Genomic DNA, 72,089 nt, shown 5'->3' with positions numbered 1-72,089 from the left:
AAAAAATTAATAAGTAAAAGATTTGAGAAAATAAATTTGTTTATTAAACAAGTTCAAATAGTTATGACTATTTGAACAATTATTTATTTAAATTCATTATGACCTTTTGTTTTGACATAAAACAATTATTTCATTTCATAAAAACTTATCCAAAATAAAATAATACTAATTCCTTAATATTTCAAAAATTAATAGGAAAGAGTTTAAAAAAATAAATTTGTTTACCGAACAAATTCAAATAGTTACTACTATTTGAATAATTGTCTATTTAAAATCATTATGACCTTTTGTTTTGTCATAAAACAATTGCTTCAATTCATACAAGCTTATTCAAAATAAAATAATATTAATTTATTAATATTTCAAAAATTAATAAGCAAGTGATCTAAAAAGTGAATCGATTTACTAAATCAGTTCAAATAATTATGACCATTTCAATAATTATCTATTTTAAATAGTTATTACATTTTGTTTGGTCATATAACAATTGTTTTTTATCCAACAAGTTTATTCAAAATAAAATATGCTAATTTATAAATCTTTCAAAAATTAATAAGCAATAGATTTAAAAAATAAATCTATTTACTAAACCAATTTAAATGGTTATGACTATTTGAATAATTCTATACTTCAAATTGTTATAACATTTTGTTCTATCATAAAACAATTATTTATGTTCATACAAACATATTCGAAATAAAGTACTACTAATCTAATAATATTCCAAAAATTAATAATTAAGAGATTTAAAAAATAAAATTGTTTATTGAACTAGTTCAAATAGTTAGGACTATATGAGCAACTATCTATTTCAAATCACTTTTGTTGTCATAAAACAATTTTTTTAATTCATATTAGCTTATTCAAAATAAAATAAAATGAAGTTATTAATATTTCAAAAGCTAATATGTAAGAAATTTAAAAAATAATTCTATTTACCTAACCAGTTCAAATAATTATGACTATTTAAATAATTATTTATTTCAAATCGTTATGACCTTTTATTTTATCATAAAACAAATATTTTTGTTCATATAAGTTTGTTTGGAATAAAATTATACTAATCTATTAATATTTCAAAAATTAATAATAGATTTAAAAAATAAATCTGTTTATCAAACCAGTTCAAATAGTTATGACTATTTGAGCAATTATTTATTTCAAAGTGTTATGACTTTTTGTTCTATTATGAAACAATAATTTCTGTTTATACAAGCTTATCTGAATTAAATAATACTAATTTATTAATATTTTGACAATTAATAGGTAAAAAATTTTAAAAATAAATATATTTATTGAACTAGATCAAATTGTCATAACTATTTGAATAATTATCTATTTCAAATTGTTATGACATTTTGTTTTGTCATAAAAAAATTATTTCATTTCTTATGTGCTTATTTGAAATAAAATAATAGTAAGTTATTAATATTTTAAAATTTAATAATTAAGAGATTTAAAAAATGAATCTGTTTATTAAACAAATTTAAAATAATTATGACTATTTGAACAATTATCTATTTGAATAGCTATAACCATTTATTTTGTCATAAAATGATTTTTTGTTTATGCAAGCTTATTTCAATTAAAATAACACAAATTTATTAATATTAAGTCAATTAATAAGTAAAAAATTTAAAAATAAATCTATTTATTGAATAGATTCAAATCTTTATGACTATTTAAGCAATTATTTATTTCAAATTGTTGTGACTAATTGTTTTGTCATAAAATAATTGATTCATGTAAGCTTATTTGGATTAAAATAATATTAATTTATTACTATTTCAATAATTAATAAGTAAAAGATTTAAAAAAATAAATATGTTTACTGAACAAGTTCAAATAGTCATGACTATTTGAGTAAGTATCTATTTCAAATCATTGTGATCGTTTGTTTTGTAATAAAACAATTGTTTCAACTCATATAAGCTTATTTGAAATAAAATAATACTAATTTATTAATATTTCAAAAATTAATAAGTAAGAAAATTAAAAAATGAATTTGTTTACCGAATATGTTCAAATAGTTATGACTATCTAAAGAATTATCTATTTCAAAATATTATGACATTTCATTTTGCATAAAACTATTGGCTCTATCCATGCAAGCTTATTTCGAATAAGATAACATAAATTTATTAATATTCCAAAAATTAATAAGTAAAAATTTAAAAAATAAATATGTTTTCTAAATACATTCAAATAGTTATGAATATATGAGCAATTATCTATTTCAAATAGTTATAACCTTTTGTTTTGTCATAAACCAATTGTTTCTATTCATAAAAGCTTATTTGAGATAAAATAATACTAATTTATTAAACTTCCAAAAATTAATAACTAAACGATTTAAAAAATAAATTTGTTTATCGAATGAGTTCAAATAGTTATAACTATTTGAACAATTATTTATTTCAAATTATTACGGTCTTTTGTTTTGTCATAAAATAATTGTTTCTATTCATATAAGTTTATTCGAAATAAAATAATATTAATTTATTAATATTCTGAAAATTAATAAGTTTGAGATTTAAAATATAAATTTGATTACTCAACAAGTTCAAATAGTCATGTCCATTTGAACTAGTATCTATTTCAAATCATTATGACATTTTATTTTGTCGCAAAACAATTATTTCTATTCATACAAAATTATTCATAATAAAATAATACTAGTTTATTGATATGTCAAAAATTAATAAGAGATTGAAAAACTAAATCTATTTATTGAACCAGTTCAAATAATTATTACTATTTAAATAATTATTTATCTCAAATCATTATGATCTTTGTTTTGTTATAAAGCAATTGCTTTTGTTCATACAAGCTTATTCGGAGGAAAATATTGCTAAATTAATAATATTTTAAAGATTAATAAGTAAGAGATTTAAAAAATAAATGTGTTTGCCAAACTAGTTCAAATGGTTAATACTATTAGAACAATTATCTATTTCAAATTGTTCTAACCTTTTGTTTAGTTATAAAATAATTGTTTCAGTTCATACATGCTTATTCGAAATAAAATAATACTAATTTATTAACATTCAAAAATTTAATAAACAAGAAATTTAAAAAATAATTTTGCTTATCGAACAAGTTTAAATAGTTATGACTATTTGAACAATTATCTATTTCAAATTAGTTATAACCTTTTTTTTTGTTATAAAATAATTGTTTCAATTCATATAAGCTTATTCGGAATAAAATTATACAAATTTAATAATATTACAAAAATTAATAACTAAGAGATTTAAAAAATAAATTTGTTTAATGAAGCAGTTTAAACAGTTAAGACCATATGAACAATTATCTATTTCAAATCATTATGACCTTTTATTTTGTCATAAAACAATTGTTTCAATTCGTACAAGCTTATTTGAAATAAAATAATACTAATTTATTAATATTCCAAAAATTAATAAGTGATTTAAAAATTGAATATGTTTACCAAATCAATTTGAAAAATTATGGCCCTATCAACAATTATCTATTTCAAATCATTATTACCTTTTGTTTGGAATAAAATAATACTATTTTATTAATCTCTTAAAAACTAATAGGTAAGAGATTTGAAAAATAAATCTGTTTACTGAACTAGTTCAATTAGTTATGACTATTTGAAAATTGTAAACTTCAAATATTATAACCTTTTGTTTTGTAATAAAACAATTATTTTTGTTCATACAAGTTTATTTAGAATAAAATAACACTAATGTAATAATATTCCAAAAATTAATAACTAAGAGAATTAAAAAATATATTTATTTGCCTAATCAGTTTAAATATTTAGGACTATATGAACAATTATTTATTTCAAATCATTATGACCTTTTGTTTTGTCATAAAATAAATTTTTTGAATTCATACTAGCTTATTTGGAATAAAATAAAATAAATTTATTAATATTTTAAAAATTAATAAGTAAGAGATTTAAAAAATAATTTTGTTTACTTGACTAGTTCAAATAATTATGACTATTTGAATCGTTATGACCTTTTGGTTTGTCATAAACAAATTATTTATGTTCATAAAAGCTTATTTGAAAGAAAATAATACTAATTTATTAAAATTCCAAAAATTAATAATTAAGAGATTTAGAAAATAATTCTATTTATCGGACCAGTTCAAATAATTATAACTATTGGAACAATTATGTATTTCAAATTGTTATTACTTTTTGTTTTATCATAAAATAATTGTTTTTGTTAATATAAGTTTGTTCGAAATAAAATCATACTAATTTATTAACATTTAGAAAATTAATCAGTAAAAAATTTAAAAAGTAAATCTGCTTACCAAACCATTTCAAATAGTTTTGACAATTTGAATAATTATTCGTTTCAAATCGTTATAACTTTTTATTTTGTCATCAAACAATTGGTTCTATTCATACTATTTTATTCAAAATAAAATAATACAATTTTAATAATATTCCAAAACATGATAACCAAGAAAATTATAAAATAAATCTAATTACCAAAGCAATTCAAATAGTTAAGACTATATGAATGATTATCTATTTCAAATCATTATGACCTTTTCTAATATCATAAAACAATTGTTTTGTTCGTACAAGCATATTTAGATTAAAATAATACTAATTTAATAATATTTTAAAAATTAATAAGTAAGAGATATAACAAATAAATTTTTTACCGAATCTATTTAAATGGTTAAAACTATTAGAATAATTATCTATTTCAAATCATTTTGACCTTTTGTTTAGTCGTAAAATAATTGTTTCAATTCATACAAGCTTATTCAGAATAAATTAATACTAATTTATTAATATTCCTTAAATTAATAAGTTAGAAATTTAAAAAAAAAAATCTATTTGCTGAATAGGTTAAAATAATTATGGCCACTTGAATGATTATCTCTTCCAAATCATTATGACCTTTTGTTTTGTCATAAAACAATTGTTTTTGATCATACAAGCTAATTTGAAATAAAATCATACTAATTTATTAATATTTCAAAAATTAATAAGTAAAAAATTTTAAAAATAAATTTGTTTACCAAACTAGTTTAAATAGTTATGACTATTTGAACAATTATCAATGTTAAATTGTTAAAATCTTTGTTTTGTCATGTTTATCAAACTAGTTCAAATGGTTATGAGTATTTGAACAATTATCTATCTCAAATCATTATAATCTTTATTTTGTCATAGAAAAATTGTTTCTTTTCATATTAGCTTATTCAGATTAAGATAATGCTAATTTAATAATAAAAAATAAATGTATTTTGCCAAACCAGTTCAAATAGTTAAGACTATTAGAATAATTATGTATTTCAAATCATTCTAACTTTTTGTTTAGTCATAAAACAATTATTTCAGTTTATACAAGTTTATTTGAAATAAAATAATACTAATTTATTAACATTCGAAAATTAATAAGCATGAGATTTAAAAAAATAAATATGTTTATCAAACAAGCTTAAATAGATATGACTAATTAAGTAATTATCTTTTTAAAATTGTTATGACCTTTTGTTTTATCATAAAATAATTGTTTTAGTTCATAAAAACTTATTCAAAATAAAATAATACTACTTTATTAATATTTCAAAAATTATTAAGCAAGAGATTTAAAAATTAAAGCTAGTTTTCAAACCAGTTCAAATAGTTATGACCATTTGAACAAATATCAATTTCAAATTGCTATGATCTTTGTTTTGTCACAAAAAAATTGTTTTTGATCATACAAGCTTATTCGGATAAAAATAATACTAATTTAATAATATTTAAAAAATGAGCAAGTAAGAGAATTAAAAAATAATTGTGTTTGCTGAATTAGTTCAATTGGTTAAGACTACTAGAATAATTATCTATTTCAAATCATTTTAAGATTTTGTTTTGTCATAAAATAATTGTTTCAATTCAAAAAAGCTTATTCAGAATAAATAATACTAATTTATTAACATTCAAAAACTTAATAAGTAAGAGATTTGAAAAAATAAATCTATTTATCAAATAAGTTCAAATATTTAAGATTATTTGAACAATTATCTATTTAAAATCATTATGAACTTTTGTTTTGTCAGAAAACAATTGTTTCAGTTTTTAAAAGCTTATCCAAAATAAAATAGTACTACTTTATTAATATTTCAAAAATTAATAAGCAATAGATTTAAAAAATAAATCAATTTACCAAATCAGTGCAAATAATTAAGGCCATTTGAACAATTAAAATGATTGAACTGCTTCGGCAAATAGATTTATTTTTTAAATCTCTTAGTTGTTAATTTTCAAAATATTATTAAATTAGTATTATTTTATTCTGAATAAGCTTGTGCAAATTGAAACAATTATTTTATAGTAGAACAAAAAGTTATAATGATTTGAATAGGTAATTATTCAAATAGGAATTGGTTTGGTAAACAAATTTATTTTTTAAATCTCTTACTTATTAATTTTTGAAATATTAATAAATTAGTATTATTTTATTTCAAGTAGGCTTGTATGATGAAAAACAATTGTTTTATGACAAAGAAAAGTTCATAATGATTTGAAATAATTATTGTTGAAATGGCCAAAAGTTTTTGAATTGATTTGGTAAACAAATTTGCTTTTTAAATCACTTATTAATTTTAGGAATATTAATAAATTATTATTATTATTATTATTATTTATTTCAAATAAGCTTGTATGAACTGAAACAATTGTTTAATGACAAAATAAAAGGTCATAACAATTTTAAATAGATAATTGTTTAAATGACATTAATAATTTTAACTGATTCAGTAAACAAATTTATTTTTTAAATCTCTTATTAATTTTAGAATTATTAATAAATTAGTATTGTTTTATTAAGTATAAGCTTGTATTAATTGAAACAATTGTTTTATGAGAAAACATAAGGTCATAACGATTTTAAATAAGTGACTGTTGAAATGTCATAACTATTTGAGCTTATTCGGTAAACAGATTTATTTTTTCCAATCTCTTGCTTATTAATTTTTTGAATGTTAATATATTAGGATTACTTTATTCCGAATAAGTTTGTATGATACAAAACAAATATTTTATCACTAAAACTAGGTCAAATGATTTCAAATAGATAATTATTCTAATAGTTTTAACTATTCAAAAACAAACTTATTTTTTTAAATCTCTTATTAATTTTTGAAATATTAATAAATTAGTATTATTTTATTTTGAATAAGCTTGTTTGATAGAAAACAGTTGGTTTATAACAAAATAAAAGTTTAGAATGATTTGAGATAGATAATTGCTCAAATGACCATAATTATTTTTACGGATTTGGTAAACAAATTTATTTTTTAAATCTCTTATTAATTTTAGAAATATTAATAAATTAATATTATTTTATTCCATATAAGCTTGTATTAACTGAAACAATTGTTTTATGGCAAAATAAATGATCATAACGATTTTAAATAAAAAATTGTTCAAATAGTAATGACTATTTGAACCTAATTAGTAAATAGATTTATTTTTTTAAATCTCTTTCTTATTAATTTTTCAAATTTTAATAAATTTGTATTAATTTCTAATAAACTTGTATGAACTGAAACAATTGTTTTATGACTAAACAGGAAGTCAAAATGATTTGAAATACATAATTATTCAATAGTCTTAACCTATGAAGTGGTTTAGTAAATAAATTTATTTTTTTAAATCTCTTACTTATTAATTTTTGAAATATTATTAAATTTGTATTATTTTAAACCAAATAAGCTTGTACAAACAAAAAATTTGTTTTATGATAAAACAAAAGGTCATAAAGATTTGAAATTTATAATCATTCATATAGTCTTAACTATTTGAACTGGTTAAGCAATTAGATTTATTTTTTAATTTTCTTGGTTATTAAGTTTCGGAATATTATTAAATTAGTATTATTTCATTTTGAATAAAATAGTATGAATAGAACCAATTGTTTGATGACAAAACAAAAGGTTATGATGATTTGAAATAGATAATTATTACAAATAGTCAAAACTATTTGAAATGGTTTGGTAAACAGATTTACTTTTTAAATCTCTTGCTATTTAATTTTCTAAATATTAAAAAACTAGTATTATTTAATTTCGAACAAACTTATATGAGCAAAAACAATTATTTTATGACAAAACAAAAGTAATAGCAATTTGAAATAGGTAATTGTTCAACTAGTTATAATTATTTGAACTAGTTCAGTAAATAGAATTATTTTTTAAATCTCTTACTTACCAAATTTTGAAATAGTCAATCATTTGAGGAACATGTGGATCACTTACGGCAAGTGTTCTAAGTACTAAGCAAAAATGAACTATATGTAAAAAAGGAGAAGTATTCATTTGCCTAATAGGAGGTCTCATTCTTAGGCCATGTTGTAAGGAATGGCCAGATCCAGATAAATGGTGACAGGGTCCATGCAGTCCAAAAGTGGGAACCACCAACCAAGGTCATAGAGTTAAGGTTATTCTTAGGTCTAGCAAACTACTATTAATGCTTCATAAAAGGGTACTCAACCATTTTTCACAGCATATGCTTTGACCACCATTGGCATATACTAGCCCTAGGGTAGGTAGTTGCCTTTAGCACCATCAACTTATGCTAAGCTATGCATCATGTATGGGTATCCTGGGCTTGGGTCATGCACCATACACACCACAATAGGGCAATAGGTGGGCTTAGGCACATCTTCATATTTCTGCCAAGCTAATGCCATTTTTATGGCTTTAAATTTGTATAAGTGCTCACCAATGCTAGCATTTGGGCTTGGCTCAACTTTACTGAACATGAACACCATGCCCATACTAATATTCTGGCTAATTTCCCATGACCTGGGCCTCTAGTAGGCCTCAAGACCTTTTCCCCTGGCTATTAAACCCTATCTTGCTAGAACTAGAACTGCTCTTTGACTTGAAGAGAACCCTTAGGTTTGGAATAGCTTATGGACTATGACACATGCACTTGCCTTGACCACCATTGGGACACGTTGGCCCTTGGTCTTGGCACATGCTTCATCCACCATCGGCACATGCTTGCCCTTTGTGTGGGTAGTTTACTTAAACACCATCGGCACATGCTAGGCCACACACCATGCATAAGTATCCTGGGCTCGGATTGTACACCATTTGCACCATGATTGGGTAATAGGTGGGTTTTAGCACATTATATTTGTGCTATGCCAATGTCATTTTTATGGCTTGTAAATTTATGTAAGCACTCACTAGTACCCGTACTTGGGCTTGGTTCCCCTAGCTATCAAACCCTATCCTGCTAGAACTAGAATTGCTAATCGACTAAGAGAGAACCACTAAGCCTAGACCAACTTACAGACTGTGACACATCCACATGCCTCAACCACCGTTGGCACCCAATGACCCTCGACACATGTACATGCCTTGACCACCATCAATAAATGCTGGCTTTTAGTATAGGTTGTTGCCTCACACACCATCGTCGATGTTGACACTTGGTATGGCATGTGTACCATGAACCTTCCACCACTCTTTTATCCCTCCCAAGGCACTTGTCTGCCCTTCGAGCACCATCAACACTAAATGATCCTTGGTGTATGTGTTATAGGCTCAGTTTTAAGCTAAAATCTATGTGGCCTTAGATAAGGAATTGACTCTATGTGCCGAAGTTAGCCTACGAAACTTAAGTGCTTAGCATAATTCTAGCTTGTCAAAGATTGTGCTATAGTGCTAGGCCTTCCAGAAGCCCCAAAATCTTATCCTCCTAGGACTATGTTTAGGTGTGCTTACACTTGGGTCTGACCATGTGCCTATACCTTGATCATCAAGGCCATTGCCTAGGTCCTGCTATGTGCCCATGCATTTTTCACAAGAACTTGCACTAAGGCCTTGCTTAATTTTACTAAACCTAAACACTGTGTCTGAGCCTCTAGAGTCTTGATCACTACCTATACGATTGTTCTATACTAATTCCTCATGACGTCAACCTCTAGTAGGCCTCAATGCTTAGTCTCTCTAGTTGTCAGATCGTATTATGCTAGAACTAGAACTACTTCTTAATTCATAGAGAACTCTTAGGCTTATAGCAACTTGTAGCCATGACACATGCACATGCCTTAACCAGTATTGGCACTGAATGACCCTCGATGCATACACATACCTTGACCAACATCGAGACTTGTTGGCCCTTTATCTTGGCATATACTTCGACCACCATTAATACATGCTAGCCCTTTGTGTAGGTAGTTCCCTCAAACACCATTGACACGTGCTAGATCACGTATCATGCGCGTGTATCCTGGGCCAGGGCTATGCACCATGCATACCATGACCTGGTAGTAGGTGGGTTTAGGCATGTCTTAATATTTTTGCCATGCCAATGCCATTTTTATGGCTTGTAAATTCATATAATGGTCTCTTAAGCTTTCATGTAAAGTTTCATGGCAAGATGACACATTTTTTATTTTTCATAATTTTTAGAAAATTTCAAGATTCAAGATTTTTTGAAATTTGTTTAGAAGGAGTTTTAGCCCCAAATTTGGTGCATGAGATCCTTGTATTTTTTTTAGCATCTAAAAAAAATTTGGCTAAAAAATCAAAGTGTAGAAGATTTTGTGGCCATTTGAAAAAAGCATACCTATTTTGGACACTTGAATAGCTGCTGTCTACAAACCTATAAAACCTCTTATACTCATTAAAAGGGTGTGAGTTTCAAGGTTCTTTGGGAGATAGGGGGCCAATACAAAGGCCAAGGACTAGCACCCATCACACATCATGTGTGCACACCCTTTAGCCCCTACCCCTAATCACTAGATCCCTAATGCTATTGATCAGGTTCTCTGGTGATGCTTTGACAATGGTGCCATAGACAAAAATGTAGCACCATCACATGCCCGAGCCCAGCATCTGCATTGTGGCCTAGAATCAAACTTCAGCCAAGGTCTCGATCATTAACGGCACATGCTGGCACATGGTGTAGGCACATACCTCAGTCATCATCAACACAATGTAGCCTTTGGTATAGGCACTTGCTTCAACCATCATTGGCATATGCTGGCCCTTGGTATGGTAGATGCCTCAATCAGCATCAGTAAAAAATAGCCCTTGATGTGGGTAGTTGTCTTGAACATCATTAGCACATACTGGCCCTTGGTGTGACCAGTTGCATCAAACACCATTGGCATATACTAGGCCTTGGTGCAAGTGTCACGGACTCTGACCTTAGACTCAGAATCTATACGGCCTTAGGCTTGAAATCTCCTTTTTTATGCCTAAGTCAGCCTAAAATACAAGCGTGCGGGCACTAGAACAATGAAAAGGGCTGATTACGCAAGTTAAAGAGAAACAGAACAATAAGGCAGAATGCTGGAAATGCTCTTGTATTCACTGAAATAGAAGTGTTTGATGGTGTACAAATGAGGGTGGAGCAGCCCTCTATTTATAGTTGAGGCTCTAGCTACACTTAATGGCAATATCCCTAGAATAAAGGCTAAAATCATGGGATTATACAGATTATAATCAATCAGGATTGTAACTCCTAATTTCTAGGGTCAACCAAATCTGCTAAGATGCTCCTGCTAATCTGGCATGCTTCCAGAAGCTTCCTTTACATGTCCAGCACCTTGGGCCCTTCTGGATGTGGTGCGGACAGCTTGCATGCCAAGTCTTGGCCTCACAGGCTGGCTTGCAAGTTGGTCGAGCGTTCTGAGCTCATCTCCTAGGCCTTGTGAGCAAATACTCACCAGCGTGCTTGGTCTGCGTGCCTCAACCTCTGGCTCACGTGTTGGTGCGCCTGATGTGCCTGGTGCGCCCGTCCTGGGCATGACATTCTCCCTTACCTGATTGTATAACACCTTCGTTGCATCTTTTATATGGTACCGCTTGATCTGGTCCTCAAACTACCATAAGTCCTCTGCTGGTTCCCATCTTGTCTCACTGTCTAGAAGTCCCTTCCAGTGCATCAAGTACTATTGTCTTGGTTGATAGTTCTTTCGTCTCACCTCTTAGTCAGCTATGATGCTATGGACCTCCTTCGCATATGAGGCCCTTACTCCCAATGGTGCATGCTTTGATTCTGTTCGTCCTGGATCTCCTTCATCCTCATGCAACGGTTTTAGCATGCTTACATGGAACACCGGGTGTACCCTCAACTTGAGTGGCATATCCAGCTTGTAGACAACCTTGTTTACCCTTTTAACTATTCGAAAAGGTCTCTTATACCGCCAGACTAGGCCTTTGTGCAACCCCCTATGGCACACAATGAGATGCAACTTCACCAACACCAAGTCTCCAACCTGGAACTGCATGTCTTGCCTATTCTTGTCTACCCATTTTTTCGACCTCTTGGCCGTCTTGTGTAGACAAACTCTGGCCAAGTCAGTTTGCTCCTGCCATGCCTTGGCAAACTTGTATGCTGCTAGATTCAGCCCTATATAACTTGCAGTAATTGAATCGGGTGTTAGTGGTTGTTGCCCTGTCACAACTTCAAATGGGATCTAGTTCGTTGCCTCATTCCTTTGCAAGTTGTAGGAAAACTATGCAACATCTAGTAGCTTTGGCCAGTCCCTTTATGTGGCACTCACATAGTGCTTGAAGTGGACCTCTAATAGTCCATTCACTCGTTCTGTCTGTCCATCAGTTTGCAGATGCAGGCTGGTGGAAAAGTTCAAGTCTGACCCCAACAGCTTGAACAACTCAGTCCAGAACCTACCCATGAAATGCCCATCGCAATCACTAACAATGGTCATCGGCACTCCTTAGTACTTAACCATGTTTTTCAGGAACAATCGAGTTGCCTTCTCGGTTGGGCACTCCTTGGTTGCTGGAATGAAGATTTCATACTTGGAAAACCTATCCACCACTACCATGATGCTTCCAAACCCCTCTGTCTTAGGTAGACCGACTATAAAGTCCAGAGAAACACTCTCCTATGGTCACTCTGGCACTGGCAATGGCTCCAAGAGATCACCTGGTTTCTTGAGCTCCACCTTGTCTTGTTGGCACACAAGACAAGTCTTCACATAGGCCTCCACATCATCCCTCATGTGCGGCCAGTAGTATCGGTCCTCGATCAGTGCCAAGGTATGGCTCATTCTTGGGTGTCCAGCCCACCTTGAATCATGACACTCTTGCAAAACTTTCTTACGGAGCTTCCCATGTTGCGACACAAGCAGTCTACTGCCCTTGGTGTACAACAAGCCATCCTGCATCCAAAACCACCTAGTCTTACCTTGCTGGGCGTGCTCTATAAGAGCCTTGGTTGTAGGGTCATATGCAAGTCCCTCCTTTATGCACCGCACTAGTGACCCTTTTGGTTGGCTAATGGTAGCAAGGTTAGCCTTCCTACTCAAGGCGTCTACCACTAGGTTCGCCCGTCCTGGTTTGTACTCCGTCTGGTAATCCAATTTCGTAAGATGCTTATGCTGGAATAGAACCGGTGCACCATATGGTGCCTTCGATGGCCTGATGAAGCCAGCATCAACTAACTCTTTAGCTGCTTCCTTAACTCTTCAAACTCTAGTGGGGACATTTGATAAAGGGCTCTAGCTGGTGGCTTGGCCTCGGACACCAGCTCGATCTTATGGTCCACCTCCCTCTTAGGTGGTAGCTGGTTAGGTAGCTTTGCAGGCATCACATCACTAAAGGTTTTCAGCACCTTTAGCACCTCTAAGGGTGACTCAGTCTTCTTCTCCATTGGCTCATCATATTTTAGGGCTTCTAAAAAGGTGTCTTCTTGTCTGCTTACCGCTTTGGCAATTTGGATGGCTGACACCACCCTCAAGCTAACTCCAGACCCTCTCTTCAATGGTACTAGGCATTGGCACCATGCATCCAAGATGCAAACACAATCGGCAAAAGGCACAAGAAAGGTGTTAATCAAAACAAGGAAATCCAATCCAATCACAAACTCATAGTCGTCAAGGGGTAGTACCTCTATGGTCTCCTTGCCTTTCTAGTCTCCAAGCTGTAACTCCACTCCTCGTGCTACTCCATTGGCTAGAACTTCTTTGGAGTTCACCGTTTTAATGGTACCAGTCCTTTTCTGCACCCTTAGTCTGAGCTTTCGGGCTCCATCACCTAAAATAAAAAGATGTGAGGCACCTGTGTCCACCAGTGCACTCACCTTCTGACCCACAACCATCATATCCAAAAACATCAAGCCCTTTGGCTTACGGTTCCCCTTACTCTGGACAGCATTGAGCACCAACAACCTAAGTGTTACTGCCCCTGACTTTAGCTCTTCGTCAGACTCTTTGTCTACAGCAACCAGCTTGCCTTTCTACGAGTAATTACGTGCTATGTGGCTCCCTCCACATAGGTAGCATGCTAGTGGCTCTCTGTCCCCTTTTGCTTTCCACTTGCCTGTTGGTGGCTTTCTCTCGCCATATTTGGTTGAACGGTCTTGGTCTGTATCTTTAGACTCTCGATCATGGTCCTTCCTCTTAGACTGTTTCTTCTTATCGCTATCATCCTTTCCCTTACCCTTGGGCTTGGTAGACTCGAACTTGTCCAGAGGCTTCAACTCTATCAAGGCCTTAGCAGTAGTCATGGCTTTAGCCAAGTCATGAACTCCCCTCCGTTGTAGCTCATGCTTCACCCATGGCTTCAGCCCATCCATGAAAGCAAATAAGGTGTCTTTCTCACCTAGATCCGAGATCTGTAGCATCAGTTTAGAGAATTTTTGGACATACTCCCTTATGTCCCCTTACTGGTTCCGCCTACGTAACTTTGCCCGCACCTCATCATCGGTATACTCCGGGTAAAATTGTTCTTTGAACTTTTTTTGCAACTCTGCCTAGGTTCCAATCTTAGTGTTTCCACGCCTGATATCATCAAACCTGCACCTCCACCATAATAAGGCTACATCAGTGAGATACATAACAGCAGTGCTTACCTTTATTGCCTCACTTTGCATGCCCATGGCCTAGAAGTACTGCTCCATACCCCATAGGTAGTTGTCTACTTCCTTGGCCGCCCTAGTCCCCTTGAACTCTTTAGGCTTAGGGACATCCAATCTGGATTTGGACACTCTAGCAAACATGCCATTCCCAATGGCAGTCTTGCAAGTAACAAGCTCACTAGTAAGTTCCTCCATCCGCTGGTGCATGGCCTTCATGCCATCGCGCAAGGTCAGCACTTCAGCCTCCAAGGCCTTATTCTTCTGGGTGACCACATCCATGCCTTTGTTGAGAGTAGCTTGCAGCTCACTTTGGATCTCCTCCTCCATGGAGTCTACCAATGCAATGTGAGTCTCTACCTCCTCAAGTTTTTCCCCCATGTCACCCATGGTCACCTCTACCTTGGCCAGCCTATCGTCTATGGTAGACCATATATCTCTTGAATCGATTTTCCTACCTCTTCCATGCCCCTGCTCTTGGGCCTCTGGTTGTTGGCTATCAATGTCGCTTTGGGATGCCATCTCTTCAATCATGATCTAACTTGCATAACACAAACATATAGAATCAAACTTGCTCTGATACCAACTGTCACGAGCTTTGACCTTAGACTCAGAATTCGTGTGGCCTTAGGCTTGGAATCTCCTCCTTTATGCCTAAGTCAGCCTAATACACAAGTGTGCGAGCACTAAAACAATGGGAAGGGATGGTTATGCAAGTTAAAGAGAAACAGAATAACAAGGCAGAATGCTGGAAATGCTCTTATATTCACTGAAACAGAAGTGTTTGATGGTGTACAAATGAGGGTGGAGCAGCCCTCTATTTATAGATGAGGCTCCAGCTACACTTAATGGCAATATCCCTAGAATAAAGGCTAAAATCATGGGATTATATAGATTACAATCAATCAAGATTGTAACTCCTGATTTTTAGGGTCAACCAAATCTGCCAGGATGCTCCTGCTGATCTTGTATGCTTCAAGAAGCTTCCCTTGTGTGTCCAGCACCTTGGGCCCTTCTGGATGTGGTGCGGGTAGCCTACATGCCAGGCCTTAGCCTTACGGGCTGGCCTGCAAGCTGGGCGGGCGTTATGAGCTCATCTCTTAGGCCTTGCGTGCAAATACCCACTAACGTGCCTGGTCTGAGGGCCTCAACTTCTGGCTCGCGTGTTGGTGCTGCTGATGTGGCTGGTGCGCCCGCCCAGGGCATGACACAAGCACATACCTTGACCACCATCGGCACTTATGGACCCTTTGTGCAAGATTTGCTTGTTTGAAAAAAGTATCCCTATTTCAAACACTTTAATGTCTATTGCTACCATATTTGTAAAATCTCTCATGCTCTTTAGAGGGTGGTTATTTAGGCCCCTCTCTCCCTCATGGAAGGACTAGGTATGTGCAATGGGCCTATCATTGTGTACATCCATGGCAACATCCCTAGAGCAAAATCTAGGTTGTGCATGCCTTCTAGGCATGTTGTTTGGTGACTAGTTGCTATGGTGAACCATAAACAGCCATCACCTCAACCAGTTGGCATACATGTGGAAAAGGGCCTTGACTATGTTGATTTCAAGTCTATGCTCAAGTCTATACCTACAATTAATGCTACCCTAAACTATAAACTAAGTCCCTGAATCAGGTAAATACCCTTCGAGGTGGTGCAAGTGGAAGCTGAGGTCGTGGGCTAGGTCTAGCTAAGTCTCTTAAGTATTTGGAAGTTTCCCTTCTTATAGACCACAAAAATGCCTTGGCTTGGCCAAGCCTCTGCAAGTGTCATAGGTTGGGAGCTTAGCTTAATGCAACCTTAGATGGGAAATTACTATCCATAAGCCTAAATTAGCCTTTTCCCTAACTTTTTACCGATCACTTTTGCCATGCACTCCATTAGCTCCCTAAGAGCTTAAGAGAAAGCTAGAAAAGAGGCTTAAAGTAATTGTAACTTTTATTTACATGATACTATATACAATTGCTTAATGCCTAAGTCTATGACATGGTTTTTCTTGTTTGTGTAGCTTCTAACTTGTTGACAAATGAGAAGAATGGCCTTTATTTATACTTGAGCCTCTCTAACACATATGACCCTTATTGATCCAAGTGTGTGGCCCTTATAGGCCTTCTAGACCTTTTCATGGTCCCTAAACACTTCATAGGTCAACTAAGGCCTTTGCAAATCTAGCTTGTTCTACGTTCCCCGCTAAGCCTTGGGTCTAAAAGTGTTCAGGTACTCTCGCTTAGTGCCTGCACCTAGTAGGTTATAAAACCTTCCCTGTCTAGTCACTGTTCCACATGCAGCTAGGGCCTTTCAGAGCCTTCCTTATTTAGGTGCTACAGTACCTATTACTATTCTTACCTTAATCCTTTTTGAAACCTTCGGTACCCATGCATATGCTTACCTTTTAGACTTATCTAAACTTTTTTGCACTCGTACACCTAGCTTGTCTCTAGGCTAATCTAGAGCCTTCTATGCCTGCTTGCTTGTACCACTCTTTCGGGGCATTCTAGATCCTTCCAATGAGCAGTCCTCATTCTCGACACTAAGCTGCTCACCCTATCGTGCTCTTGTACCTTAGCCTAGGCCCTAATCTACACTTGGGCCTCGTATATGCCTTTAGGACCTTATTCTAGATCCTTCCCAGTCCTTTGCCCACACCAACTTGGACAAGCCACATCTCTTAACCCACTTGGCTTATGACTTGCACATGAACCATGACACATGTACTCGATGCTACCCAAGAACCCAAAAATAAGTCTTTAAATTAGGCAATGTCCCCTTGGGGTGCTGACAATAGAGTTTACATGTGCCGTCCTAACCAGACCAAGCATCGATGTTGTCATGTTGTCATTGTTTATAGGATGGTAGATGTAGTCATGTAGCCTTTGTTTGTGTTTTTCTTATGCCAAGCGATTGTGGCATGGCCTCATATGTCATTTTCTTGGCTCACTTGTTGAGTAATTGAATAGGTGGATTGTGGATTGATGTGTGTGGATTCTGCCACTTGTACACAATGGGTATATGAGTGGTGCTATGGTTGTGCATGTTGGCAGACTCCATGATCGATGCATTCAACTATCGACCCATCATCCTCTTCAATCTCTCTTCATGAGGTCATTGTACCCTAAAGGTGCAATCGAGATCCTATGCTACATACCTAAATCGATGAAAACAGGATGTCTTGCCATCTTTTATTGGTCTTATGTCTTTTAGGGCTATTGGTTGAACCTCAAATATACCTCATGTCCCAAGTGTGCCACCTAAACTTCTATGGCCACATTGGTGCATTGGTGTTTGATCATGCTCTTAGATGCAGAACATTTTGTAAGCACAGGCTCTCAGCCCTTGTTCATCCAATGCTATGCATTTTATGTTCTTGACATGCACGACACTTGTGCTCTGTGTTAACTCTCTTCATCTTTTAGTCGGTGCATTAAGGCCCATGTAGTGCCAATGTCTCGAAAAAATGCTACCTAATTGATCCTGCCAGTAGTCATATGCATGTCTAAAAGATTAAGCCATACATGTGTAAGTTTAAACTAATTCAGACTATGAAACTGCAAATGGCTTAACAAATTACTTATAGTTGGTTTGATGGTATCTACTATTCGGATAATCGTAGTAATTCTAGAGCTAATACGTGCAACAAATCTTAACTTCTGGAAGGGATGCATTTAGGCTTTGCCAATTGCCCTGATGATTCTTGATAACTTGATGGATCACATGGCCTTTGTATCGATGATGCATCATTCAAATTTTTGCCCTATCAACTTTCGATGGTAGGATAGTGGCTTACTATGGTGGCAACAAGTAACAGAGAATTAGGGTTTGATTCCAAAGAAGAATCCTAAGAAATGGTAGTAAGTGTACAAATTACCCAATCCTGACTTGAGGAGGTAGTAATAGTAAATAACAATACTAGGCTCTATGAGTCTAGTAATTGGAATAAGTACAGTCAAAACCCTTAATAAGAATCCATTAGAGTTCAAGTCTAGTGCTAGCAGTTGTGATAATTCTAGCTCCAATAGTGTATATTTAAGTTGTTGCAATTAAAAAACTTGTAGTTGGAACTAAGGTTGGGTTATCCGATTTACCTCACGGTGAGCATTAGTCTACTATTCCCTACTGCCAATGATGTACTCCTAGCCTTAACTAGCTGAGTCATTCCTCTAAAGCTATTACTTTGAAAAAATTAGAGTGCTCAAAGCAAGCCTAAGATTGTATACATTAGCATGGGATAACATCATAGGATTTTAGTCCTATTATGTTAGCCTTTGGGATCAGAGTAATGATTAACAAGGATGTCAAGGGCATTCATATTTCACAGTAAAAGGTGAAATTCTTGGATTTATGAAAGATGAACAATTACAAAAGCATTTACCAATGATGTTTTCATTAATCAAGAATGAAAGTTGGGGGCTCAAAGACAATCAAATATCATCCTAGTCTCAACTATAAACAATGCCAACCAAGGATCAACAACGTTACCTTTAGGAATCCATCAGCACATTATGAGAAATCAAAGTCTTTGGGTTTTGAAGGGGGTATGGTCGCAAGGTTGAAACTTAAAGGGATTAACATAAGGGCACCACCAAAAGTAGAGCCTGTGGCTTAATTTGACTCAACATGGGGAACTTACCAGGTCCAGACAGGATAAGGATTGATAAAATGAGAGCTTTTTCTTGATTCTATAGGTGGTGGTGCATGGCTATTCTTGGTTGGTGAAGCAATTTGTCTAGTCAATTTCATTAATGAATGAGACTTCAGCCTACTAACTAGCTACGAGGAGGTGATCCATTATGGCTAGCCTCTTAGAGGGACTACGGTCGCTTAGGCTAAGGAAGTTTGAGGCAATAACAAGTTTGTGATGCCCTTAGATGTTCTAAGCTACACACGTGCTACACTAATGTATTCAATGAGTTTATATGTCACTGTCGGTAAGAAAGACCAAGCCAAAGGTTCTTATTAAGATAGGGAGCAGTTCTAAAGCTACTAAAATCAAGTCAATATGTAAGGTAGACCAAGCATAGAAGTGCAAAAGAGGTCCCAAGGGCAGGACCATGACACAGAATGGATGTGTAGGCACTAAAATGAGCTTTGGAAGCTTAAGCCAGTGGATTTGGTTTAGTAGCTTCCAGACAAACCTAGGCATAAGTACAAGTGTATGCCCAAGAATAGGTAGAACCAAACCAAGCACAAGCCCAAAAAAAGGCCCCACATGGGCACTACTAAAGAAGGAATCCAAGATAATTTAAACTCCCTTTTAATAGAGTCCATGTAAAATTAGAACTCTTCAATGTAATCCTATTATAGTGTCTTGTATATATTGGACTCTTTGTAAGCTTAGGATAGGAACTATGTCAACCATTGATTCAAATGAGCCTTAGCTATAAATAAAAAGTGCCCCCAACCTTATTATACTCTCCATAACTTGAGCAATACAAGTTTACTCTTGCCTATCTTTGTCATTCACTTTAGCTTTCTATTAAACAATTTATGTGTAGCCTTGTCTAACAGTAGATTGGGGTAACTAGCCTTAGAGTTTTGAGTGGCCATGCATCTATCCAGTTAAAGGCTTATCTAGCATACCAAATGAGTCAATTCATAGGTCTTATAGCTATACAATTCAAAGCTTGAGTCTTAGCCCATGATAAGTGGTATTAGAGGAAGTTCAGATTTGGTTCACAGTTAGCAAAAGCTGGTCCAAAGAGATCAATGCTGTGTGCTACTGAAACTAAAGTTAACCTTGGGAGAGGTTTCTAATGTGTTGGTATAGGCATTCAATTTTATGGTGTGGGCATCGTAGGTTATTTTTGTGCTTGTGTGCTGCTGATATGCCCCCTAGTGCACAAGATACAGGTGTATAAGAGTGTAGACTAGATGTTCAACTGATTACTATTATGGTATTATAGAAGTGCTAAGCATGGTGTGTAGGTGTATAGACTGGTGCCTGACTGAAAATCCAAGGCGTGTTAAGCGAATGTGCAGATTGGTGCTTGACAATGTGTGTGTGTTGGTGTGTTGTGCCAATAGATAGGTGTGCTGGTTTATGGGGACCAAGACTAGATCACTGGAATGTGTAAAAGGTTGATGTAATCTCTTTAGTTTTGTAAATTATTTAGAGTTGTGGCATCATTAAGGAAAACTAGACCAAAGGCCAGGGTAAGGGCCTTGATAAGTGCCCACCTATAGACGAAGGAAGAAAGGCTAGATTGAGAGACATGGTAATGTCCCTAAATACCTAATTGCAAAAGTTTGATGTGACTATTGTTGAATTGAGGTATAGGTTCAAGGATAGGGAAGGATCCTTGAATGAGGTATTAGAGGTGCTCATGCAGTGGAATGAGGCATTGGAGGCCATGCTATCAACCTTGCAAGAGGAGCTAGTAAGGCTCAGGGTTGATTATTCTACATTTCAAATTGCCATAGTTGTTAGTGTAGGCATAAGACCTAAAGTGGTGGTGGCTAAGCAGTTTTTAGATGGTCAAAAGCCAAGAGTAAAGACTATGCTACAACAAAGAGGTATGCAGGAGTCAAGTTGGGCCAATGTTGTTGTGGAGTCAAAGGCTCAGGTTTAGTGCACTAAGTCTCCAAAGCCTAGAGGAAACAACCAAAGTGGGGGAGACACCAGTGTTTGTTCCTTATGGGAGGCAAAGGCTATGAGAAATCCCAGATTTTGCATGGCCACTACTACCATCAATAGGGGCAAGGAGAATAAGCCCTTGAGTTGCTTTTTATGTAACAATTAGCATAGGGTGAAAGAGTGCCCGAGGTGTGCAAGGCCTTCAACCATCAACTACATAGAGGAGTTGTTTATAGGCAAGAGTAGTAGTGGTAATGAGCACTAAGAGAAGCCTAAGGTGATGCGGCTCAACGCTTTTCAACTTTGTTGAAAAGGTAAAACCTCTACAGGAGATGACAGTGAAGTGGTAATGGAGTGCCATAGCATTAGTCCCAAAGTGCAACCAGATCCCTCTAAAAAAGTTTGTAACAGGCAACTCAAAGAAAGTAGAGGAACATCAAACCTGTAGGCGAAAAGGATTAGTGTAGCACAGGGTTGATGATACTCGAGAGAACAACCAGTAGAGTACTTATTTGGGTATGGGACAAACACTTGGGAAATCTAGTTCGAGGGGAGAAGACAAAACTAATTTGCATAAAGGCATGCAATTCAGGTGCAGCAACCCTCTAACAATGGGGGTGTTACTAGAATGAGTGGGGGAGAATGTCACAGTCAATAGGAAGGACCAAGCCCAGGGGTTCTCATTGAGATAGGGAGATGTTCTCACTAAGATAGGGAGTGGTTCTAAGGTAATCAGGACCAAGTTAGAATGTAAGGGAAACTAGGCCTAAAGGTGTAATAGAGGTCTTAGGGGTAAGACCATGACCTAGAATAGGTGCATGGGTGTCGAAACAAGCTTAGGGAGCTCAAGCTAGGGGATTTAGTTCGATAGCTTTAAAATAGACCTAGGCATAAGCACGTGAGTAGGCCTAAGCATAGCAAAACTAAACCATGCATACATCTAAAAAGGGGCCCTGCATGGATATTGCTGAAAAAAAAGTCCAAGCTAATTCAAACTCCTTTCTAATAGAGTTTATGTAAAATTAGAACTCTCCAATGTAATCATATTGTAATGTCCTGTATATATTAGATGCTTTATAAGCCCTAGGATAGGAACTATGTCAGCCATTGTTTTAGGGGGGCCTTAGCTGTAAATAAGAGAAGCCCCCACCCTCACTATACACACCACAACTTGAATAATACAAGTTTACTCCTTCCTATCTCTGTTGTTCTCTTTAGCTTTCCATTAAGCAATTTGTGTGCAACCTTGTCTAGTGGTAGATTAAGATGGTTAGCCTTGGAGTTTCAAGTGTCCATGCATTGATCTAGTTAAAGGCTACTTTAGGACACCGAATAAGTCAATTCCTGGGTTTTAGAGTTGCACAAGTCAGAGCCTGAGTCTCAACCTATGACATATAGCCTTGGTTGATAGGCCCAAGTAATATTTGAAATTTCATCGTCATGGTGATAGATCATTTCAATTATTGGTCTTCAAAGAGGAATTCCTAGTAGGTGTGAGTCATCATCTCACACTGACTACGTCCTTGCCCTTTGTACACACCGCCCATCACTCCTACTGATTGAATAGTCTGATAAAGTGTTTGGATCATGGCAACAAGATAGTTCATTGCCCACGATGTCTCGAGAAGTCCACCAAACCTTACATTTAGAGGAATGAAAAGTCATAACAAGGTTTTTGTATGTGAACTTGTGAAAAGATCATTATTGAAAATTGCTTAATGAATGACAATGCACTAACAAAACATTATGGAGGCAAGGGTACCTTTGTGCCTCAAGCCCCTTCCTGCCCTAGGTGTGCATGACGATTGATTCATTTTGCTTCCTAAACAGGTGAAACTATTAGTTTCATTGCTTATGGTTGAATAACGAACCCTTGGCACCAATCACCCTAGGGAACCATAATGAAAAATAGCAAGTGTGCCTTCTCCATCCTGTTCATGGTGCATACATGGGCGGCATCATGACTCTTTTTTTCATGAAAAACCAAAACAACTCTCAGTAATGGATATCTCAACTCTTGCATTGATGAAGAATGTACTAAAATGCAATACATGGTGTGAATTGTAGAATCCCGTGAACCATTGAGTCTTTGAATGTAAGTTATACCACAAGCCATTAGGCCAAAGGCACGCTTACCTAAGTGTCATGCATTGTCTCCTTTTTAAACCCCTACCCATTAGGCTCTAGAATAGGGTGTTAAGAATCACCCCTCATGATCTTATCGATCGTGGTTGGCCTAAAAGTGAGTCCTCGACAATGATAGCATTGTGATCGTTGGTGGTAAAGCTCTTGGCATGCCTCAACTCCAATGACGCATGATCATTGTCCATCTAGATCCCATTGGACCCCTTGCATCACTTGATTGATGCTAGCATCATAACCCTAAGTCAAATAGGATTACCTGATGAATTTAAGCATATCAATATGTAGAGAAAAAGAAACTTACCAAGATTTCCTTATTAACAACAAGCGAACCAGAAAGAGCCCAGCTTGAGAATCGGGTGCCCACAGCATTTGAATTATAATTTATAGAAACATCTTCAGTGGTGGATTAGGCCTGAGTCCCCAGGAAAAGGGAGCCAGAGAGGCTAAGAGCCCTATTGTGCCTAGAGCCTATCACACCATGAGGTACTATCTACGAGTTAGGTTGTTTGGGTATGTAGCCCCTATAGGGCAATAAATTCCATCCAAGGATGAATATGGGCAAGAAACTAAGAGAATAAGTATCACAAGGGAAAGATGAAAAGAACTTTGAAAAGAGAGTCAAAGAGTTCTTGAAATTATCAAGAAATAAGTGAAATGGAGGCCAATGATGCATCTTGGTTAAATGTGGAACAATGATAGCCGATCCATCATTCGGCTAGGGCATGGACCGTTGTGGGTTATGGCAGTGGCCCGAACCCAAGCTTTTAATATGCCTATGGAGACATCATTACCACGATTATAAAATGTAGCATATGCCATCGCGACATGCCTTGACACTCACATGACCCTGACATAGGCCTACAGGTTCCTCATCCAACCCATCTTGAAACATGGAGCAAGGAGTCTAACATCTGTGTGAGTCAATAGGGTAGAAAACCTATAAAACAGAAGAAAGCTGATTAGTGGGATCCCTCATAAGTGAGCTACTAATTGACCTTGATCTTCTAAGAAGGGTTTGAGTGTGAGCATGCTTGTAAAGACCTAAAAGATAAGGAACTATGCCTGAGTGGGACAAAGCCAAAGGAAACTATGGTAGAGGCCCACAATGATACTAGCATGTAAATTATTTATCTAACTTGGGTATAAGGGTGAAAGACTAATCAAATTATTTAATAGCTAGTTCCCTCTAAAGTTTTCCTTAGGATAATTGGAGCCCTTAGTGAATTCCATAAGGTAATGCTAATGATTAGAGGCATCGGGGCCACAACACCTTCGACCTATTCTTAAACTTTAAATAGGTAGGACGGTGCAACTTCATTAAACCATGCCACAAAATTGAGAGCTTTAAGTGGGCCATTTTTGGTAAGTAGAATTGGTAATGCATGATGAACCAGAAGCCAAGTTATGGTGCCTAACTTTGCACTAACCTAGAACCCACAAAGTATGTTGGTCGATTAAGATAGCAAAATAGTGATCATGGAAGTTGAAATTTGCTAAAGAGTGTGTAACAACTCACCTACCGAGTCAATTGGCCCTGAAAATGGATGACGTTTAAGCACACAACCTATACTCGACTATCAGGGCAAGGGCCAAGCCTCGATGAGTAAGAAGGCACATGGTCACCGTAAAACCCGAGGCATGAGCTCGGGTGGAGCAACCGTCAGTGTAGATCTTGGCGTTAGTAGTAAATATTCAAATGAAAACTTTGAAGGCCAAAGAGAGGAAAGGTTCCACGTGAATGGCACTTGCATATGGGTTAGTTGATTTTAAGAGATGGGGGAAAATAGTCTAATATGCATCCAACAAAAGCTTTGAAAAGAAATAAGGTTAAAATTCTTGAACCGAGATATGACGATTGACAGCAATGTTAGAGAATCTAGAGACATTGGTGGGGTCCTCGAAAAGAGTTATCTTTTCTATTTCATGGCCTTCCCACCCTGGAAATGACTCAATTGTAGGTAGGGTCCAGTAGCTAGATGAGCAACGTATGTTGCTTGCTGTCTGGTGCACCCCTGGCAACCCTTGAAAATTTGGAGCACCAAGTGCCATCCGTGTCCAATCATGCTCATAACCACATCAGATCTCCAAGGTAAACAACCATTGGTCAATGGAACAATGTATGCAAGGGAAGTCAGTAAAATGGATTCGTAACCTCAAGAAAAGGATTAGCTCTGAGGGCTGTGCATAGAGGTCCTATTCCTGAACCCATCGACTATCAATGCACTATTAAGCTACTCCTATGGCAAGAGCAAGTCACCATGCGTCGGTCGAGAACCTTCCCTAAACAATGAATAGTCAACTTTGAACTAGTATGGACTAAGGGAATACGACTATTTAATTAAAACAAAACATTGCAATAGTCCCTACAGATGCTCACATAATGTGATTTTTGCCCAATGCTTTGAATGTCAAAGTGAAAAAATTCAACCAAGCGTAGGTAAACGATGGGAGTAACTATGACTCTCATAAGGTAGCCGAATGCCTTCTCATCTAATTATTGATGCGCATGAAAGGATTAATGAGGTTCCCACTATCCTTGTATACTATCTAGCGAAACTACACCCAAAGGAATAGGTTTAACAGAATCAATGAGGAAAAAAGACCCAATTGAGCTTGAATTTAGTCTGACTTTGTGAAATGACTTGAGAGGTGTAGGATAAGTGAGAGCCCTCGGGTGAAATTGAAATACCACTACTTTTAATGCTACTTTACTTATTCTATAAATCAGAGGTAGGGCATGACCCTTCTTTTAAACCCAAAGCCAGCCTTGATCAGTCAATCTAGGTGAAAGACATTATTAAGTGGGGAGTTTGGTTGGGGTGGCACATCTGTTAAAAGATAATGCAAGTGTCCTAAGATGAGCTCAATGAGAATAGAAATCTCATGTAAAAAAAAAGGGTTAAAGCTCATTTGATTTTGATTTCTAGTACAAATACAAACTATGAAAACATGGCCTATCAATCCTTTAGACCATCAAAATTTGAAGCTAGAAGTGTTAGAAACCACACGGATAATTGGCTTGTGGCAACCAAGCATTCATAGTGACTTTGCTTCTTGATCCTTCAATGTCAGCTTTTTCAATCATTATGAAGCAAAATTCACCAAGTGTTGGATTGTTCACCAACCACTGAGAACATGAACTAGGTTTAGACTATCATGAAATAGGTTAGATTTACCTTACTGATTGTAGTGTCACAATAGTAATTCAAACTAGTATGAAAACAATCGTTGATTCGCATAATAGGTCATCACACTTGGTTGAAAAGCCAAAGGCACAAAGCTACCGTGTACTAGACTATAACCAAATGCCTTCAAGTCAAAATCTAGGCTAGAAGTGATGCATGTGCCTATCACCCAAATGTTGACCCACAGTAGGGGCCAATGCCCCCAAGGGCATGTGTCCTAAGTGCAGCCCCCATGTTGAACAAGTCATATGGGCCTCATTGGAGCTCAATTCCTATTGAGTGGTAGGTAGAATCCTTTATAGATGACTTAAATACGTGATGGGATATTGTATGTGGTACAATAGCATTGCTACCGTATCCATTAAGATTCAACCCTTTATCGCTTCAATTTGTCCCTTTCCCTACCACACCCATCAAAGTCCTCTTACTTCATTTTTTTACAGCACACCCTTCTAGGGTTAAGGATGAATGGTTTTCTCTATTGCAACTGATTCAGTCGAGTATTTGTTATAGCCATCAAGTAAACTACAATTAAATTGTTATAGCCATCAAGTAAACTACAATTAAATGTCTTTGGCAGTTGCTACAATGATAACCTTGCCCTTGGTATGGGCATTTACCTTGAACTCCATCAGTGTACGTTAGCCCCTAGTGTAGGTTGTTGCTTGAAACACCATCAACAACATGTGGCCCTTGGTTGGTGTAGGCAATAGCATCCAATACCATCGACTGATGCTAACCTATTGTTACCCCATACACCATTAGTAGATGTTGGCCTTCGGTGTGGGATGTTACCCTGAACACCATCCCAAATGCTAGCACTTGGTATGGGCACTTACCTCAACCACTGATAGTGCAAGCGGGCTCTTGGTGCAGGTTATTGCCTCAAACTCCTCTTAGTAGATGATGGCACTTGGTGTGGCATGTGTACCGTGAACCTCCCACCCATAGCACTTACCTACCCCTCGATCACCATTAGCACCAAGTGATGCTCGATGAATACGTCACATGCTCCAATCTTAAGCCAAACTTCGTGTAACCTTGGATAGGGAATTGACTTTGTTTGCCTAAGTTAGCCTACAAAAGTCAAGTGCTTAACATAATTCCAGCTTGTCAAAAATTATGCTATAGTATTGGGCCTTCTAGAAGCCCACAAATCTGATCCTCCTAGGACTATGTTCAAATGTGCCCACACCTACATCTAACTATGCACCCGTACCTCGATCATCAATGCCCATAGCTGGGTCTGATTGTGTGCTCGTGCATCACTCACCAGCACCTACACCTTGGCTTGGCTTAATTCTACCAGACTTGAACACTGTGCCTAAGCCTCTAAAGTCTTGATCACTCCTCATACCACTAAAAAAGGCTAGTTCCTCACAACCTAAGCCTCTAGTAGGCCTTAAGGCCTAACTCCTTAGCTATTGAACCTATCTCGCTAGAATTGGAACTACTCATCGACTCAGAGAGAACCCTTAGGCCAAGGTCATCTTATAAACCATGACACATGTGTCATTGTTTGAGACTTAAGCTTTGACTCATAAGGCTCCAGGACCTAGGAATGGACTCATCCAACTTCCCACATTAGCCTTCAATTGAATTGGTGCACAAACACCCAAGCTACTGCTAGACAAGCCTGCATATAAGGTGTTTAATGGAAAGCTAAAGAGAACAACAAAGATAGGCAAGAGTAAACTTATATTACTCAAGTTATGGTGTGTATAATGAGGATGGGCGCACCTCCTATTTATAGTTAAAACCCCCTTGAATTAATGGTTGACATTGTTCCTATTCTAATGCTCACAAAGGGTATAATATGTATAGGACATGCAATGGGATTACAATGAATAGTTCTAAATTTACATGTCTACACCTACTTTGGTTTTGCTTGCACCTAGGCTTACTCCCGCGCTCATGATAGGTTTGTCTAAAAATTACCAAGTTGGATCCCTTGGCCTGAGCTGCCTAAGCTTGTTTCAGTGCCTGTACACCCATTCTAGGTCATGGTCCTACAAATAGGGCCTCCATTACACCTCTGGGCCTGGTTTCCCTTACATTCTAACTTGGTCCATGTTGCCTTAGAACCACTTCCTATCTTGGTAAAAACCTTTCGAGATCAGAATGCATGTGCAAGCACCAGAACCACCCATGTAACCACTTCCTATCTTGGTAAGAACCTTTCGAGAGCAGAATGCATGTGCAAGCACCAGAACCACCCATGTAAGCTCTCTAGACTAAGGTTAACACTTGTAGATGGGCCTCAGATGGACTAAGACTCAGTGCAGGTGAACTAGGCCTTGGTGTGGGCAATAGTAGACCCAACTATCATCAGGCCCAAGTAGACCCAATAGATAGAACTTTCTAGAAGGATCTGGAGGCTTCCATGATAGTATAGTTCCCTACACAATTCAAGCTCTTGACATATATCTCATGTAATCTCTTTGTAATCTTGGACATTGTAATAGCCATTGGATTGAGTCAATCCTAGCCATTGATTCATGGGGGTTTCAACTATAAATAGAGGGTTTCTCTACCCTCATTTGGGATACAAAAACACTTGAGTGGATACAAGTTATAGCATTTCCAAGCATCTCTTGCTTTCTAGCCTTTTTTAGCTTTATAGTGCCTTTTAATGTTCTTTTGAGTGCTCATTGCTTGAAAGTGTTTGCATGCTAACTTAGGCATACAAGAAGGGAGTCCAGCCTAGGGCCACATGGCACATTTGGTTTAAGTCTAGGCCCATGACACATGCACATGCCTCAAGCACTATTGGGACATGTTGGCCCATGGTCTCAGCATATGTTTCGACCACTATCAACACATACAGGCCCTTTGTGCAGGTAGTTCCGTTAGACACCATCAACATATACTGGGCTATGCACCATGCACACCATGATAGATAGTAAGTGGGCTCAAGCACATTTTTTTATTTCTGCCATGCCAATGCCATTTTTATTGCTTGTAAATTTGCATAAGCGCTCACTAGTGCCCACACCTAGGCTTACTTCAATTTGCCAAACATGAACAGTGTGCCTAAGCGTCAAGAGTCTTGATCACTACCCATACCATTACTCTATGCTAGTTCCTCATAACTTGGGTCTCCAGTAGGCCTTAATACCTGGTCTTTCTAGTTGTTGGACCCTATCCCACTAGAACTAGAACTGCTCATTGACTCAAAAAGAACCCATAGGCTTAGACCAGCTTGCGAACTATGACACATGTATATGCCTCAACCACCATTGATACATCTTGGCCCTTGGTCTTGACATATGCTTCGACCACCATCAACACATGTCATGTCGTGCACCATGCACAGGTATCCTAGGCTCGGGATGTTGTCATGGGTTCTGACCTAAGACTTTGAATCCATGTGACCTTAGGCTTGGAATCACCACCTTTTAGCCTAAGTCAGCCTAGAACATAAGTGTGTGGGCACTAGAACAATGAGAAGGATAGAATTTGCAAGTTTGAGAAAAATAAAAGAACAAGAAAATTACTGGAATATACTATGTATTTTACTGAAGCAAAAGTGTAAGATGATGTACAAAGGAGAGTAGGGTGACCCTCTATTTATAGTTGAAGTCCTAAACTACACTTATGGCTAAATCACTAGAATCAAGGAATTACAGTCAATCAAGAATCACATAGATTACATTAATACACGATTCTGCTTCCTGATTTTTAGGGTCAACCAGATCCTCCAAAAGACTTCTGCTGATCTTATGCATTTCTAGAAGATTTTGCTGTACACTTTTTCTTTTAGGCCTTCTTGGATGTGGTGTGAGCATCTTGCGAGCCTGGCCTTGGCCATGCAAGCTGGCCTACATGCTATGCAGGTAGTTTGGACTCCTCTCCAAGGGCTAGTATACAAACCCTCGCCAATGCCTCTGGTGCGTAACCTTCAACCTCAGGTGCTTAAGGCTGTGTACCTAGAGCACTCACCCAAGGTGTGACATTCTCCCTCACCTAATTGTGCAACGCCCTCGTTGCATCCTCTGCATGGTACTACTTTATCTGGTCCTAAAACTACCATAAGTCTTTTGCTAGTTCCCAGCTTACCTTACTATTTGAAAGTCCCTTCCAGCATACTAAGTACTCCTGTCTTGGTTGTTTGTTCTTCTACCTTACTTCTTGATCAACTATGATGCTGTGGACCTCCTTTTCATATAGGGCCCTAGCTCCCAATGGTGTATGCTTTGACTATGCCCATCCTGGATCACCCTCATCCTCACAAAATGGCTTGAGCATGCTAACTTAGAACACTAAATGTACCTTTAGCTTGGGTGGCATATCTAACTTATAAGCAACCTTGCCTACTCTCTTAACTACTCGAAAAGTCCCTCATACCTCTGGACTAGGTCTTTGTGTAGCATTTTGTGGCACACAATGGGATGTAAGCTTCACTAACACCAAGTCTCCTACTAGGAACTGCATGTCCCACCTATTCTGGTCTACCCACTTCTTCGACCTCTTTGTCACTTTGTGTAGACAGACTTTGGCCAAGTCAGCTTGCTCCTGCCAAGCCTTGGTAAACTTGTATACTATTGAATTCGACCCTATATAACCTACAGCAATCAAATCGGGTGTTAACGGTTGCTGACCTATCATGATCTCAAATGGAATCTAGTTTGTTGCCTCACTCCTTTGCAAGTTGTACAAAAATTAGGTGACATCTAACAACATTGGCTAGTCCCTTTGCATGGCACTCACATAGTGCCTGAGGTAGACCTCCAATAGGCCATTCACATGCTCAGTCTACTTATTGGTCTATGGATGTATGCTAGAAAAGTTCAACTCTAACCTCAATAGCTTGAATAACTTAGTCTAGAACCTACCCGTAAAATGCTTGTCTCAATCACTAACAATGGTCCTCGACACTCCCTAGTACTTCACCATGTTCTCTAGGAACAATCGAGCTGCTTCTTCAGCTGGGCACTATTTGGTTGCTGGAATGAAAATCTCATACTTGGAAAACCTGTCCATCACTACCGTGATGCTTCCAAATCCCTCTGTCTTGGATAGACTGACTATAAAGTCCAGAGTGATGCTCTCTCATGGTTGCTTTGGCACTGGCAATGGCTCTAAAAGATTGCTTGGTTTCTTGAGCTCCACCTTGTTTTGTTGGCATGCAAGACAAGTCTTCACATAGGCCTCTACATTTTTCCTCATGTACGGCTAGTAGTATTAGTCTTCTATCAAAGCTAAGGTACAGTTCACCCCTGGATGTCCAGCCAACCTCGAATCATGGCACTTATGCATGACTTCCCTACGAAGCATCCCATGCTACGGCACAAATAGCCTACTACCACTGGTGTACAATAAACCATCCTATAACTAAAATCACCTAGTTTTACCTTACTAAGCATACTCCATGAGAGCCTTGGTCATAGGATCATGCACAAGCCCTTCCTTGATGCACAGCACCAAAAACCCCTTTGGTGGGCTAATGGTAGTCAAGTTTGCCTTTCTGCTCAGGGCGTCAACCACCAGGTTCACCCACCCTGGCTTGTACTCCATTTGGAAATCAAACTCCGTAAAAAAATCCTACCACCTCATCTACTTGGGGATAGCTTCTTCTATGAATGAAAATAGTTGGTCATCATATTGTCTATTCTGACAACAAACCTTGACCCTAATTGGTAATGGCGACAAGTGCGCAAGTAGTGCACCATTGCAGTCATCTCTTTCTCTTAGACCATGTACCTACACTTAGTCTTATTGAGCTTTTCGACTCTCGAATGCAACAAAAAGTCTCTCTTACATCAACACACCCCATATTACATAATTCAATATGTCTATATGCATCTCATATGGCTTGGCATGGTCTGGTAAGGCTAAGACTAGTTTCTCGATCATAGCATGCTTTAACTGATCAAAAGCTTCTTGGCACCTTGCACTCCACTGCCATGCTCTTTCTTTCTTGAGCAAGTCAATTAATGGTGTGGTTATGGCTGAGTGGCCTTTGATGAAGGGCCTATAGTAGTTGACTAGCCTAAAGACTGACCCCAACTCAGTGACCTTGGTTGGTGGTTCCCACTCTAAGATGGCATGCACATTGCTTTCATCCATGCGAATCCTACCACCTCCCATTGTGTGGCCTAAGAATAGGATCTCCTACTGGGCAAATGAGCACTTCTCCTTCTTAACATACAGCTTGTGCACTTATAACACCTCAAATACCTGTCTCAAGTGGTCTACATGCTCTTTCAATGTCTAGCTATAGATCACAATGTCATCTAGATAAACCACAACAAATTGATCAAGGAACGATTGAAGTACCTTGTTCATGAGTGTATAGAAGGTTACTGGGGCATTGGTGAGTCTAAATGGCATGAACAAGAACTCATACGTGCCATACCAAGTGACACATGCTATCTTGGGCTTATCTCTCTCCATGATCTTGACCTGATTGTAGCCTGACCTCAAATCCAATTTGGTGAACCGCCTTGAACTCCTAAGTTAGTCAAACAATTTCACAATGAGTGGGGTAGGATACTTGTTCTTGATGGTCAATTTGTTCAAAGCCCGATAATCTGTTCACAATCACAATGACCCATCATGCTTGCGTTAGAATATAACGAGTACACCATATAGCACCTTAGATGGCCTAATAAAGCCAGCATTAATCAACTCTTTGAGCTACTTCCTTAACTCTTCCAACTCTAGTGGGGACATTCGGTAAGGGGCTCTAGCTGATGGCTTGGGCTTGGGCACCAGCTTGATCTTGTGGTCTACCTTCTTCTTAGGTGGTAGCTTGCTAGGTAGCTTTATGGGCACCACATCATTAAAGGACTTCAACACCTTTAGCACCTTCAAGAGGGTATTAGACTCCTTCTCCCTCGACTCCTCATACTTCAGGGCTACTAAGAAGGTGTCTTCCTCCTATTCATTACCTTCGTAAATTGAATGGCTAACACCACCTTAGACCCAATCTTGAACCCTCACCTTAATGGTACAAGGCATTGGCATTGTGTATCCAAAATATAAATACAATTGGCAAAAGGCATAAGGAAGACATTAATCTGAACAAGGAAATCCAACCCAATCACAAACTAATAGTCATCCAAGGGTATTACCTCATTGGTTTCCATGCCCTTCCAGTCTCTAAACTATAACTCCACTTCTTGTGCTACTTCAATGGCTGGAGCTTCCTTGGAGTTTATCACCTTGATGGTAGTAATCCCTTTTTGCACTTTCAATCTGAGCTCTTGGGTTTAAACCCATGAAATAAACAAGTATGAGGCACCTGTGTCCACCAGTGTACTCATTTTTTGACCCGTAACCAACAGATCAGCAAACATCAAGCCTTTTGGTTTGTAGTTCCCCTTACTCTAGATAACATTGAGCACCAATGACCTAAGCTTTGCTACCCTTACATTTGGGTCCTTGTCAAACTCTTTGTCTACAATAGCCAACTTACCCTTCTGTGGGTAGTTGCATGCTATGTAGCTCCCTCCACATAGGTAGTATATGAGTGGCTCTTGATCCCCCTTTGCCTTCCACTTCTTTGCTAGTGGTTTCCTCTTGCCATCTTTGTCCGAATGGTTTCGGTCCCTATCCTTAGATTATCGATCATGGTTCCTTCCCTTGGACTACTTCTTTTGGTCCCTCTTGTCTTTGCCCTTTACCTTGGGCTTGGAAGACTCGAACTTGTTCAATTGTTTGAACTCCACCAAGGACTCAGTAGTAGTCAAGGCTTTAGCCAAGTCACGAACTCCCTGCCTTTGTAGCTCGTGCTTCTGTCATGTTCCTAATGTGAAGTTAGGAATCCCACATTAGTTAAGTACTAAAGTTGGTCTTGGGATATAAGGGTTCACACCTCTTCCTCCTTGTGAGGCACCTTTTGTGGGACAAAACCATGAGGCCAAAGGGGCTAGAGCAGACAATTCCTTACAAGGGTGTAAACCATAATAAGTAGGGTGATCTAGGATGCTGGATAAGTGTATGCTTGGGTCTTAGAGCCACATGGGCTTGGATATTAAGTCTCAGTCTGTGATAAGTGGAATCAAAGCCAACTCTATGAGATACTAGAGATGTGCCATGAAGGACGATGGGCTCTCATTGGAGTGGGGAGAAAATGTCATAGTCTTGAAGTGAAGTCAGAAATCCCACATCAGTTAAATACTAGAGTTGGTATTGGGATATAAGGGTTCACACCTCTTCTTCCTTGTAAGGCACCTTTTATAGGATAAAATTATGAGGCCAAAGAGGCTAGAGCAAACAATACCTCGCAAGGGTGTGAATCGTAGTAGGTAGGCTGATCTAGGACACTGAATGAGTGCATGCTCAGGTCTTGGAGCCACGTAAGATTGGAGATTAAGTCTCGATCTGTGGCACTTCACCCATAGCTTCAACCTATCCATGAAAGTAAATAGGCCTTTTATCTTACTCAAATCTGAGATCTGAAGCATCAATTCAGAGAATTTTTAGACATAGTCCCTTATCTCCCCTTACTGGGTATGCCTACACAATTTTGCCTGCACCTCATCATTGGCATACTCTAAGTAGAACTACTCTCTAAACTTATTTTGAAACTCTACCCAGGTTCTAATCATGGCACCCTACACCTTACATCATCACACTTATACCTTCACCATAATAAAGCAACATCAGTAAGATACATTGATGCAGTGCTTACCTTGGTAGCCTCATCTTGCATGCCTGTGGCCTAAAAGTACTGCTCCATGCCCCATAGGTAGTTTTTTACTTCCTTGGCTACCCTGGTCCCTTTAAACCCTTCAAGCTTATGGATCTCCACATGGGTCTTAGATGCTCCAACAAACATGCCATTCCCTATGGTAGTCTTACATGCAGTGAATTTGCTTCTGAACTCCTTTATCTTTTTACACATGGCCTTTATGCCATCGTACATGGTCTCCACCTAGGCCTCTAAGATCTCATTCCTTTCGGGGGATCACATTCAGGCCTTGATTGAGAGTAGCTTGTAACTCACTCTTGAGCTCCTTCTCTATAGAGTCTAGCACTTCAATATGAGTCTCTACATCATCAAGCTTCTCTTTCATGTCACCCATGGTCAGCTCCACCTTGGACAGCCTCACAATTATGGTAGACTAGATGTCTCTCGAACTGACCTTCTTACCCCTTTTGCGCCCTTGCTTTTGGGCCTCTGGTTTTGGCGAGCCACATCACTCTGAGATGCCATCTCTTTAACTATGATCTAACCTGCACACACATAAACAAGCAAAACCAAAACTACTCCGATACCAACTGTCACGGGCTCTGACCTAAGACTAAAAATTCATGCAATCTTAGACTTGGAATCACCTCATTCTAGCCTAAGTCAGCCTAGAACACAAGTGTACAAGCACTAGAACAATAGGAAGGATAGAATATGCAAGTTTGAGAAAAATAAAAGAACAAGAGAATTGCTGGAATATGCTTTATATTTTACTAAAGCAAAAGTGTAAGATGATGCACAAATAAGGATGAGGTGACCCTCTATTTATAGTTGAGGCCTCCAGCTACACTTATGGCTAAATCCCTAGAATCAAAGAACTACAATCAATCAAGGATTACACAGATTACATTAAGACAAGACTCTGTTTCTTAATTTTTAGGATCAACCAAATCCTCTAGAAGGCTCTTACTGATCCAATGTGCTTCTAGAAGATCTTATTATGCACTTCCTCTCTTGGGCCTTTCTGGAGTGATGCAGGCATCATATGAGCTTGGCCTTCGCTGTGCAGGCTGGCCTGCATGCTGTACGAGTGATTTGGACTCCTTACTAAGGCTTAGTGTGCAAACCCCTGCCAATGCTCCTAGTGTGTGAGCCTTAACCTTGGGTGCTTGAGTTTGTACACCTGGCGCCTGCCCTGGGCATGACACATGCACCATGCACACCATACCTGGGCAGTAGGTGGGTGCAACCACATCTTGATTTTTCTACCATGCCAATACCATTTTTATAGCTTGTAAATTCATATAAGCGCTCACTAGCACCCATACCTAGGCCTAACTCAATTTTGTCGAACATAAACACCATGCTTAAGCCTCTAAAATCTTGATCATTACCCATACCTTTGTTCTAGGCTAGTTTTTTACAACTTGGGTCTCTAGTAAGCCTTAAGGCCTATCCATCTAGCCATCAAACCTTATCTCGCTAGAATTGGAATTACTCCTTAACTTATAAAGAACCTATGGGATTGGACTAGCTTGTGGACTGTGATACATGCACATGCCTCGACCACCATCGAGATATGTTGAACCTTAGTCTCAGGTCATGCTTTGACCATCATTAAAACATGCTGGCCCTTTATGTGAGTAGTTCTCTTGAACACATTAGCACATACTAGGCCACTCACCACATATAGGTATCCTAGGCTTGAGCTATGCACTATGCATACCATGATTAGGTAGTAGGTAGGTTAAGGCACATCTTTATATTTCTACCATGCCAATGCCATTTTATGGCTTGCAAATTCATATAAGCACTCACTAGCTCCTATATCTAGGCCTGGCTCAATTCTACGAAACCTGAACACTATGCCTGAGCCTTTTGAGTCTTTATCACTACTTATACCACTATTTTAAGGTAGTTCCCCATAACTTGGGTCTCTAGTAGGCCTCAAGGATGGTCTTTGTGGCTATCAAACCCTATCTTACTAGAACTAAAACTATTCCTTGACTCAAAAAGAACCCCTAGGCTTGGACCAGCTTGTGGACTATGCCATATCACATGCCTTGACCTCCATCGACATTGAAGGACCCTTAGTGCATGCACTTGCCTTAACCACTATCAAGACTTGTTGGCCCTTTATCTCAACACATGCTTTGACCCCCATCGACACATTCTAGCTTTTATGTAGGCAATTCCCTCGAACATGATCAGCACATGTTGGGCCTCACACTATGCGTAAGTATCCTAGGCCTAAGTTACGCACCATGTGCACCATGATTGGGCAATAGGTGGGTTCAAGCACATCATCATATTTTTGTTGTGCCAATGACATTTTTATGGTTGTAAATTCATATAATGGTCCCTTAAGCCTTCATGTGAAGTTTCATAGCAAGATGATTCGTTTTTTTATTTTTCACAAATTTTAAAATTTTTCTCAATTTAGATTTTTTGAAATTTTTTTAAAAGGAGTTTTGGCCCTAATTTTGGTATACATGATCTTTGTATTTTTATTGGCTTCCATAAAAAAAATTTACCTAAAAAATTGAAGTGTAGAAAATTTTTTGTCCATTCGAAAAAAATGCCCCTATTTTAGACTCTCGAATGGCTACTAGTTGTGAACTTGTAAAAGCTCTTACGCTATTTAAAAGGTGTGAGTTGTCAAGGTTCCTTAGGGATATAGGGCCAATATAAGGGCCAAAGACTAGTACCCATCATATATAATGTGTGCACACCTCTCTGGCCCTTACCCCCAATCATTGGAACCTCTAATGCCACCGATCAAGTTCTCCAACGATGGTGCCCTAGGTAAAAAAATGCTGAACTAGCATACGCCTGAGTCCAATATGTGCACCGTGGCCTAGAATCAAACTTTGACTAAGGCCTCAACCATCAATGGTATATGCTAGTGCATGGTACGGGTACATGCCTCGAACATCATTAGCACAAGTTAGCCTTTGGTATAGGCACTTGCCTCGACCACCATTGACACAAGCTGGCACTAGGTATGGGCACTTGCCTTAACCACCATTGGCATATGTTGGCCTTTGGTTTGGGCACATGCCTCTATCAGCATTGGTAGTAGATGGCTTTCAGTGTAGGTAGTTGCTTTAAACACTATCAACACATGCTGGGCCTTGGTGTCATCACATGCCTTGACCACCATCAAAACTTGTCAAATCTTGGTGCAAGATGTGCCTATTTGAAAAAAGTGTTCGCACTTCAGATGCTCTAATGTCTACTATAAGCATATTTATAAAATCTCTCATACTTTTTAAGAGTTGGTTGTTCGAGCCCCCTTTTCCCTTCTATAAGAGAAGTAGGTGTACATGATGGGCCTATCATTGCATATATCCATGATAATGTCCTTGGAGTAAAATCTAGGCCATTCTTGCCTTTTTATCATATTTTCTGGTGAATGGTTAGTTTAGTGACCTATAGGCACCTATGGCTTTGACCAGATAACATGCATGTGAAAAAGGGGCTTAGTTGTGCTAAGCTCAAGCCCGTGCCTATGTCACAAGCCATGAGCTTAAGCCTAGCTACCATGTAGCCTTAGGTGGGAAACTACCATTTGTATCCCTAAGTCAACCTTTAAACCAACTTGGTGTCATGCACTAATCGACTATGTCATGCACTTATGTTAGAACTCGACTAACCTATTAAGAGTTTAAGAGAAAGCTAGGAAGGAAATGGTCAAGGCAAGAGTAGTTTATTTACTTGATTAGGTATGTACACTTGCTATTGGAACACAGTCCCTATGTGTTCTCTACAAAGGCTTTCAAAGCCTATGTCCCTAATGCTCGCACTCTTTTTTCGTTATGCTGTCACTTGGTTATGGTTTATGTACGAATGAGGAAAAGGCTCTCACATTTATACTTGAGCCCTCTTGGCACTTATGGTTATAATGAATCCAAGTGTATGGCCTTTAAGAGCTTTCTACACAGTTTTATGGTGTCTACACTTCAACAAGGTAGGCTAAGGCCTTTTTAGAGATATGCTGGTTTCAAGCTCCCTATTAAGCACTTGGGTTTGGAAAAGCCCAAGCATTTTCACTTAATGCCCATGCCTAGTGTGTTCCAGAGTCTTCTCTATTTAGGTGCCACTCTACATGTGGCTAGGGCCTTCTAAAGGCTTTTTCATCTAGATGCTACAATGCTTGTCACTATGCCTATGCTTGGTCTTTCTAAAACTTTTGGTACCCGTGCACTTAGCCTACCTACAGGCTTGTCTAACTCTTCCATGTTCTAGGCCTTTCTATGTCTAACTACTTGTACCACATCTTAAGGTGTTCTAAAACCTTTTAGCAAGCAATCTTCTTGCCTGACACTGTATAGCTCACCATGAAGGTACTCTTACACTCTAGTGTTGGCCTTGGCCCATACACTTGGGTAAAGTATGTGCCTTTAAGAACTTGGTCTTGGACCTACCTAATGCTTTACCTCACCATCTTGAGCAAGTCCCATCATGTGACCCTCTTGGTCGATGACTCATGCATGATCCATGACATTCTCCCTCACTTATTCTAGCAATGCCCTTGTTGCTAGAGGAATGCCAATCCTTCACCACACGTGCATGCTAGATTGATGTTTATCTCTTATCCCAATGGCTTTTGGCACCTAATCATGATCATCCATTTCTATTACCTTAACACTGATGTCTCTATTATTAAACTGACTTTCTCCTTAGAGTCACCCACTGTGCACTTTGATAAAAGGGGTCTAGTTGATCTCTTTGGTTTGACTGGTGGCTCTCCATGTCTACACTCTGCTGATTTTATTGGCTTGATTGGTGGCTCTTTATAGCCACACCATTATCACCTTTATCAGGAGCTTCAGAGGTTTGTTTTTTTTGGCTCAATCAAATAGCACTGAGCTTCAGCACACCATTGGAGTCTTTAAGGTGCTGATTGCTACCATTATTCTTACTGTTGGACTCCTTATAAGTTTTTACAATGGCTACAAGCTTCTTTTATTATGGGTAATCTTTAGGCCTATGTGATCTTAAACACAAGAAGTAGGTAAAAGTAATGGCCTTCTTATCTTTGTCCTTGTTAGACTCCTCGACCCTTTCCTTGTGATGCCAAAGCTTCTTCTCAACCTCATCTTTTGGTGAAGAGTGATTACTCTTGTCTCCCCCACTTAAGCTACTATCCCTAGTCTTGGGAGACTTGGTGCACTCATACTTGACCAATGATTTGGAAATTACAATTGCCTAACTCAAGTCTTGGACCTTATGCCACTTTAACTTGATTTTTGCCCATGGCTTTAACCTATCAAGGAAGTAGAACAAGGCTTCTTTCTCACCCATGTTAGGAACCATAAGTGATAATTCTAAGAACTCCTGACAATAGTCTTACACTCTTTCCATTTGAGTGAGCTAACGAAGCTTCACCCAAGCTTCCTCTTCTCATACTCTAGTTTAAACTATCTTGTTAGTTTCCTCACAAATTGATTTGATGTGGTGTTACAGTCTCCCCTTGTTACATGCTATTGCACCTTTGACAACTCCATAATAGGGCCACATCAATTAAGTTCATGGCAACAGTGCTTACCTTAGCCTCTTGTGCTATACCAGCCACTCAAAAGTATTACTCTATGCCCCACACGAAGTTGTTGACTTCTTTGGTTGAGTGACTTCTCGTGAATGGCTTTGGCTTAGACACTTTCATTGTAGGTCCCAAACCTTTATTTGCAACTATGGTACCTTGAAATGCAATAAACTCCAGCCTAAGTTACTCTATTTCTTCCCGTAAAGCTACCACTTGAGCCTTTAGAGCTTCATTATACTACATGAGCACTCTATCTCTAGAGTCAAGGCATCGTGCATCTCTTCCTTGAGCTCTTCTTATATCAAGTCTAACTCTTGGATGCAATCCTTAGTGTCCTAGAACTAATCCATTAAATCTCCCATGGCTAACTCACATTTTACCAATCGAGAGTCCATGGATGACAATAGATCCTTTGAACTAGCCTTTCTCCCCTTGTTATGGGTGGGTGGCCCTTTTGCACTTCACTCGTGCACTTCACCTGAAGGTTACTAGCCATGCTTTGGCACATGCACCACAATTACAAAGCTCAGACTAAGGATTTTCCATAATTTCATTAAGAGCACTCAAGTGTATTTATGCCCTATTCTTAGCACCGACAACCAACAATCACCCATACAACACTTCCCATTACAAGTCTATAGCATAATCAACCCACTAACACTTAAGCTACGCATGCACTAGAACCGACACCAACACCAACACCGACACTAACACTTAAGCTACACATTTAGAACTGGCTTGATACCAATTGTCATAGGCTAGGAGCTTAAGCCTAGCTACCATACGACCTTAGGTGGGAAACCACCATCCATATGCCTAAGTTAGCTTTTAAAAAGACTCGGTGCCATGCACAAACCAACTATGCTATGCACTTGTGCTGGAACTTGACTAACCTCTTAGGAGTGTAGGAGAAAACTATGAAAGAAATGGTTAAGGCAAGACTAGTTTATTTACTTGATGGGGTATGTTAGTCCCTATGTGTTCTCTACAAAGGCTTTTAAGGCTTAAGTCCCTAATGTTCACACTCATGCTTCCATATGTTTTCATTTAGTTATGGCTTTTGTACAAATGAGAGAAAGGCTCTACTATTTATACTTGAGCCATATTGGTACTTGTGGTTACAATAAATCAAACTATATGGCCAGTAAGGCCCTTCTAGATATTCTAAAGTGACCAGGCTCCAATAAGGTCGGCTAAGGCCTTTTTAAAGATATGCTAGTCTTAGGCTCCCTATCGAGGCCCTAGGTTTGGAAGAGTTCAGACACTTTCATTGAGTGCTTACGCCAAATGGGTTCCAAAGTCTTCTCCATCTGGGTGCCACTCTACCTATAGCTAGGGTCTTCTAAAAGATTTTTTGTCTAGGTGCTACAATGCCTGTCCATGTGCCCATGCCTAACCTTTTAGAAACTTTTGGTGCCCATGCATTTGGTCTACCTCTAGGCTTCTCTTAACCATTTCATACCTATATACATGGCCTATTTCTAGGTAGTTTTAGGCTTTTTTGTACTTGATTGCTTATCCTACATTCTAGGGTATTCTAGAACCTTCTAGCAAGCAGTTCTTATGCCTAGCACCTTGTAGCTCACTATGAGTGTACTCTTACACTCTAGCCCTAGCCTTGGCTCGCACACTTACAAAAAATATGTTCTTTTAGGACCTTAGTCTTAATCTTTCCTAGTGCTTCACTTGTACCATCTCAAGCAAGTCCCATCATATGACCCTTTTGGTCTAGGACTCATGTACGGTCTATGATATTCTCTCCCACTTATCCTAGCAATACCCTTGTTGCTAAAGGAATGTCGATCCTCTAGCACACATGCACACTGGTTCATTATTTGTCTCTTATCTTAATGGTCCTTGGCACCTAATCGTGATCATCCCTTTCTCTTACCTTGACAGTGACACGTTTGTTGCCAAACCAATTTTTGCTTAAGAGTCACCCCTATACACTCTAATGAAAGGGTCTACCTGATCTCTTTAGTTCAAATGGTGGCTTTCCATGACTACACTCTATTAATCCTATTGGCTTGACTAGTGGCTCTCCATAGCCACACCATTATCACTTTCATTGAGAGCTTGAGAAGTTTGCTTCACTTGGTTCATCGGAATAGCACCAAGCCTCAACACACCATTAGAGTCCTCAACGTGCTGATTGTTACCATTATTCTTGCCATTAGACTCTTTATAAGTCTCCACAATGCCTACAAGCTTCTTCTATTATGGTCTATCCCTAGGTATATGTGACCCTGAACACAAGAAGTGACTCAAAGTAATAGCCTTCTTACCTTTGTCTTTGTTAGGCTCTTCAACCCTTGCATTGTGATGTCATGGCTTTTCCTTAACCTCATCCTCTAATGAAAAGCAGTTACTCTTGTCTCCTCCACTTAAGCTATTGCCCTTAGGCTTAAAAAACTTGGTATGTTGATACTTAACTAATGATTTGGCAACTGTAATTGCCTGACTCAAGTTTTGGACCTTACGCTGCTTCAGCTTGATACTTGCCTATGACTTTAATTAGTAAAAGAAGTAGAACAAGGCTTCTTGCATGCTGGGAACCATAAGTGATAGTTTCAAGAACTCTCGATAATAGTCTCACACTCTACCCTTTTGAGTGAATTGGTGAAGCTTTGCCTAAGCTTTTTCTTTTGCATACTCTAGCTTAAACTGTTTTATTAGTTCCCTCACAAACTGATCTTACGTGGTGATTGTAGTGTTCCCTCGTTACATGTTATTGTACCTTCGATGCCACTATAATAAGGCCACATTAGTTAAGTACATGGTAGCAAGCTTACCATGGCTTCTTCCACTGTACTAACCATTAGGATGTACTACCCTATGCCTCACATGAAGTTGTCAACTTTTTTAGTTGAGCAACTTCTCATGAATGGGTTTGGCTTAGGACTTTCACCCTAGGTCCTAAACCTTTATTTTTAACTATGCAATCCAAAATGTAACAAACTCCTGCTTGAGTTGCTTTAGTTCTTTTCGTAAGGATGCCACTTGAGCCTTTAGAGCTTCATTGTGTTGCGTAAGCACTTCCATCTCTTGAGTCAAGACACTATGCATCTCTTTTTTAAGCTCTTCCTATGCCAAGTCCAATTGTTGGATGCAATCCTCAGTGTCTTTAAACTGATCCCTCCAATCTCCTATCGCTAACTTTCATTTTGCCAACTGAAAAGCCATGGATGACAATCTATCCTTTGAACTAGTCTTTCTCTCCTTGCTTGTGGGTGGGTTGCCCTCTTGCACTTCACTTATGCACTCCACTTGAAAATTACTAGCCATACTTTTTCATGCGCACCATAATTACAAAGCTTGGACTAAGGACTTCCAACAATTTACTTAAGAGCACTCACACGTATTTATACCCCACGCTTGGCATTGACAACTAGCAATCACTTGCACAATACTTCCCAATGCAAGTTTACAGCATAACTGACACACTAACATACAAGCTACCTGTGCACTTAGACTGACATTAACACTGATCGTAACCAAGGTTTGAAACTTACTCTGATACCAACTCTAGTTAAAAATAGCACTGATACCAACTATCATGGGCTGGGAGCTTAAGCCTAGCTACCATGCAACCTTAGGTAGAAAACTACCATTTGTATGCCTAAGTTAGTCTTTAAACTGACTAGGTGCCATGCACTAATCGATTATGCTGTTCAGTTGTGCTGGAACTCAACTAACCTCTAAGGAGTTTAAAAAAAAGCTAAAAAGGAAATGGTTAAGGCATTAGTAGTTTATTTACTTGATGGGGTATGTACACTTACTCTTGGAACACAGCCCCTTATGTGTTCTTTACAAAGGCTCTCAAGGCTTATATCGCTAATGCTTACATTCTTGCTTCTCTATGTTCATTTGGTTATGGCTTATGTATAAATGAGGGGGAGGTTCTCCTATTTATACTTGAGCCCCTTTGGTAATTATGGTTATAATGAATCCAAGTGTATGGCCATTCAGGGCCTTCTAGATAGTTTTAGGGTTTCCAAGCTTTAACAAAGTCAGTTAAGGCCTTTCTAGAGATATACTGGTTTTAGGCTCCTTACCAAAACCTAGGGTCTGAAAGAGTTAGGCCACTTTCAGTGAGTGCCCACACCTAATAGGTTCTAAACTCTTCTCCATCTAAGTGCCACTCTACTCACAGCTAAGGTCTTCTAGAGGCTTTTTCTCTAGGTGCTACAGTGCCTATCACTATGCCCATGGCCAAACCTTCTGGGACCTTCGATGCCCATACACATGGCCTACCTTTAGGGTTTTTTAGGCATTTTCATGCTTGTGTGCGTGGCCTGTCTCTAGATGGTTCTAGACCTTTCTATGTCTGTTTACCTGTGCCACATCCTAGGGTGTTCTTAAACCTTTTAGCAAGTACTCCTTATGCCTAGCATTGTGTAACTTACCATGAGTTTACTCCTACACCTGGCCTTAGCATTAGTTTGCACACTTGGTTAAAGTATGTGGTTTTAAAACCTTGGTCTTAATCCTTCTTAGTGATTCACTTGCACCATCTCTAGCAAGTCCTGGCCGTGACCTTCTTGGTCTAGGACTCATACATAGCCCATGATATCTATGGCTGATGTTGCCCCAAACCTCAAACTAAGTCCTTAAATTAAGCAACGGCTCATTGGGGTGGTGCAAGCAGAAGCTGCTATCTCAAGCTTGGTCTTGCCTAGTCTTTCAAGTATTTGGTAATCTAGTGGTCCTTTCTCATCGACCACAAAAATGCCTTGGCCTGGCCAAGCCCATGCATGTAGCCAATGCTGTCTAAGACCCCAAGAACAAGTTCCTAAATCAAGCAATTCCCCTTGGGGTGGTGGTAGTGGAGTTTGCGTGTGAGGCCCTAGCCAGACCAAGTATTGGTGGTGTCATGTCATTATTACCTATTGGTTGGCAAAGGCAGTCTTATGCCTTTGCTTGTGTTTTTTTCGTGCCAAGTGGTTATGGCATGGCCTCGTAGATTATTTCTTCTGTTCACTCATCAAGTAATCGATTGGGTAGGTTATGGACCAGTGTGCATGGCTACTACCACATGTATGCAATAGGCATATGAGTCGTGCTATGGTTATGTGTGTTGATAGGCTCCATGCTTGATTCATCAAACTGTTGACATGCCATCATCTTTAATCTCCCCCATGTGGTCATCTTACCCTGGGGCACAATCGAGATCTTATGCTGTATAACTAAATTGATTAAAACTGGATGTCTTGGTATCCTTCATCCATCTTATGCCTTAGGGGCTATGGGTTAGACCACAATCATGCCCCATGTCCCAAGTGTGCCACCCAAACCTGTGTGGCCACATTGGTGCAGTAGTGTTCGATCAGGCTCACAGATGCGAAATGTTTTATGGACATAGGATTTTAACCCTTGTTCATTCGATGTTATGCATTTTACATGCTCAACATGCATAACACTCGTGCTCCATGTTACCTCTCTTTGTTGCTCTGTCAGTGTATTGAGGCCCATGCAATGCTAACATCTTAAAAGAATGCTACATGGTTGATCCTGCCAGTGTCAAAAGCTTGTCTCAAAGATTAAGCCATGCATGTGTAAGTATGAACTAGTTCAAACTGTGAAACTACAAATGGCTCATTAAATCAATTATAGTTTGTTTGATGGTATCTACTACTCAAATGACCATAATAATTCAAGAGCTAATACGTACAACAAACCCTAACTTCTAGAAGGGATGCATTTATTAGATAAAAGGTTGACGCAGGCTTTGACAATTGCTCTAATGATTCATAGTAACTCAACAAATTACGTGGCCTTTATGCCGGTGATGCATCATTCAAATTTCTACCTTATCAACCTTCAATGGTAGGATAGTAGCCTGCTATGATGGTGAAGGGTAACAGAGAATTAGGGTTCAATTTCGAAGAGAAGGCTTAAGAAATGACTAGCAAATTCAAAAAAGGTAGCAAGTGTGCAAATTACCCAATCCTAACATGAGGTGGTAGTCATAATAAATAACAATATCTGGCTCTATGAGTTTGGTAATTTAAACCTTAGGTAGGAAACTACCATTTGTATGCCTAAATTAGTCTTTAAATCGACTAGGTGCCATGCACTAATTGATTATGCCATTCGTTTGTGCTAGAACTCAACTAACCTCCTAAGAGTTTAGAAAAAAGCTAGAAAGGAAACGGTTAAGGCAATAGTAGTTTATTTACTTGATGGGGTATGTACACTTACTCTTGGAACACAGCCCCTTATGTGTTCTCTACAAAGGCTCTCAAGGCCTATGTCGCTAATGCTTACATTCTTGCTTCTTTATTTTCACTTGGTTATGGCTTATGTATAAATAAGGGGGAGGTTCTCCTATTTATACTTGAGCCCCTTTGGTACTTATGGTTATAATGAATCCAAGTGTATGGCCATTAAAGGCCTTCTAGATAGTTTTAGGGTTTTCAAGCTTTAACAAAGTCAGCTAAGGCCTTTCTAGAGATATACTGGTTTTAGGCTCCTTACCAAGCCCTTGGGTCTGAAAGAGTCAGGGCACTTTTGGTGAGTGCCCACACCTAATAGGTTCTAAAGTCTTTTCCATTTAAATGCCATTTTCCTCATAGTTAGGGTCTTTTAGAGGTTTTTTCTCTAGGTGCTACAGTGCCTATCACTATGCCCATACCCAACCCTTCTGGGAGCTTCGATCGCCACACACCTGGCCTATCTTTAAGGTTTTCTAGGCACTTTCATGCCTGTGTGCATGGCCTGTCTCTAAATGGTTCTAGACCTTTTTATGTCTGACTACCTATGCCATATCCTAGGGTGCTCTTGAACCTTCTAACAAGTAGTCCTCATGCCTAGCATTGTGCAACTTACCATGAGTTTACTCCTACACTCTGGCCTTAGCCTTAGTTTGCACACTTAGTTAAAGTATGTGCCTTTAAGACCTTGGTCTCAATCCTTCCTAGTGATTCACTTGTACCATCTCTAGCAAGTCCCGATCGTGACCCTCTTGGCCTAGGACTCATACACAGTTCATGACATCTATGGCTGATGCTATCCTAGACCCTAAACCAAGTCCCTAAATTAAGCAACGACTCTTTAGGGTGGTGCAAGCAGAAACTGCTATCTCAGGCTTGGTCTTGCCTAGTCTTTCAAGTATTTGGTAATCTAGTGGTCCTTTCTCATCAACCACAAAAATGCCTTAGCCCGACCAAGCCCTTGCATGCAGCCAATGCTATCTAACACCTCAAGAACAAGTCCCTAAATCAGGCAATGTCCCCTTGGGGTGGTGGCAGTGGAGTTTGCGTGTGAGGCCCTAGCCAGACCAAGCATTGGTGGTGTCATGTCATTATTACCTATTGGTTAGCAAAGGCAATCTCGTGGCCCTTGGTTGTGTTTTTCCCCAGCCAAGTGGTTATGGTATGGCCTCGTAGATCATTTCCTCTGTTCACTCATTGAGTAATCGATTAGGTAGGTTATGGACCAGTGTGCATGGTTGCTACCATATGTATGCAATAGGCATATGAGTAGTGCTATGGTCATGTGTGTTGACAGGCTCCATACTTGATTCATCGAACTGTTGACATGCCATCATCTTTAATCTCCCTCATGTGGTCATCGTTCCCTAGGGGCACAATCGAGATCTTATGCTGCATACCTAAATCGATTGAAATTGGATGTCTTAGCATCCTTCATCCATCTTGTGTCCTTAGGGGCTATGGGTTAGACCTCAATCATGCCCCATGTCTCAAGTGTACCACCCAAACCTGTGTGGCCACATTGGTGTAGTAATGTTCGATCAAGCTCTCAGATGTGAAATGTTCTATGGGCACAGGATTTTAACCCTTGTTCATTCGATGCTATGCATTTTACATGCTCAACATGTATAACACTTATGCTCCATGTTGGCTCTCTTTGTTGCTCTGTCAGTGTATTGAGGTCCATACGGTGCTAACATCCTAAAGGAATGCTATGTGGTTGATCCTACTAGTGTCAAAAGCTTGTCTCAAAGATTAAGCCATACATGTGTAAGTATAACTAATTCAAACTGTGAAACTACAAATTGCTCATTAAATCAATTATAGTTTGTTTGATGGTATCTACTACTCAAATGACCATAGTAATTCTAGAGCTGATACGTGCAACGAACCCCGACTTCTAGAAGGGATGCATTAATTAAATAAAGGTTGATGTGAGCTTTGACCATTGCTCTAATGATTCATAGTAACTCAACAATTTGCACGGCCTTTATACCAATGACGCATCATTCAAATTTCTACCCTATCAACTTTCGATGGTAGGATAGTGGCCTACCATGGTGGTGAAGGGTAACAGAAAATTAGGGTTCAATTCCGAAAAGAGAGCCTAAGAAATGACTAGCAAATCCAAAAAAGGTAGCAAGTGTGCAAATTACCAAAATCCTGACATGAGGTGGTAATCACAATAAATAATAATATTGGGCTCTATAAGTTTGGTAATTTAAATGAGTACAATCTAAATCCCTTAATAAGGATCCATTGGAGGGCAAGTTGGTGTGAGTAGCTATGGTAATACCAGTTTTAATGGGACATATTTAAGTTGTTACAGTTAAAAAGCTCATGGTTGAAATTAGGGTTAGGTCATCTGGCCTATCCACAGTGACCATCTATCTACTCATCCTTCTGCTAGAGATGTGCTCCTAGCCTTAACTGGTCTGGTCATTCCTCTAGTGCTATTGTTTTGAAAAAAATAGAGTGCTCAAAGTAGGCCTATGCTTGTATACATTAGCATAAGATAACATTATAGGATTTCTATCCTATTGTGGTGGCCTTTGAGATCAAAGTAATGATTAACAAGGATAGTCGAGGGCATTCGTATTTCATAGTCAGAGGTGAAATTTTTGGATTTATGAAAGATGAACAATTGTGAAAGTATTTACCAAAGATGTTTTCATTAATCAAGAATGAAAGTTGCAAGCTTGATGATGATTAGATATCATCTAGTCTCAACCATAAATGATGTCGACCAAGGATTGATGGATGTTACTTTCAAGACTCCATCGACACCTTATGAGAAATCAAAGTCTTTAGGTTTTGGGGGGAGTATGGTTACAAGGCTAAAAATTAAAAGAATTTATGGAAGGGCACCACTTGGAGTGCAACCTATGGCTTAATTTGACTCAATACAAGGAAACTTACCAGGTCTAGACATAGTAAAGGTTGATAGACTGAGAACTCTTTCTTGATTCTATGGAAGATGGTGCATGGTAGTTCTTAGTTGGTGGATTGATTTGTCTAGTTAAATCCATTAACGAACAAGACCTCAGCTTGCTAACTAGCTATATAGAGGTGATCTTTTGTGGCTAGCTTCTTAGAGGGACTATGGCTACTTAAGCTAAGGAAGTTTGAGGTAATGACAGGTTTATGATGCCCTTAGATGTTATAGGTTGCATGTGTGCTACGCTGATGTATTTAATGAGTCTATAGCCTTGGCTGACAGGTTCGGGTAATCTTTAAAATTTCATCATGCTGAGGATAGTAAGTGCAAGTCATCAGCTCATGTTGACTACATCCTTGCCCTTTTTACACACCGTCTATCCTACTGATTGAATGTCTAGTGAAGTGTTTGGATCATGGTGATGTGGATTGTTTGCTACCTATGACATCATGGGAAGTCCACTGAACCTTATCATTTAGAGGAAAGAGAGGTTGTAACAATGTTTTTATAGGTGAAATGAGGGAAGGATCATTGTCGAAACTCGCTCAATGAATGACCCACAAATGTGTTACTGAAACACTGAGAGGGCAAGCGTGCCTTCATACCCTGAGCCCTTTCTAGCCATGGGCGTGTGCGAAGGTCAATTTGTTTTGCCTCTTGAATGGGCAAAATGATTGGTATCATTGTTTGTGGCCAAATAACGAGCCCTCGATGCATATCACACTAAAGAACTAGAATGAAAAAGAGCACATGTGATGTTGCTATCCCTTTCGCAGTGTGTTTGCAGGTGGCACTGTGACTCCTTTTGTCATAGAAAACCAAAATGACTCTCAGCAATAGATATCTCAGGTTTTACATTGATGAAAAACGTAGCAAAATGTTATACTTGGTAAGAATTGCAAAATCCCATGTATAGAAAAATTCTTGTATTTTTGTTGGCATCCACAAAAACATTCAGCTAAAAAATCAGTGTAGAAGATTTTGTGGCCATTTGAAAAAAGTGTCCCCATTTCAGACACTTGAATGGCTACTGACTGTGAACCATAAAAGCTTTGATGCTCATTAAGGAGTTGTGAGTTATTGAGGTTCATTGGGTGATAGAGGGCCAATTTAAGGGCCAAGGACCAGCACCCATACATATCATGTGCGCACACCCCCTAGCCCCCCACCTCTAATCGTCGAAACCCCCATTGCTGTTGGTTCTCTTTTTTTATGATGCTATGGCGATTAGAGTAATGATTAATAGAGATAGTCAAGGACATTCGTATTTCATAGTCAAAGGTGAAATTCTTGGATTTATGAAAGATGAACAACTGTAAAAGCATTTGCCAAGGATGTTTTCATTAATCAAGAATGGAAGTTAAAAGCTCAAAGACGATTAGATATTGTCTTAGTCTTAACCATAAATGATGCCAACCAAGGATCAATGGATGTTACATTTAGGACTCCTCTAGCACCTTATAAGCAATGAAAGTTTTTGGGTTTCAGGTGGAGTATGGTCACAAGGCTGAAACTTAAAGGAATTGATGAAAGGGCACCACTAGTAGTGAGGCCTATGGCTTAATTTGACTCAACACATGGAAACTTACCAAGTCTAGACATACTAAGGATTGATAGATTACGAGCTCTTTTTTTATTCTATGGGTGGTAGTGCATGGCCATTCTTAGTTGGTAGAGCGATTTGTTTGGTTAATTCAATTAACGAACAAGATCTTAGCCTACTAACTAGCTATGCAAAGGTGAACCTTCGTGGCTAGCTTCTTAGAATGACTACGGCCTTTTAGGCTAAAGAAGTTTGAGGCAATAATAAGTTTATGATACCCTTAGATATTTTGGGCCGCACACATAATACACTAATGTATTCAATGTGTCTATAGCTTTGGCTGATAGGGTCGGGTAATTTTTGAAATTTCATCATTATAGGGATAGATCATTACCATTGTTGGTCTTCAATGAGGAATTCCTAGTAATCGTGATTCATCAACTTGCATTAACTACATCTCTACCTTTTGTACACACCACATGTCACTCCTACCAATTGAATGGTCCATGAAGTGTTCAAATTATGGTGACGTGGATGGTTTGCTACCTACGACATCATGAGAAGTCCACCAAACTTTATCATTTAGGGGAAGGAGAAGTCATAACAAGGTTTTCATAGGTAAACTTATGGAAGGATCATTGTTGAAACTTTCTCAATGAATGACATGTGAATATCTTAACAAAACATCGATGGGGAGAGATTGCCTTCGTGCCCCAAGGCTCTTTCGATTGTAGGTGTGCACGATGGTCACTTTGTTTTGCCTATCGAGTGAGCAAAACAATCAGTGTCATCATTTGTGGTCAAATAACGAATCCCCAGCATGAATCACACCAAGGGATCGAAATGAAAAAAAGCGTGTGTGCCATTGTCATCGGTTCACATTGCATGCATGGGTGGCACCTTGACTCCTTTTGTCATGAAAAACCAAAACAACTCTCAACAATGGATATCTCGACTCTTGCATCGATAAAGAACATAGTGAAATATGATACTTGGTGTGAATTGCAGAATCCCATGAACCATCGAGTCTTTGAATGCAAGTTTCACCCCAAGCCATTAGGTAAAAGGCCTAATTGCCTGGGTGTCATGTATCATCACCCCCTCTAACCCCTGACCCATCAAGCTTCAGGCAAAGGGGCAAAAGATGGCCTTCTATGATCTCGTCGGTTGTCAATGGCCCAAAAGTGAGTCCTCGATAATGATAGTGCTATGACCGTTGTTGGTAAAGCTCCCAGCATGCATTATCTCTAATGACGAGCATTTATTTTCCATCTAAACCCCATCAGACCCCTCGCATCACTCATCAATGCTCGCATCGTGACCCTAGGTTAGGCAAGATTACTCTCTGAGTTTAAGCATATTAGTAAGTAAAGGAAAAGAAACTTACTAGGATTCCCCTAGTAATGATGAGCAAATTGGGAAAAGCCTAACTTAATAATCTGGCACCTTTGTGTCCAAATTGTAGTCTGGAGAAGCATCCTCAATGGTGGACTGGGCCCAAGTCCACTAGAAAGAGGTATCGAAGAAGGTGAAAGCCCTGTTATGCCTAGACCCTGTTACACCATGGGAATTATCTGTGAGTCGAATTGTTTAGGAATGTAGCCCTAATGGGGTAGTAAATTCTATCCAAGGCTGAATACAAGGAATAGACCAATAACGAACAAGTATCAAGAGGGAAAGATGAAAAAGACTTTAAAAAAGAGTCAAAAAGTGCATGAAATTATCAGTAAAAAAGTAGATGGGGGCTAGGGATGCACCTCAGTTGGATGTGGAATGGCGAGAGCTACCAATCGACTTGGGGCATGGATTGATATAAATCATGGCAATGGCACAAGCTCAAGCTTTTTATATGCCTACAGAGACATTGTCGCCACTATCGTGGAATGCAACACATGCCATCTAGATGTATGTCAGCCCACATGTGCTTTTGGGGTCAACCTACAGGCTCTCCATCTAGCCCATCTTGAAACTCAAACCAAGGAGTCTGACATGTCTGCAAGTGAATGAGCTAGAAAACCCATAAGGCGCAAGGAAACTAATTGGCAAGATCCCTCGCAAGTGCGCTACTGACCAACCTTGATCTTTTGAACTGTGTGAGTGAGGCAAAGGTAGAGGAAACTCTGGTGGAGGCCCGTAGCAATACTAACATGCAAATCATTTGTCTGACTTGGCTATAGGGTGAAAAACTAATTGAAATGTTGAGTAGCTAGCTCCTTCTAAAGTTTCTCTCAGGATAGCTAGAGCCCTTAGCAAGTTTTATCAAGTAAAGCCAATGATTAAAGGCATCGGAGGTGCAACACCCTTGACCTATTCTCAAACTTTAAATAGGTAAGAGGGTGAGGCTCCTTTATGAAGCCGTTCCATGGAATTGTGAGCTCTTAGTGGGCCATTTTGTTAAGCAAAAATGGTGATGCAGGATGAACTAGAAGCTAGGTTACGATGCCTAACTACATGCTAACCTAGAACCCACAAAGGGTGTTGGTCAATTAAGATAATAGAACAGTGGTAATAAAAGTCAAAATCCATTAAGGAGTGTGTAATAACTCACGTGCCTACCAAATCAACTAGCTCTAAAAATGGATGGTGCTTAAGTACACAACCTAGGGCAAGGGCTAGGCCCTAATGAATAGCAAGGTATGGAGGCACTGCAAAACCTAAAGCATGAGCAGAGCAACCATCAGTATAGATCTTGGTGGTAGTAGCAAATATTCGAATAAGAACTTTAGAGGCTAAAGAAGGGAAAGGTTCCATGTGAATGGCAATTGCACATGGGTTAGTCGATCCTAAAAGATGGGGAAAGGTCATCTGATAACACATCCAGCACAAGCTTCAAAAGGGAATCAAGCTAAAATTCCTAAACCAAGATACAGTGACTAATGGCAACATTAAAGAGTTTGAAGATGTTGGTGGGGGCCTCAGAAAGAGTTATCTTTTTTATTTAATGGCTTGCCTACCCTAAAAATGGCTCAACCAAAGGTAGGGTCCAACAACCAAAAGAGCACTACATGTTGCATGGTTTCTAATGTGCCCCTACCGGCCTTTGAAAATCTAGAGAACCAACTACCATCCATGCCTAATCATACTCATAATCGCATCAGGTCTCTAAGGTGAGCAACCTTTGGTCGATGAACCAATATAGGTAAAGGATTTTGATAAAATGGGTTTGTAACCTTAGGAAAAGGGTTAGCTCTAAAGGCTAGGCATGGGGTCCCAATCCTGAACCCATCGGCTACTAGTGCACTACTTGAGCTACTATTACAATGAGAATGGGTCATCACATGCCAGCTAGGGGATGGACTGGGAATGGCTCCCTTGGAGGTCTTTCCTAGATGATGAATAGTTGACTTAGAACTATTATGAATAAGGGGAATCCAACTATTTAATTAAAACAAAGCATTGCAATGGTCCCTACGGATGCTCACTCAATGTGATTTTTGCCAATGCTCTGAATGTCAAAGTGAAAAAATTCAACCAAGTGCAGGTAAATAACGGGAGTAACTATGACTCTTTTAGGGTAACCAAATGCCTCGTCATCTAATTAGTGACGTGCATAAATGGATTAATGAGATTCCCATTATCCCTATTTACTATCCAACAAAACAACAACTAAGGGAATGAGCTTGGCAAAGTCCAACTTTGTGAAATGACTTGAGAGGTATAGGATAAGTGGGAGCCATTGGGCAAAATTGAAATATCACAACTTTTAACATTATTTTACTTATTCCATGAATCAAAAGTGGGACATGACCTTTTCTTTTGGAACTTTGTTAGCTGGGGAGTTTGGCTAAGGTAGCACATTTGTTAAAAGATAATGCAGGTGTCCTAAGATGAGCTTAACAAGAATAGAAATCTTGTGTGGAACAAAAGGGTAAAAGGTTATTTGATTCTATTTTCCAGTACGAATATGAATCATGAAAGTGTGGCCTATCGATCCTTTAGACCTTTAAAATTTGAAGCTAGAGGTGTTAGAAAAGTTACAAGAGGGATAATTGGCTTATGATAACCAAGCATTCATAGCAACATTGCTTTTTGATTCTTTGATGTTGGCTTTTCCTATCATTGTGAAGCAGAATTCACCAAGTGTTAGATTGTTCACCCATACCACTAGAAAACATGAGCTAGGTTTAGACTACCATGAAACAAGTTAGTTTTACCCTACTAGTGGTAGTGTCACACCTAGTATGAGAAAAACCATTGATTGGCATAATTGGTCATCGTGTTTGGTTGGAAAGCTAGTAGTGTGAAGCTACCACGCACTAGATTATGACTGAACACCTCTAAGTTAGAATCTAGGCTAGAAATAATGCACACACCCATTGCACGATTGCCAACCTTAGTAGGGGCCCATGGCCCTCAATGGCACATGTCGTAGGTGTAACCCTTACGACGGACAAGCCATACGGGCCTCCTTAGGGCTCATTCCCATAGAGTGGTGGGTAAAATCTTTTACAAATGGCTTAAATATGTGATAAGGTATTGTAAGTGGTAGAATGGCCTTGCTACCATGATCCACTAAGATTCAACCTTTCATCACTTCGATTCATCCCTCTCTTACTTCATACCCACCAAAGTCCACTCATTTCATTTTTTACACTGCATACCTCTGGGGTTGGGGATGAATGGTGTTCTTTATTGCAATCGATTTGGCTGGGCGATGACATCCCTTTCTTAGGAGTCCAAGTAAACAACAACCAAATGCCTTTGGTATTTGTTACAGAGACGGGCTTGCCCTTGGTACAGGCACTTGCCTCGAACTCAATCAGCACATAATGGCCCTTAGTGTAAGTTGTTGCCTCAAACACCATCAACAACATCTGGCCTTTGGTTGGTGCAGGCAATCTCATCAAACATAATCAGCAGATGCTAGCCCATTGTTGCCTTAGACACCATATGTAGATGGTAGTGTCACAGACCTAAGAAAGAGTCCTGAATCCCACATCGAACATAATAGGAGGGTCACTAGGGTATAAAAGGGTTCACACCACCTCTTCCTCGTGAGGCACCTTTTGTAAGACAAAACCATGAGGCCAAGGGGGCCACAATGGACAATATCTCATAAGGGTGTGAACCATGGCGGTTAGACTGATCCAGGATGCCAGATGAGTGGATGCCTAAATCCCAGAGCCATGCGGGTTTGAAGCTTAAGTCTTGACCTGTGACAAGTGGTATCGAAGCCAACCCTATACCGTTTGATCCACGCCAAGCACCTTGAGGGAGGTAGGCAGGGTAGCCAGCCTCCGTGATGAGAACGTCACAAAGTTAGGTGGGGGAGAATGTCACAAACCTAAAAAAGAGTCTTGAATCCCACATCGAACACAAAAGGAGGGTCATTGGGGTATAAAAGGGTTCACACCACCTCTTCCTTGTAAGGCGCCTTTTGTAGGATAAAACTATAAGGCTAAGGGGGCCAGAACGGACAATACCTCACAAGGGTGTGAATCGTGGCGATTAGGCTAATCTGGGATGTCGGATGAATGGATACCTAGGTCTCAGAGTCACATGGGTTTGAAGCTTAAGTCTCGACTCATGACACTAGCGCCATGGTGCGAGATGTTGACTCAAACACCATCGTCAGATTCTAACACTTTAGGTGAAAACTTACCTTAATCATCATCGATGCAAATGGGCCCTTAGTGTAGGTTGTTACCTTGAACACCTCTTTGGTAGATGTTGGCATTTAGTACGGCATGTGTATCGTGACCCTCCCACCTAAGGCACTTGTTTGCCTTTCGATCACCATTAGCACCAAATGGTGCTCGGTGCATATGTCACGGGCGGTCTTAAGCCAATCCCTGTGTGACCTTGGATAGGGAATTGACTCCATTTGCTAGAGGTGTAAATGATACATTAGTACTCACTAGCTATTTGGGTCCAACTTAAACAAAATTCAAATTTGGCTTAGTTATTATCGAGTCAAGCTCGAACTTGAGTAGCTAGACTTATTAATCGAGCCAAATTTGATCATTCTTAATCTTAACTCGAGTAGCTCACGAGCCTAATTGACCTTTTATATTTTAATATATTTTAATTATTTTAATTAATAAAATATCTTGAACTCGAGTTCGAGCTCAAGCACAGCTAATTAAGCTTTTGTTGAATAAAAGAATCGAGCATAATCGAGCAAGCTCAAGTAGCTTAAATTCTATCTTAAGTCAAAATTGAGCTAAAAAATATAACTCAATCGAGTTTGAACTTCAAATTTCGAGTCGAGCTCAAGTCAAGTTTTGAGCTTTGAATTTTGAGTCGAGCTTAAGTTCAAGCTTAATGCTATATTGGCTTAAACTCGATCGATTACATTTTATTGTCTACCTAAGTCAGCATACTAAACTCAAGTGGTTAGCATAATTCCAGCTTGTCAAAGATTATGCTGCAATGCTCCTTCTAGAAGCCCACAAATATTGATCTTCTCAAGACTGTGTTTGGATATGTTTGTACCTTGGTCTGACCATACACTCGTACCTAGGTCTGACTGTGTGTCTGTGCATCACTCACCAGCTCTTACACCTTGGCTTGGCTCAATTCTATTGAACTTGAATACTATGCCTAAGCCTTTAGAAACTTGATCACTACCCATACCACTATTTTGGGCTAGTTCCCAGTGACATGGGCCTCCAATAAGCCTTAAGGCTTGGTCCCCATAGATGTCAGATCCTATCCTGTTAGAACTAGATTGCTTTTAGACTTGAAAAGAACCCCTAGGCCTAGACTAGTTTATGGATCATAACAAATGCACAAGCCTTGACCACCATTAGGACATGTAGGCCAATGGACTTGGCACATGCTAGCCCTTTATATGGGCAGTTACCTCCAACAGCATCGGCACATGCTAGGCTACACACCATATGCAAGTATCCTGGGCCATACACCATGCACCATGCACCATGCACACTAAGATCGGGTAGTAGGTGAGCTCAGGCACATCTTTATATTTCTACAATGCCAATGCCATTTTTATGGCTTGTAAATTCATATAAATGCTCACAATGCCCACATCAAGGCCTAACTCAATTGTGCCTATCTTGAACATTATGTCTGAGCCTCTGCAGTCTTGATTACTAACCATACCACTATTCTAGGCTAGTTCCCCATGACTTGGGCTTTTAGTAGGTCTCAAGGCTTGGTCCCCCTACATGTCGAATCCTATCCTGCTAGAACTAGAACTGTTCCTTGACTTGGAAAGAACCCTTAAGCTTAGACCAGCTTGTGAACTGTGACACATACACATTCCCTAACCACCATCGGGACATGTTATCCCTTGGTCTCAACACATGTTTCATCTTGACACATGCTTCGACCACCATCAGCACATGCTGGCCCTTTATGCTGGTAGTTCCCTTAAAAACCATCAGCACATGCTGTGTCGAGCACTACACGTAGGTATCCTGGGCCTTGGCCATGTACCATGCATACCATAACCAAGTAGTAGGTGGGTTTAGCCACATCTTCATATTTTTGCTAAGCCAATGCCATTTTTATGGCTTGTAAATTCATATAAGCACTTACCAGTGCCCGCACTTGGGCTTGACTTAACTCTGTCGAACATGAGCACCATGCTTAAACCTCTAGAGTCTTGATCACTACTTGTACCATTGTTTTGGGCTAGTTCCTCATGACTTGGGCCTTTAATATGCCTCAAGGCCTAGTTCCCCTAGCTATCGAACCCTGTCCTACTAGAATTGGAACTATTCCTCAACTTAGAGAGAACCCTTAGGCCTGGACCAGCTTACTGACCATGATACATACACATGCACATGCACATGCCTTGACCACCATAAGTACCTAATGAACCATGGTGCATGCACATGCCTCGACCATTATTGAGACATGTTGGCCTTTGGTCTCAATACATGCATCAACCACCATCAGCACATGTTGGCCTTTAGTATGGGTTGTTTCCTCAAACACCATTGCTAAATGTTGGCACTTGGTGTAGCATGTGTACTATGACCCTGTCACCACTCTTCAATCTTTTTCAAGGCACTTGTTTGCCCCTTGAGTGCCATTAGCACCAAATGACACTCGGTGCATGTGTTATGGGCTCTAATCTTAAGCCAAACTCCATGTGACCTTAGACATGTAATTGACTCTGTGTGCCTAAGTCAACCTATGAAACTCAAGTACTTAGTATAATTCTAGCTTGTTAAAGATTGTGCTACAATACTTGGCCTTCTAAAAGCCCTTAAATTTGATCCTTCTAGGACTGTGTTCAAGCATGCCCACACTTGGGTTTGACTGTACACCATACCTCAATCATCAGTGCCCTCACTTAGGTTTGGCTATGTACTTGCATATCACTCACCAACAACTGCACTTGGGCCTGGCTTAATTCTACCAAACTTGAACACTATGCCTAAGCCTTTTGAGTCCTGATTGCTACCCATACCATTGTTCTGTGCTAATTTCCCATGAACTGGGCCTTCAATAAGGCTCAAGGCCTAGTTCTCCTAGATGTCAAACCCAATCCTATTAGAACTAGAATTGCTCCTTGACCCAAAGAGAACCCTTAGGCCTAGAAAAGCTTGCAGACCATGACACATGCACATGCCTCAACCACCATCAACATCAAATGACCCTCGATGCATGTGTCACAGATAACGTAAAAGTTCAAGACCAAGAGGGTTATGTGATGAGACTTGCTTATGATGATATGGGTAATGAACTAGAAAGGATTGAAACAGAGGTCGATAAGGCACTTACTTTACCCAAGTGTGTGGGTTAAGCCAAAGCCAGAGTGTAAGAGTGCACTCAAGGTAAGTTGCATAATGATAGGGATTAAGGCTACTCATTAGAAGTTTCTAAAAGCCCTAAGATATGGCATAAGTAGTCAAGCACAAAAAGGCCTATAACCATCTAGAGATAGGCTAGGTTTGTGAGCATGGAAACTTTTAGATCAATCTATAGATAGGCCAAATTGGTGGGCATGAGCTAAAAAAACTTGAAGGCAAGCAAGGTGTGAGGGCAGTGAATGTTTCAGAAAGATTAGGCACACGCACAGTGATGGGCACTATAGAGCCTAGATGAAGAAGCCTCTAGAAAGCTCTAGTTATAGGTAGAGTGGCACCAAATGGAGAAGGCTTTGGAACTAGTTAGGCATGAGCACTCAAGGGAAGTGCCTGAACTTTTCCAAATCAAGGGCCTCAACAGGGAAACTGAAACTAGTAGATCTCTAGAAAGGCCTTAGCTAACCTTATTAGAGCTAGGCACCCTATAACTATCTAGAAGGCCTTTAATAGACATACACTTGGATTCATTCTAACCACAAATGCCAAGAAGGCTCAAGTATAAATAGGCGAGTCTCCCCCTGATTTGTACATAAGCCATAATCAAGTGACAACAAGAGAAGAAAGAGTATAAAGCATTAGGGACTTAGGCCTTGAAAGCCTTTGTAGAGAACACATAAGGACTGTGTTCCAAGAGTAAGTGTACATACCCCATCAAGTAAATAAACTACTCTTGCCTTAACTATTTCTTTCCTAGCTTTCTCCTAAACTCCTAAGAGGTTTGTCAAGTTTCAGCACAAGTGCATAGCATAAAGAGTCGATTAAGGGCTGACTTAGGCATACGGATGATAGTTTCCTACCTAAGGCCGCACAGTAGCTAGGCATGTAGATGGTAGTTTCCTGAGCTACGCACCATACAAACCAAGATCAGATAGTAGGTAGGTTCAGGCACATCTTTATATTTTTACCATGCCAATGCCATTTTTATGGCTTGTAAATTCATATAATGGTCTCCTAAGCCTTCATGGGAAGTTTCATGCCAAGATCAAGCATTTTTTATTTTTCATGATTTTTAAAATTTTTCACGATTTAGGATTTTTTGAAATTATTTTAAGAGTTTTAGCCCAAATTTTGGTATACATGATCTTTGTATTTTTGTTGGCATCTACAAAAAAATTCAGCTAAAAAATCAAAGTATGAAAGATTTTGTGGCCATTTGAGAAACACATCCCCATTTAAGACATTTGAATTGTTATTAGATGTGAACTTGTAAAAGCTCTTATGCTTATTAAGAGAGGAGAGTTGTCAAGGTTCCTTGGGGGATAAGGGGCCAATATAAGGGTTGAAGACAGCACCCATTGCACATCATGCACTCACCCTCTAGTCCACCACCCCTAATTATTAAAACCCTCAATACCACCGATTTGGTTCTCTGATGATGCTCTAGTGATGGTGCTATAGGCAAAAGAATGCAGTGCTAGCACATGTTTGAGTCCAATGTGTATCGTGGCCCAAAATCAAACTTTGGCCAAGGCATCAACCATCAATAGCACATGCTACAACATGGTGCAGGCACATGCCTTAACCATCACTAGCATAAGTTGGCCCTTGGTACAGGCACTTGTCTTGATCACCATTAGCACAAGCTAGCCCTTAGTATGGGCACTTACCTTGATCACCATTGACACATGCTGGCCTTTGGTGTAGGTACATGCATCGATCTGGCCCTTAGTACAGGCACATACCTTGATTAGCATTGGCATAATCTGGACTTGGTACAAACATATACCTTGATCAACATCAGCACAGGATGGCCCTTAGTGTGAGCAATTACCTCGAACACTATCGGCACATGTTGGGCCTTGGTACACACATATGCCTCGACCACTATTGACATCTATGGACCTTTAGTGCAAGATATGCCTATATGAAAAAGTGTCTTCATTTCAGACACTTTAATGTCTACTATTGAAATATTTGTAAAATCTCTCATGCTTTTTATAAGGTGATTGTTTGGGCCCCTCTCTTCTTCCTATAAAGAGAAAAGGTATGCGTGATAAGCTTGTCATTACATACATCCATGGAAACATCCTTTGAGCAAAATCCAAGCCATATATGCCTTCTAGCTATGTTGTTAGGTGACTGGTTGCTTTAGTGACCTACAACCATCCATCACCCTAATCGGTTAGCATGCATGAGAAAAAGCCTTAGCAATGCCAAGTTCATACCCATGCCTACAGCTGATGTTGCCCTAGACCCTAGACCAAGCCCTATTGGCTTTTTAAGGTGGTGCAAATAGAAGCAGTGGTCGTAAGCTTGGTCTAGCCAAGTTTTTTAGGTATCTGGCAACCTCGTGGTCCCTTCTTATCAACCATAAAAATGCCTTGGCCTAGCCAAGCCAATGCATGTGTCATGGGTAAAGGGTTAAAATTTAGCACCCGTCAGCCTTAGGTTGGAAATTACCATCCATCTGCCTAAGTTAGCCTTTTTTTCCAACTCTATGCTGAATGCTTGTGCTGTGCACTCCATTGGCTCTCTAACAGCTTGAGAGAAAGCTAGGAAGAAGAGTTAAAGCAATTGTATGTCTATTTACTTGACACTATGTATAATTACTCATTGTCCTTACAATGACTCCTACATCTATCCCCAAGTCTCTATGTATGGCTAAGTTTAAGACTTGGTTCTTTTAACTTCTCTCTTGTTATTGCTAACTTCTTACAAATGAGAGGAAAGATCTTTATTTATACTTAAGTCTCCCTAATACATATGGCCTTTATTAATCCAAGTGTGTGGCCATCATATGCCTTTAGTCCATTGCATAGTCCTTAGACACTTCTTAGGTTGGCTAAGGCCTTTGCAAAATCTAGTTGGTTCTAGGCTCTTTATTGAGCATCTTGTTTGGAAGTGTCTGGGCACATTAGTTGAGTGCCCATGCCTAGCAAGTTCTAGAACATTCCCCATTTAATCACTGTTCTACTCAGAGCTAGGGCCTTCCAAAGCTTCCTCATCTGGGTACTACAATACCTATTACTATTTCTACACATGGCCCTTCTAGAACCTTTAATGGCCATACATGTGGCCTGCCTCTAGGCTTCTCTAAACTCTTTTACACTTGTGTGCCTAGCCTATCTCTAGGCTAATCTAGAGCCTTTTGTGCCTACCTTCTCATGCCACTCTTCTGGGGCATTCTAGATCTTTCCAATAAGTAGTCCCCATTCTTGGTACTAGGCTACTCACCTCACCATACTCTTACACCTTAGCTTAGGCCCTAGCTTGCTCACTGAGCCTAGTATGTACCCTTAAGACCTTGGTCTCAATCCTTCTAGGTCTTTCACCTACTCCAACTTGAAAAAGCTGAGTCTATCAACTAACTTAGCCTAAAACTTTATGCGTAGACTATGACATTCTCTTGCACTTGTCAAATCGATGTCCCACTCTCATCTTGATGGTCTTTGGCACATAATAGTTTTGGAACATGATGGTTTTTAGTACATCATAATCATCCCTTGTTTTGGTCATAATCCCAACATGGTTCCTATGAAACCAATGCTTGTCAAATTAAGTAGTGCCTTAGTTGGTGACACTTCACTACCCTATCTTCGTGCTAAATTGCCCTTTTGGGGCATGTAGCACTTGCATCATATAGGCTTCTGTGATGCTAGCTTGTTGAACCATGCAACGACTCTATGCCTAACATGCCATTACCCTATCTTCATGCTTAATTAGCCCTTTGGGGCATGTAGCACTTGCATCACATAGGCTTTTGTGATCCTAGCTTGTTGAACCATGCAACGCCTCTATGCCAAATGTGCCATTACCCTTTTCTCTACACCATGGGGTCCTTACCCTCTTTTCGCACTCAAAAGGCCTTTTTAGGTGTACAGTGCACAAGTGTAGGGTGTCCATGTTCATGTCTAGGCCATTACCTTTTCTTTAACAAATCATCCATCTTCAAGGTCGGTGTCACCTATGCCTCTACCTTAATAATGCAACATCTGTAAGACACATCAAAATGATGCTTACCTTAGTAGCATTATCCTGTATACTTGTGGCTTAAAAGTACTACTTCATCCCCCATAGATAATTATCTACTTTATTGGCTATCCTAGTCCCCTTAAACTTCTTGGGCTTAAGAATCTCCACACAGGTCTTAGACACTCTAATAATCATGCCATTCCTAATGGTTGTCTTGCAAGCAGCAAACTCCCCTTTGAGCTCTTCCATCTCCTTATGCATGGTCTCCAGCTGGGCCTCCAAGGCTTCATTCTTTTGGGTGATTATGTCAATGGCCTCAGTTCAGAGCTGCTTGCAACTCGCTTTTGATCTCTTCTTCTATGGAGTCCAATGCCTCGATGTGAGTCTCAACCTCGTCAAGCTTCTCTTTCACATCGCCCACTATCACCTCCACCTTAGACAGCCTCCCATCCATGGTAGACTAGATATCCCTCAAACTAGCTTTCTTCCCCCTTTCATAGCCTTACTCCTAGGCCTCTGTTTGTTGGCTAGCAACATTACTCTAGGATGCCATTTCTACAAATGCCTTGAATGTGATCGAAACATCACCGAACAAAACTTACACAAAACCTACTTTGATACCAACTATCATAGGCTTGGACCTTTAAACCGAAATCCATGCAGCCTTAGACTAGGAATGAGCTCCTTATGTTTAAGCCAGCCTATGAACCAAGCGTACGAGCACTAAACCAACTAGAAAGCCAAAATATGCAAGTTTGAGAAAATAAGAGAATGTTGGAATATGTTGTATATTACTGTAGACAAAATGTGTCTGATGATGTACAACTAAGGGTGGGGTGACCCTCTATTTATAGTTGAGGCCCTAGTACTAATTATGGCTACTTCCTAAAATCAAAAGATTATATGATTCCAAAAATTAAGGGATTTACACATTAATACATAGATTAAACCCTGATTCTAAGGACCCTCTCCTGATTCTTAGGGTTGACCAGATCCTCCCACTGAATGCTACCAATCTTGGATGCCTCTAGAAGATTCTAGATCTGCCAATCTCCCTTGGGTCCACCTAGGTGCAATACGGGCATGTTGTAGGCTTGGTCCTGGCTGGGCAGTCTGGACATTTCTCCCATGCTTATTGCGCCAACCCCTGCAACTGTCCCTAGTGCTTGAGCTTATTAATATTTAAACAATTAATAAGTAAAGATTTAAAAAATAGATCTGTTTATCGAATAAGTTTAAACAATTATGATTATTTTAACAATTATTTATTTTAAATCGTTATGACTTTTAGTTTTCTCATATAACAATTATTTTTGTTCATACAAGCTTATTCAGATTAAAATAATATTAATTTATTAATATTTCGACAATTAATAGGAAAAAAATTTTAAATAAATATGTTTACCAAACAAGTTCAAATAGTCACAACTATTTGAGTAATTATTTATTTCAAATCGTTATGACCTTTTGTTTTGCCATAAAACAATTGTATCAAATCATATAAACTTATTCAAAATAAAATAATACTAATTTATTAATATTCCCAAAATTAATTAGTAAAAGATTTAAAAAATGAATCTATTTACCGTACAAGTTCAAATAGTTATAACTAATTGAACAATTATATATTTCAAATCATTATGACCTTTTGTTTTGTCATAAAACAATTGTTTTTGTTCATTCAAGCTTATTTCAAATAAAATAATATAAATTTATTAATATTTCAAAAATTACTAAGTAGAAATTTAGAAAATAAATCTATTTTTTGAACAAATTCAAATAGTTATAACTATTTGAACAATTATCTATTTCAAATAGCTATGACCCTTTGTTTTGTCATAAACCAATTGTTTTTGTTTATATAAACTTATTTGAAATAAAATAATACTAATTTACTAATATTCCAAAAACTAATAAATAAAAGATTTAAAAAATAAATTTATTTATCGAGCAAGCTCAAAAAGTTATGACTGTTTAACAAAACAAAAGTCATAACGATTTGAATTATATAATTGTTCAAATAGTCATAACTATTTAAACTTATTTGGTAAACAAATTCATTTTTTAAATCATTTACTTATAAGTTGTCAAAATATTAATAAATTTGTATTATTTTAATTGAAACAAGCTTTTATGAATACAAAAAAAAAATATTTTATAACAAAACAAAAGGTTATAGCGATTTAAAATACGTAACTGTTCAAATAGTCATAACTATTTGAACTTGTTTGATAAACAGATTTAGTTTTTAAATCTCTTATTAATTTTTGAAATATTAATAAATTGAAATTATGTTATTCCTAATCAGTTGTATGAACAAAACAAAAGGTCATAATGATTTGAAATAGATAATTATTCAAACAATTATAACTATTTGTACCGGTCATGCCAATAGATTCATTTTTTAAATCCATTATTTATTAATTTTTAGAATATTAATAAATTAGATTACTTTATTCCAAATAGGATTATATTAATAGAAAATTTGTTTTATGACAAAACAAATGGTCATTACAGTTTGAAATAAATAATTGTTCAAATTGTTATAGCTAATTAAACTAGTTTTATACATATTTATTTTTTAAATCTCTTATTAATTATCAAAATATTAATAAATTCATATTATTTTATTATAAATAAACTTATATGAATAAAAACATTTGTTTTATGACAAAACAAAAGGTCATAATGATTTGAAATAAAGAATTGTTCACATAGCTATTAAATCTCTTAGTTATTAATTTTCATAATATTATTAGATTAGATTACTTTATTTCGAATAAGCTTGTATGAACATAAATAATTATTTTATGATGAAACAAAAGATTATAACTATTTGAAATATATAATTGTTTAAATAGTCATAATTATTTGAACTGGTTCAATAAGCATATTTATTTTTTAAATCTCATACATATAAATTTTTGAAATATTAATTAATTAGTATTATTTTATTCTAAATTGGCTTGTATGATGAAGAACAATTGTTTTATAACAAAACAAAAGTTCATAATGGTTTAAAATAGATAATTGTTCAAATGTGTTAGCTTTATAGGTGAGATGATGACCAAGAGGGGGTGAATTGGATTTCTCCAAATTTTTCCCAAATAATGATTTCAATTTAGTTGAATGAAAATTAAAACAATAAGCATTTTTTATGAAAATATAATGCAAACAATAACAATTAATGAACCTAAAATCAAATATAAGCAACAATAAATTGTAAAAAAATAGGGACAGAGAAATCAAGCACAATAATTTATAGAGGTTCGATCCTTCTCCACAAGGCACCTACGTTCTCTCTTCTTGGTTGTCCACACCAAGGCTTCACTCCACTATTCTTGAATTGAAAATACAACCTATCTTTTTCTTTCTAAGGCTTAAGATAGAAACTCTACCCTTTGTAGTATTTTACCCAATCTCACTACAAAGCTTTCAAGAGGATACCTCACCTCTTGTTCTCTTCCACCCTTGTATATCAAAGGTAATTTTACAAACAATAGAACAACTTCTCTAAGGCTAAGTGTTTGCTAAGTTTAAGTACAAGAAAATGATGAATGAACAACAAATAAAAATTGGATACAATAAATACAAAGATATAGACTTTGAAGCTCTAAAAACTCTTGATTTTTTTTATAGAATGAAAATATACCTTTTTGGCTCTTGCTCTCTTGATTTATCAATCCTTTTGGTGTGTTGGAGTGCCTAATTTATAGAGAAATTGAAGAAGTAGCCATTGGGGAAGCTTAGGAAGTGAAAGTAGCCATTGAATGCATGAAAAAAATAGTCATTGGTATGATTCCGCCTAGACCCAATTGATCCCTTCCTTGAGGGGATCGATTGGTTCAAGTTTTATGCCATTTCATGCTTTAAAAACACAACCCGATCGATCCCTTCCATGAGGGGATTGATCCTATTAATGGCTGGGTGGTTATCTCCTGTTTTGCACTCTATTCACTAATTTGATCATATCTTGAGTTATATAAATCCAAATCACAAAAAGTTTAAAGATTTAGAAACTATTCTTAAAGGGCTTTCTATCCATATAAAATTCATCACTAATTCATTGAGTACGAATTATAGTGAATTTTCAAAGTTACCAATTGTACAATTTTTCTAACAACTACAGAGTATCTAGTAAAAATTCAAAATCTTTTCTTAGAAAATTTGGAATTTGATTTTGTTTGATCCATTAGAAAGTAGACTCAAAGAACCCAACCATATAAAATTCAAATATTAAAACTTTATGAATTAATACAGAAAAATAAAATAAATTCAATTTTGGAAAATTTTGTTCTTGTAAAACAGCTTTCTTAAGTTAATCTTTTTCTCAAAACCAATATTATCAAAATTGTATTAAGTCCAAAATAAATAAATTCACTTTAAAAACAACAATTAGACTTTCATTTAAGCTCAAATAAATAATCTTTAAAGATAGATTTGGTTTGAGAAATATGAAACCCAGAAAGGTTTGTTTAAACTTTGAAAATCATACTATTTATTTAGTACCAAAATATAAAACTTAAGAACATGTACTAAATAAATCTTTTTTAAAATTTTGATCAAGTTTATTTATCTCTAATGTTTTGTCATTTCAAAATAAGGATCAATTCAAAGCTAACAAAATGGCTATAATTATTTAAACTGATTTGATAAACTGATTTATTTTTTAAATCTCTAACTTTTTAATTTTTGAAATATTAATAAAGTAATATTATTTTATGTTGGATAAGCTATTATGAACTAAAACAATAGTTTTATGATAAAACCAATGTTTGATAAATAGATTTTTTTTAAAATTTCTTGTTTATTAATTTTCTGAATGTTAATAAAATAGTATTATTTGATTTCAAATAAGTATATATAACTAAAACAATTATTTTATGACTAAATAAAAGGTCATAGCGATTTGAAATAGAAATTTGTTCAAATAATCTTAACTATTTAAACTAGTTCTGCAAACATATTTATTTTTTAAATTCTTGGTTATTAATTTTTAAAATATTATTATTTTAGCAATATTTTACTCTAAATAAGCTTGTATAAACAGAAACAATTTTTTTATGACAAAACAAAAATCATAATGATTTGAGATAAATAATTGTTTAAATAGTCATAACTATTTGAATTGGTTCAATAAGCAGATTTAGTTTTTAAATCTCTTATTAATTTTTGAAATATCAATAAATTAGTATTATTTTGTTTTGAATAATTTTGTATGAATAAAAACAATTTGTAAACAAAATGTCATAACAATTTGAAATAGATAATAGTTCCAATAGACATGATTATTTGAACTTATTCAGTAAATAGATTTATTTTTTTAATTTCCAACTTATTAATTTTTAGAATATTAATAAATTAGTATTATTTTATTTCAAATAAACTTGTCTGAATAGAAACATATGCTTTATGACAAACAAGAGATCATAACAATTTGAAATAAATAATTGTTTAAATAGTCATAACTATTTTAACTTGCTAGGCAAATAGATTTATTTTTTTAATTTTTTACTTATTAATTTTTGAAATTTAAATAGATTAGTATTATTTTATTCCAAATAAGCTTTTATGAATAGAAACAATTAGTTTATGATAAAACAAAAGGTAATAACAATTTGAAATAGATAAAATCATTATAACCTTTTTGTTTTGTCATAAAACAATTATTTATATTCAAAGAAGCTTATTCATAATAAAATAATACTAATCGAATAATATTATGTAAATTAATAACTAAGAGATTTAAAAAATAAATTTGTTTGCTGGACCAATTTAAATAATTAAGGCTATATGAATAATTTTCTATTTCAAATCGTTATAACTTTTTGTTTTGTCGTAAAACAAATATTAAGTTTGTTCGAAATAAAATAATATTAATTTATTAATATTTTGAAAATTAATAAGAGATTTAAAAAAATATGTTTACCAAACTAGTTCAATTAGTTATAAAAATTTGAACAATTATTTATCTCAAATCTTTATGACCATTTGTTTTGTCATAAAACAATTGTTTCTATTGATACAATATGATTCAAAATAAATCAATGCTAATTTATTAATATTCTAGCAATTAATAAGTAACAGATTAAAAAAAATGAATCCATTGGTTTGACCCATACAAATAGTTATACTAGTTTGAACAATTATCTATTTCAAGTTATAATGACCTTTATTTTGTTAGAAAATAATTATTTTTGTTCATACAAGCTGAATCTTCAAAATATTAATAGATTAGTATTATTTTATTCTAAATAATTTGGCATGAATAGAAATAATTGTTTTATGACAAAATAGGAGGTCATAATGATTTGAACTAGATAATTGTTCAAATGGACATGACTATTTGAACTTGTTTAGTAAATATATTAATTTTTAAATCTCCTACCTATTAATTTTCAAAATATTTATAAATCAGTATTATTTTATTCTAAATAAACTTATATGAATAGAAACAATTATTTTATAACAAAACAAAATATAACAACTATTTGAAATAAATAATTGTTCAAACAGTGATAACTATTTGAACTCGTTCAGTAAATAGATTTATTTTTTAAATCTTTTACTTATTTATTTTTGGAATATTAATAAATTAGTATTATTTTATTTCAAATATACTTGTATGAATAGAAACAATTGGATTATGACAAAACAAAAGGTCATAACTATTTGAAATAGATAATTATTCAAATTATCATAACTATTTGAATGTGTTCAAAAATAGATTTCTTTTTTAAATTTTTACTTATTAATTTCTAGAATATTAATAAATTTATATTATTTTATTCAGACTAAGCTTTTATGAATAGAAACAATTATTTTATGATAAAAACAGAAGGACATAACAATTTGAAATAGATAATTGTTCAAATAGTCATAACTATTTGAACTTGATCGAAAAATAGAATGATTTTTTAAATCTCTTACTCATTAATTTTTAGAATATTAATAAATTAATATTATTTTCTTTTGAATAAGCCTATATAAACTGATACAATTGTTTTATTATGACACAAAAGGTCACAATGATTTGAAATGGATAATTATTCAAATAGTTATGCCTATTTGAACTTGTTTGATAAACATATTTATTTTTAAAATCTTTTTCTTATTAATTGTCAAAATATTAATATGTTAATATTATTTTAATCCGAATAAGCTTGTATAAACAAAAACAATTATTTTATGACAAAACAAAAAGTCATAAGAATTTGAAATAAATAATTGTTCAAATAGTTATAGCTATTTGAACTTATTCAATAAATAGATTTATTTTTTATATCTTTTATTTATTAGTCATCGAATATTAATAAATTTGTATTATTTTAATTGAAATAGGCTTGTATGAATAGAAAAAATAATTTAATGACAAAACAAAAGGTTATAGCGATTTGAAATAGGGAATTATTCAAATAGTCATAAATATTACAACTTGTTCGATAAACAAATTCAATTTTTAACTCACTTATTTATTAATTTTTTGAATATTAATAAATTAGAGTTATGTTATTCCAAATAAGCTTATACAAAAGAAACAATTGTTTTGTGACAAAACAAAAGTTCATAATAATTTGAAATAAATAATGTTTCAAACAATCATAACAATTTGTATTGGTCAAGCCAACAAATTCAGTTTTTAAATTCATTACTTGTTAATTTTTAGAATATTAATAAATTAGCATTACTTTATTCCAAATAAGTTTGTTTCAATAGAAACAATTATTTTACGACAAAACAAATTGTCATAACGATTTGAAATAGATAATTATTGAAAT

At 37.4% G+C, this 72,089-nt stretch overlaps 2 non-coding genes and 5 pseudogenes across 2 annotated transcripts; all 7 read left to right on the top strand.

Moving 5' to 3' along the window:
- Positions 1-18,297: 18,297 nt before the first annotated feature.
- On the top strand, positions 18,298-19,362 carry LOC149512424 (18S ribosomal RNA; annotated as a pseudogene).
- A 4,035-nt stretch (positions 19,363-23,397) lies between these two features.
- On the top strand, positions 23,398-23,553 carry LOC149512423 (5.8S ribosomal RNA). The gene has a single exon (XR_016332257.1). It is a non-coding gene; the product is annotated as a 5.8S ribosomal RNA (ribosomal RNA).
- A 231-nt stretch (positions 23,554-23,784) lies between these two features.
- On the top strand, positions 23,785-27,130 carry LOC149512422 (25S ribosomal RNA; annotated as a pseudogene).
- Positions 27,131-48,848: 21,718 nt separating this feature from the next.
- LOC149512421 (18S ribosomal RNA) lies at positions 48,849-50,607 on the top strand (annotated as a pseudogene).
- A 349-nt stretch (positions 50,608-50,956) lies between these two features.
- Positions 50,957-52,257, top strand: LOC149512420 (18S ribosomal RNA; annotated as a pseudogene).
- A 290-nt stretch (positions 52,258-52,547) lies between these two features.
- LOC149512419 (5.8S ribosomal RNA) lies at positions 52,548-52,703 on the top strand. The gene has a single exon (XR_016332233.1). It is a non-coding gene; the product is annotated as a 5.8S ribosomal RNA (ribosomal RNA).
- A 231-nt stretch (positions 52,704-52,934) lies between these two features.
- LOC149512418 (25S ribosomal RNA) lies at positions 52,935-56,160 on the top strand (annotated as a pseudogene).
- The last annotated feature ends 15,929 nt before the right edge of the window (positions 56,161-72,089 follow it).

This window comes from Durio zibethinus, chromosome 22 (assembly GCF_047325235.1).
Source record: "Durio zibethinus cultivar Kanyao isolate XHJ-2024 chromosome 22, ASM4732523v1, whole genome shotgun sequence".
In the NCBI taxonomy this organism is placed as follows: Eukaryota; Viridiplantae; Streptophyta; class Magnoliopsida; order Malvales; family Malvaceae; genus Durio; species Durio zibethinus.
The sequence above is the reverse complement of the archived record's forward strand: the minus strand, read 5'-3'. Positions and strand labels throughout refer to the sequence as shown.